Genomic DNA, 69,886 nt, shown 5'->3' with positions numbered 1-69,886 from the left:
GAACAGGCACAGAGAAGGTGCTATCAGGGAATTCTCTGCCTGCCTTTCCCCAGTGCTCTGCAAGCTCTCCAGGACAACAGCAAATCTGGGGCTCTGTGCTTTCTTTCCTTCTGAACAAGTGTTACTGTTTTCTGCACAAAAGCGATTCTTGCGAAGCAATGTGAACACTTCTGCTTCCCAGGCACAGCGAAGGTGCTAGCAAGGAATTCTCTGCCTGCCTTTCCCCAGTGCTCTGCAAGCTCTCCAGGACAACATAGAATCTGGGGCTCTGTGCTTTCTTTCCTTCTGAACAAGTGTTACTGTTTTCTGCACAAAAGCGATTCTTGCGAAGCAATGTGAACAGGCACAGAGAAGGTGCTATCAGGGAATTCTCTGCCTGCCTTTCCCCAGTGCTCTGCAAGCTCTCCAGGACAACATAAAATCTGGGGCTCTGTGCTTTCTTTCCTTCTGAACAAGTGTTACTGTTTTCTGCACAAAAGCGATTCTGCGAAGCAATGTGAACACTTCTGCTTCCCAGGCACAGAGAAGGTGCTAGCAGGGAATTCTCTGCCTGCCTTTCCCCAGTGCTCTGCAAGCTCTCCAGGACAACATAGAATCTGGGGCTCTGTGCTTTCTTTCCTTCTGTACAAGTGTTACTGTTTTCTGCACAAAAGCGATTCTTGCGAAGCAATGTGAACAGGCACAGAGAAGGTGCTATCAGGGAATTCTCTGCCTGCCTTTCCCCAGTGCTCTGCAAGCTCTCCAGGACAACATAGAATCTGGGGCTCTGTGCTTTCTTTCGTTCTGAACAAGTGTTACTGTTTTCTGCACAAAAGCGATTCTTGCGAAGCAATGTGAACACTTCTGCTTCCCAGGCACAGAGAAGGTGCTAGCAGGGAATTCTCTGCCTGCCTTTCCCCAGTGCTCTGCAAGCTCTCCAGGACAACAGCAAATCTGGGGCTCTGTGCTTTCTTTCCTTCTGAACAACTGTTACTGTTTTCTGCACAAAAGCGATTCTTGCGAAGCAATGTGAACAGGCACAGAGAAGGTGCTATCAGGGAATTCTCTGCCTGCCTTTCCCCAGTGCTCTGCAAGCTCTCCAGGACAACATAGAATCTGGGGCTCTGTGCTTTCTTTCCTTCTGAACAAGTGTTACTGTTTTCTGCACAAAAGCGATTCTTGCGAAGCAATGTGAACACTTCTGCTTCCCAGGCACAGAGAAGGTGCTAGCAGGGAATTCTCTGCCTGCCTTTCCCCAGTGCTCTGCAAGCTCTCCAGGACAACAGCAAATCTGGGGCTCTGTGCTTTCTTTCCTTCTGAACAAGTGTTACTGTTTTCTGCACAAAAGCGATTCTTGCGAAGCAATGTGAACAGGCACAGAGAAGGTGCTATCAGGGAATTCTCTGCCTGCCTTTCCCCAGTGCTCTGCAAGCTCTCCAGGACAACATAAAATCTGGGGCTCTGTGCTTTCTTTCCTTCTGAACAAGTGTTACTGTTTTCTGCACAAAAGCGATTCCGCGAAGCAATGTGAACACTTCTGCTTCCCAGGCACAGAGAAGGTGCTATCAGGGAATTCTCTGCCTGCCTTTCCCCAGTGCTCTGCAAGCTCTCCAGGACAACATAAAATCTGGGGCTCTGTGCTTTCTTTCCTTCTGAACAAGTGTTACTGTTTTCCGCACAAAAGCGATTCTGCGAAGCAATGTGAACACTTGTGCTTCCCAGGCACAGAGAAGGTTCTATCAGGGAATTCTCTGCCTGTCTTTCCCCAGTGCTCTGCAAGCTCTCCAGGACAACATAGAATCTGGGGCTCTGTGCTTTCTTTCCTTCTGAACAAGTGTTACTGTTTTCTGCACAAAAACGATTCTGCGAAGCAATGTGAACACTTCCGCTTCCCAGGCACAGAGAAGGTGCTATCAGGGAATTCTCTGCCTGCCTTTCCCCAGTGCTCTGCAAGCTCTCCAGGACAACATAAAATCTGGGGCTCTGTGCTTTCTTTCCTTCTGAACAAGTGTTAGTGTTTTCCGCACAAAAGTGATTCTGCGAAGTAATGTGAACACTTCTGCTTCCCAGGCACAGAGAAGGTGCTAGCAGGGAATTCTCTGCCTGCCTTTCCCCAGTGCTCTGCAAGCTCTCCAGGACAACATAGAATCTGGGGCTCTGTGCTTTCTTTCCTTCTGAACAACTGTTACTGTTTTCTGCACAAAAGCGATTCTGCGAAGCAATGTGAACAGGCACAGAGAAGGTGCTATCAGGGAATTCTCTGCCTGCCTTTCCCCAGTGCTCTGCAAGCTCTCCAGGACAACATAAAATCTGGGGCTCTGTGCTTTCTTTCCTTCTGAACAAGTGTTAATGTTTTCTGCACAAAAGCGATTCTGCGAAGCAATGTGAACACTTCTGCTTCCCAGGCACAGAGAAGGTGCTAGCAAGGAATTCTCTGCCTGCCTTTCCCCAGTGCTCTGCAAGCTCTCCAGGACAACATAAAATCTGGGGCTCTGTGCTTTCTTTCGTTCTGAACAAGTGTTACTGTTTTCTGCACAAAAGCGATTCTGCGAAGCAATGTGAACACTTCTGCTTCCCAGGCACAGAGAAGGTGCTATCAGGGAATTCTCTGCCTGCCTTTCCCCAGTGCTCTGCAAGCTCTCCAGGACAACAGCAAATCTGGGGCTCTGTGCTTTCTTTCCTTCTGAACAAGTGTTACGGTTTTCTGCACAAAAGCGATTCTGCAAAGCAATGTGAACACTTCTGCTTCCCAGGCACAGAGAAGGTGCTAGCAAGGAATTCTCTGCCTGCCTTTCCCCAGTGCTCTGCAAGCTCTCCAGGACAACATAAAATCTGGGGCTCTGTGCTTTCTTTCCTTCTGAACAACTGTTACTGTTTTCTGCACAAAAGCGATTCTGCGAAGCAATGTGAACAGGCACAGAGAAGGTGCTATCAGGGAATTCTCTGCCTGCCTTTCCCCAGTGCTCTGCAAGCTCTCCAGGACAACATAAAATCTGGGGCTCTGTGCTTTCTTTCCTTCTGAACAAGTGTTAGTGTTTTCTGCACAAAAGCGATTCTGCGAAGCAATGTGAACACTTCTGCTTCCCAGGCACAGAGAAGGTGCTAGGAAGGAATTCTCTGCCTGCCTTTCCCCAGTGCTCTGCAAGCTCTCCAGGACAACATAAAATCTGGGGCTCTGTGCTTTCTTTCGTTCTGAACAACTGTTACTGTTTTCTGCACAAAAGCGATTCTGCGAAGCAATGTGAACAGGCACAGAGAAGGTGCTATCAGGGAATTCTCTGCCTGCCTTTCCCCAGTGCTCTGCAAGCTCTCCAGGACAACATAAAATCTGGGGCTCTGTGCTTTCTTTCCTTCTGAACAAGTGTTACTGTTTTCCGCACAAAAGCGATTCTGCGAAGCAATGTGAACACTTGTGCTTCCCAGGCACAGAGAAGGTTCTATCAGGGAATTCTCTGCCTGCCTTTCCCCAGTGCTCTGCAAGCTCTCCAGGACAACATAGAATCTGGGGCTCTGTGCTTTCTTTCCTTCTGAACAAGTGTTACTGTTTTCTGCACAAAAACGATTCTGCGAAGCAATGTGAACACTTCCGCTTCCCAGGCACAGAGAAGGTGCTATCAGGGAATTCTCTGCCTGCCTTTCCCCAGTGCTCTGCAAGCTCTCCAGGACAACATAAAATCTGGGGCTCTGTGCTTTCTTTCCTTCTGAACAAGTGTTAGTGTTTTCTGCACAAAAGCGATTCTGCGAAGCAATGTGAACACTTCTGCTTCCCAGGCACAGAGAAGGTGCTAGCAAGGAATTCTCTGCCTGCCTTTCCCCAGTGCTCTGCAAGCTCTCCAGGACAACATAAAATCTGGGGCTCTGTGCTTTCTTTCGTTCTGAACAAGTGTTACTGTTTTCTGCACAAAAGCGATTCTGCGAAGCAATGTGAACACTTCTGCTTCCCAGGCACAGAGAAGGTGCTATCAGGGAATTCTCTGCCTGCCTTTCCCCAGTGCTCTGCAAGCTCTCCAGGACAACAGCAAATCTGGGGCTCTGTGCTTTCTTTCCTTCTGAACAAGTGTTACGGTTTTCTGCACAAAAGCGATTCTGCAAAGCAATGTGAACACTTCTGCTTCCCAGGCACAGAGAAGGTGCTAGCAAGGAATTCTCTGCCTGCCTTTCCCCAGTGCTCTGCAAGCTCTCCAGGACAACATAAAATCTGGGGCTCTGTGCTTTCTTTCCTTCTGAACAACTGTTACTGTTTTCTGCACAAAAGCGATTCTGCGAAGCAATGTGAACAGGCACAGAGAAGGTGCTATCAGGGAATTCTCTGCCTGCCTTTCCCCAGTGCTCTGCAAGCTCTCCAGGACAACATAAAATCTGGGGCTCTGTGCTTTCTTTCCTTCTGAACAAGTGTTAATGTTTTCTGCACAAAAGCGATTCTGCGAAGCAATGTGAACACTTCTGCTTCCCAGGCACAGAGAAGGTGCTAGCAACGAATTCTCTGCCTGCCTTTCCCCAGTGCTCTGCAAGCTCTCCAGGACAACATAAAATCTGGGGCTCTGTGCTTTCTTTCGTTCTGAACAAGTGTTACTGTTTTCTGCACAAAAGCGATTCTGCGAAGCAATGTGAACACTTCTGCTTCCCAGGCACAGAGAAGGTGCTAGCAAGGAATTCTCTGCCTGCCTTTCCCTAGTGCTCTGCAAGCTCTCCAGGACAACATAGAATCTGGGGCTCTGTGCTTTCTTTCCTTCTGAACAAGTGTTACTGTTTTCTGCACAAAAGCGATTCTGCGAAGCAATGTGAACACTTCTGCTTCCCATGCACAGAGAAGGTGCTAGCAAGGAATTCTCTGCCTGCCATTCCCCAGTGCTCTGCAAGCTCTCCAGGACAACATAAAATCTGGGGCTCTGTGCTTTCTTTCCTTCTGAACAAGTGTTACTGTTTTCTGCACAAAAGCGATTCTTGCGAAGCAATGTGAACACTTCTGCTTCCCAGGCACAGAGAGGTGCTAGCAGGGAATTCTCTGCCTGCCTTTCCCCAGTGCTCTGCAAGCTCTCCAGGACAACAGCAAATCTGGGGCTCTGTGCTTTCTTTCCTTCTGAACAAGTGTTACTGTTTTCTGCACAAAAGCGATTCTGCGAAGCAATGTGAACACTTCTGCTTCCCAGGCACAGAGAAGGTGCTAGCAAGGAATTCTCTGCCTGCCTTTCCCCAGTGCTCTGCAAGCTCTCCAGGACAACATAGAATCTGGGGCTCTGTGCTTTCTTTCCTTCTGAACAAGTGTTAGTGTTTTCTGCACAAAAGCGATTCTTGCGAAGCAATGTGAACAGGAACAGAGAAGGTGCTATCAGGGAATTCTCTGCCTGCCTTTCCCCAGTGCTCTGCAAGCTCTCCAGGACAACATAAAATCTGGGGCTCTGTGCTTTCTTTCCTTCTGAACAAGTGTTACTGTTTTCTGCAGAAAAGCGATTCTGCGAAGCAATGTGAACACTTCTGCTTCCCAGGCACAGAGAAGGTGCTATCAGGGAATTCTCTGCCTGCCTTTCCCCAGTGCTCTGCAAGCTCTCCAGGGCAACATAAAATCTGGGGCTCTGTGCTTTCTTTCGTTCTGAACAAGTGTTACTGTTTTCTGCACAAAAGCGATTCTTGCGAAGCAATGTGAACACTTCTGCTTCCCAGGCACAGAGAAGGTGCTAGCAAGGAATTCTCTGCCTGCCTTTCCCCAGTGCTCTGCAAGCTCTCCAGGACAACATAGAATCTGGGGCTCTGTGCTTTCTTTCGTTCTGAACAAGTGTTACTGTTTTCTGCACAAAAGCTATTCTGCGAAGCAATATGAACACTTCTGCTTCCCAGGCACAGAGAAGGTGCTAGCAAGGAATTCTCTGCCTGCCTTTCCCCAGTGCTCTGCAAGCTCTCCAGGACAACATAGAATCTGGGGCTCTGTGCTTTCTTTCCTTCTGAACAAGTGTTACTGTTTTCTGCACAAAAGCAATTCTTGCGAAGCAATGTGAACAGGCACAGAGAAGGTGCTAGCAGGGAATTCTCTGCCTGCCTTTCCCCAGTGCTCTGCAAGCTCTCCAGGACAACATAAAATCTGGGGCTCTGTGCTTTCTTTCCTTCTGAACAAGTGTTACTGTTTTCTGCACAAAAGCGATTCTGCGAAGCAATGTGAACACTTCTGCTTCCCAGGCACAGAGAAGGTGCTAGCAAGGAATTCTCTGCCTGCCTTTCCCCAGTGCTCTGCAAGCTCTCCAGGACAACATAAAATCTGGGGCTCTGTGCTTTCTTTCCTTCTGAACAAGTGTTACTGTTTTCTGCACAAAAGCGATTCTGCGAAGCAATGTGAACACTTCTGCTTCCCAGGCACAGAGAAGGTGCTAGCAAGGAATTCTCTGCCTGCCTTTCCCCAGTGCTCTGCAAGCTCTCCAGGACAACATAGAATCTGGGGCTCTGTGCTTTCTTTCATTCTGAACAAGTGTTACTGTTTTCTGCACAAAAGCGATTCTGCGAAGCAATGTGAACAGGCACAGAGAAGGTGCTATCAGGGAATTCTCTGCCTGCCTTTCCCCAGTGCTCTGCAAGCTCTCCAGGACAACATAGAATCTGGGGCTCTGTGCTTTCTTTCGTTCTGAACAAGTGTTACTGTTTTCTGCACAAAAGCGATTCTTGCGAAGGAATGTGAACACTTCTGCTTCCCAGGCACAGAGAAGGTGCTATCAGGGAATTCTCTGCCTGCCTTTCCCCAGTGCTCTGCAAGCTCTCCAGGACAACAGCAAATCTGGGGCTCTGTGCTTTCTTTCCTTCTGAACAAGTGTTACTGTTTTCTGCACAAAAGCGATTCTGCGAAGCAATGTGAACAGGCACAGAGAAGGTGCTAGCAGGGAATTCTCTGCCTGCCTTTCCCCAGTGCTCTGCAAGCTCTCCAGGACAACATAGAATCTGGGGCTCTGTGCTTTCTTTCCTTCTGAACAAGTGTTACTGTTTTCTGCACAAAAGCGATTCTGCGAAGCAATGTGAACACTTCTGCTTCCCAGGCACAGAGAAGGTGCTAGCAAGGAATTCTCTGCCTGCCATTCCCCAGTGCTCTGCAAGCTCTCCAGGACAACATAAAATCTGGGGCTCTGTGCTTTCTTTCCTTCTGAACAAGTGTTACTGTTTTCTGCACAAAAGCGATTCTTGCGAAGCAATGTGAACACTTCTGCTTCCCAGGCACAGAGAGGTGCTATCAGGGAATTCTCTGCCTGCCTTTCCCCAGTGCTCTGCAAGCTCTCCAGGACAACATAGACTCTGGGGCTCTGTGCTTTCTTTCCTTCTGTACAAGTGTTACTGTTTTCTGCACAAAACCGATTCTGCGAAGCAATGTGAACAGGCACAGAGAAGGTGCTATCAGGGAATTCTCTGCCTGCCTTTCCCCAGTGCTCTGCAAGCTCTCCAGGACAACATAGAATCTGGGGCTCTGTGCTTTCTTTCCTTCTGAACAAGTGTTACTGTTTTCTGCACAAAAGCGATTCTGCGAAGCAATGTGAACACTTCTGCTTCCCAGGCACAGAGAAGGTGCTAGCAAGGAATTCTCTGCCTGCCTTTCCCCAGTGCTCTGCAAGCTCTCCAGGACAACATAGAATCTGGGGCTCTGTGCTTTCTTTCCTTCTGAACAACTGTTACTGTTTTCTGCACAAAAGCGATTCTGCGAAGCAATGTGAACACTTCTGCTTCCCAGGCACAGAGAAGGTGCTATCAGGGAATTCTCTGCCTGCCTTTCCCCAGTGCTCTGCAAGCTCTCCAGGACAACATAGAATCTGGGGCTCTGTGCTTTCTTTCCTTCTGAACAACTGTTACTGTTTTCTGCACAAAAGCGATTCTGCGAAGCAATGTGAACACTACTGCTTCCCAGGCACAGAGAAGGTGCTAGCAGGGAATTCTCTGCCTGCCTTTCCCCAGTGCTCTGCAAGCTCTCCAGGACAACATAGAATCTGGGGCTCTGTGCTTTCTTTCCTTCTGAACAACTGTTACTGTTTTCTGCACAAAAGCGATTCTGCGAAGCAATGTGAACAGGCACAGAGAAGGTGCTAGCAAGGAATTCTCTGCCTGCCTTTCCCCAGTGCTCTGCAAGCTCTCCAGGACAACATAAAATCTGGGGCTCTGTGCTTTCTTTCCTTCTGAACAAGTGTTACTGTTTTCTGCACAAAACCGATTCTGCGAAGCAATGTGAACAGGCACAGAGAAGGTGCTATCAGGGAATTCTCTGCCTGCCTTTCCCCAGTGCTCTGCAAGCTCTCCAGGACAACATAGAATCTGGGGCTCTGTGCTTTCTTTCGTTCTGAACAAGTGTTAGTGTTTTCTGCACAAAAGCGATTATGCGAAGCAATGTGAACAGGCACAGAGAAGGTGCTATCAGGGAATTCTCTGCCTGCCTTTCCCCAGTGCTCTGCAAGCTCTCCAGGACAACAGCAAATCTGGGGCTCTGTGCTTTCTTTCCTTCTGAACAAGTGTTACTGTTTTCTGCACAAAAGCGATTCTTGCGAAGCAATGTGAACACTTCTGCTTCCCAGGCACAGCGAAGGTGCTAGCAAGGAATTCTCTGCCTGCCTTTCCCCAGTGCTCTGCAAGCTCTCCAGGACAACATAGAATCTGGGGCTCTGTGCTTTCTTTCCTTCTGAACAAGTGTTACTGTTTTCTGCACAAAAGCGATTCTTGCGAAGCAATGTGAACAGGCACAGAGAAGGTGCTATCAGGGAATTCTCTGCCTGCCTTTCCCCAGTGCTCTGCAAGCTCTCCAGGACAACATAAAATCTGGGGCTCTGTGCTTTCTTTCCTTCTGAACAAGTGTTACTGTTTTCTGCACAAAAGCGATTCTGCGAAGCAATGTGAACACTTCTGCTTCCCAGGCACAGAGAAGGTGCTAGCAGGGAATTCTCTGCCTGCCTTTCCCCAGTGCTCTGCAAGCTCTCCAGGACAACATAGAATCTGGGGCTCTGTGCTTTCTTTCGTTCTGAACAACTGTTACTGTTTTCTGCACAAAAGCGATTCTGCGAAGCAATGTGAACACTACTGCTTCCCAGGCACAGAGAAGGTGCTATCAGGGAATTCTCTGCCTGCCTTTCCCCAGTGCTCTGCAAGCTCTCCAGGACAACATAGAATCTGGGGCTCTGTGCTTTCTTTCCTTCTGAACAAGTGTTAGTGTTTTCTGCACAAAAGCGATTCTTGCGAAGCAATGTGAACACTTCTGCTTCCCAGGCACAGAGAAGGTGCTAGCAGGGAATTCTCTGCCTGCCTTTCCCCAGTGCTCTGCAAGCTCTCCAGGACAACATAGAATCTGGGGCTCTGTGCTTTCTTTCCTTCTGAACAAGTGTTACTGTTTTCTGCACAAAAGCGATTCTGCGAAGCAATGTGAACACTTCTGCTTCCCAGGCACAGAGAAGGTGCTAGCAGGGAATTCTCTGCCTGCCTTTCCCCAGTGCTCTGCAAGCTCTCCAGGACAACATAAAATCTGGGGCTCTGTGCTTTCTTTCCTTCTGAACAAGTGTTACTGTTTTCTGCACAAAAGCGATTCTGCGAAGCAATGTGAACACTTTTGCTTCCCAGGCACAGAGAAGGTGCTAGCAAGGAATTCTCTGCCTGCCTTTCCCCAGTGCTCTGCAAGCTCTCCAGGACAACATAGAATCTGGGGCTCTGTGCTTTCTTTCCTTCTGAACAAGTGTTACTGTTTTCTGCACAAAAGCGATTCTGCGAAGCAATGTGAACACTTCTGCTTCCCAGGCACAGAGAAGGTGCTAGCAGGGAATTCTCTGCCTGCCTTTCCCCAGTGATCTGCAAGCTCTCCAGGACAACATAAAATCTGGGGCTCTGTGCTTTCTTTCGTTCTGAACAACTGTTACTGTTTTCTGCACAAAAGCGATTCTGCGAAGCAATGTGAACACTTCTGCTTCCCAGGCACAGAGAAGGTGCTATCAGGGAATTCTCTGCCTGCCTTTCCCCAGTGCTCTGCAAGCTCTCCAGGACAACATAGAATCTGGGGCTCTGTGCTTTCTTTCGTTCTGAACAAGTGTTACTGTTTTCTGCACAAAAGCGATTCTGCGAAGCAATGTGAACAGGCACAGAGAAGGTGCTATCAGGGAATTCTCTGCCTGCCTTTCCCCAGTGCTCTGCAAGCTCTCCAGGACAACATAGAATCTGGGGCTCTGTGCTTTCTTTCCTTCTGAACAAGTGTTAGTGTTTTCTGCACAAAAGCGATTCTTGCGAAGCAATGTGAACTCTTCTGCTTCCCAGGCACAGAGAAGGTGCTATCAGGGAATTCTCTGCCTGCCTTTCCCCAGTGCTCTGCAAGCTCTCCAGGGCAACATAAAATCTGGAGCTCTGTGCTTTCTTCCCTTCTGAACAACTGTTACTGTTTTCTGCACAAAAGCGATTCTGCGAAGCAATGTGAACAGGCACAGAGAAGGTGCTATCAGGGAATTCTCTGCCTGCCTTTCCCCAGTGCTCTGCAAGCTCTCCAGGACAACATAAAATCTGGGGCTCTGTGCTTTCTTTCCTTCTGAACAAGTGTTACTGTTTTCTGCACAAAAGCGATTCTGCGAAGCAATGTGAACACTTCTGCTTCCCAGGCACAGAGAAGGTGCTAGCAAGGAATTCTCTGCCTGCCTTTCCCCAGTGCTCTGCAAGCTCTCCAGGACAACATAAAATCTGGGGCTCTGTGCTTTCTTTCGTTCTGAACAAGTGTTACTGTTTTCTGCACAAAAGCGATTCTTGCGAAGCAATGTGAACACTTCTGCTTCCCAGGCACAGAGAAGGTGCTAGCAGGGAATTCTCTGCCTGCCTTTCCCCAGTGCTCTGCAAGCTCTCCAGGACAACATAGAATCTGGGGCTCTGTGCTTTCTTTCCTTCTGAACAAGTGTTACTGTTTTCTGCACAAAAGCGATTCTGCGAAGCAATGTGAACAGGCACAGAGAAGGTGCTAGCAGGGAATTCTCTGCCTGCCTTTCCCCAGTGCTCTGCAAGCTCTCCAGGACAACATAGAATCTGGGGCTCTGTGCTTTCTTTCCTTCTGAACAAGTGTTACTGTTTTCTGCACAAAAGCGATTCTGCGAAGCAATGTGAACACTTCTGCTTCCCAGGCACAGAGAAGGTGCTATCAGGGAATTCTCTGCCTGCCTTTCCCCAGTGCTCTGCAAGCTCTCCAGGACAACATAAAATCTGGGGCTCTGTGCTTTCTTTCCTTCTGAACAAGTGTTACTGTTTTCTGCACAAAAGCGATTCTGCGAAGCAATGTGAACACTTCTGCTTCCCAGGCACAGAGAAGGTGCTAGCAAGGAATTCTCTGCCTGCCTTTCCCCAGTGCTCTGCAAGCTCTCCAGGACAACATAGAATCTGGGGCTCTGTGCTTTCTTTCGTTCTGAACAAGTGTTAGTGTTTTCTGCACAAAAGCGATTATGCGAAGCAATGTGAACAGGCACAGAGAAGGTGCTATCAGGGAATTCTCTGCCTGCCTTTCCCCAGTGCTCTGCAAGCTCTCCAGGACAACAGCAAATCTGGGGCTCTGTGCTTTCTTTCCTTCTGAACAAGTGTTACTGTTTTCTGCACAAAAGCGATTCTTGCGAAGCAATGTGAACACTTCTGCTTCCCAGGCACAGCGAAGGTGCTAGCAAGGAATTCTCTGCCTGCCTTTCCCCAGTGCTCTGCAAGCTCTCCAGGACAACATAGAATCTGGGGCTCTGTGCTTTCTTTCCTTCTGAACAAGTGTTACTGTTTTCTGCACAAAAGCGATTCTTGCGAAGCAATGTGAACAGGCACAGAGAAGGTGCTATCAGGGAATTCTCTGCCTGCCTTTCCCCAGTGCTCTGCAAGCTCTCCAGGACAACATAAAATCTGGGGCTCTGTGCTTTCTTTCCTTCTGAACAAGTGTTACTGTTTTCTGCACAAAAGCGATTCTGCGAAGCAATGTGAACACTTCTGCTTCCCAGGCACAGAGAAGGTGCTAGCAGGGAATTCTCTGCCTGCCTTTCCCCAGTGCTCTGCAAGCTCTCCAGGACAACATAGAATCTGGGGCTCTGTGCTTTCTTTCGTTCTGAACAACTGTTACTGTTTTCTGCACAAAAGCGATTCTTGCGAAGCAATGTGAACACTACTGCTTCCCAGGCACAGAGAAGGTGCTATCAGGGAATTCTCTGCCTGCCTTTCCCCAGTGCTCTGCAAGCTCTCCAGGACAACATAGAATCTGGGGCTCTGTGCTTTCTTTCCTTCTGAACAAGTGTTAGTGTTTTCTGCACAAAAGCGATTCTTGCGAAGCAATGTGAACACTTCTGCTTCCCAGGCACAGAGAAGGTGCTAGCAGGGAATTCTCTGCCTGCCTTTCCCCAGTGCTCTGCAAGCTCTCCAGGACAACATAGAATCTGGGGCTCTGTGCTTTCTTTAGTTCTGAACAAGTGTTACTGTTTTCTGCACAAAAGCGATTCTGCGAAGCAATGTGAACACTTCTGCTTCCCAGGCACAGAGAAGGTGCTAGCAGGGAATTCTCTGCCTGCCTTTCCCCAGTGCTCTGCAAGCTCTCCAGGACAACATAAAATCTGGGGCTCTGTGCTTTCTTTCCTTCTGAACAAGTGTTACTGTTTTCTGCACAAAAGCGATTCTGCGAAGCAATGTGAACACTTTTGCTTCCCAGGCACAGAGAAGGTGCTAGCAAGGAATTCTCTGCCTGCCTTTCCCCAGTGCTCTGCAAGCTCTCCAGGACAACATAGAATCTGGGGCTCTGTGCTTTCTTTCCTTCTGAACAAGTGTTACTGTTTTCTGCACAAAAGCGATTCTGCGAAGCAATGTGAACAGGCACAGAGAAGGTGCTAGCAGGGAATTCTCTGCCTGCCTTTCCCCAGTGATCTGCAAGCTCTCCAGGACAACATAAAATCTGGGGCTCTGTGCTTTCTTTCGTTCTGAACAACTGTTACTGTTTTCTGCACAAAAGCGATTCTGCGAAGCAATGTGAACACTTCTGCTTCCCAGGCACAGAGAAGGTGCTATCAGGGAATTCTCTGCCTGCCTTTCCCCAGTGCTCTGCAAGCTCTCCAGGACAACATAGAATCTGGGGCTCTGTGCTTTCTTTCGTTCTGAACAAGTGTTACTGTTTTCTGCACAAAAGCGATTCTGCGAAGCAATGTGAACAGGCACAGAGAAGGTGCTATCAGGGAATTCTCTGCCTGCCTTTCCCCAGTGCTCTGCAAGCTCTCCAGGACAACATAGAATCTGGGGCTCTGTGCTTTCTTTCCTTCTGAACAAGTGTTAGTGTTTTCTGCACAAAAGCGATTCTTGCGAAGCAATGTGAACTCTTCTGCTTCCCAGGCACAGAGAAGGTGCTATCAGGGAATTCTCTGCCTGCCTTTCCCCAGTGCTCTGCAAGCTCTCCAGGGCAACATAAAATCTGGAGCTCTGTGCTTTCTTCCCTTCTGAACAACTGTTACTGTTTTCTGCACAAAAGCGATTCTGCGAAGCAATGTGAACAGGCACAGAGAAGGTGCTATCAGGGAATTCTCTGCCTGCCTTTCCCCAGTGCTCTGCAAGCTCTCCAGGACAACATAAAATCTGGGGCTCTGTGCTTTCTTTCCTTCTGAACAAGTGTTACTGTTTTCTGCACAAAAGCGATTCTGCGAAGCAATGTGAACACTTCTGCTTCCCAGGCACAGAGAAGGTGCTAGCAAGGAATTCTCTGCCTGCCTTTCCCCAGTGCTCTGCAAGCTCTCCAGGACAACATAAAATCTGGGGCTCTGTGCTTTCTTTCGTTCTGAACAAGTGTTACTGTTTTCTGCACAAAAGCGATTCTTGCGAAGCAATGTGAACACTTCTGCTTCCCAGGCACAGAGAAGGTGCTAGCAGGGAATTCTCTGCCTGCCTTTCCCCAGTGCTCTGCAAGCTCTCCAGGACAACATAGAATCTGGGGCTCTGTGCTTTCTTTCCTTCTGAACAAGTGTTACTGTTTTCTGCACAAAAGCGATTCTGCGAAGCAATGTGAACAGGCACAGAGAAGGTGCTAGCAGGGAATTCTCTGCCTGCCTTTCCCCAGTGCTCTGCAAGCTCTCCAGGACAACATAGAATCTGGGGCTCTGTGCTTTCTTTCCTTCTGAACAAGTGTTACTGTTTTCTGCACAAAAGCGATTCTGCGAAGCAATGTGAACACTTCTGCTTCCCAGGCACAGAGAAGGTGCTATCAGGGAATTCTCTGCCTGCCTTTCCCCAGTGCTCTGCAAGCTCTCCAGGACAACATAAAATCTGGGGCTCTGTGCTTTCTTTCCTTCTGAACAAGTGTTACTGTTTTCTGCACAAAAGCGATTCTTGCGAAGCAATGTGAACACTTCTGCTTCCCAGGCACAGAGAAGGTGCTAGCAGGGAATTCTCTGCCTGCCTTTCCCCAGTGCTCTGCAAGCTCTCCAGGACAACATAGACTCTGGGGCTCTGTGCTTTCTTTCCTTCTGAACAAGTGTTACTGTTTTCTGCACAAAAGCGATTCTGCGAAGCAATGTGAACACTTCTGCTTCCCAGGCACAGAGAAGGTGCTAGCAAGGAATTCTCTGCCTGCCTTTCCCCAGTGCTCTGCAAGCTCTCCAGCACAACATAAAATCTGGGGCTCTGTGCTTTCTTTCCTTCTGAACAAGTGTTAATGTTTTCTGCACAAAAGCGATTCTGCGAAGCAATGTGAACACTTCTGCTTCCCAGGCACAGAGAAGGTGCTAGCAAGGAATTCTCTGCCTGCCTTTCCCCAGTGCTCTGCAAGCTCTCCAGGACAACATAGAATCTGGGGCTCTGTGCTTTCTTTCCTTCTGAACAAGTGTTACTGTTTTCTGCACAAAAGCGATTCTTGCGAAGCAATGTGAACACTTCTGCTTCCCAGGCACAGCGAAGGTGCTAGCAAGGAATTCTCTGCCTGCCTTTCCCCAGTGCTCTGCAAGCTCTCCAGGACAACATAGAATCTGGGGCTCTGTGCTTTCTTTCGTTCTGAACAAGTGTTACTGTTTTCTGCACAAAAGCGATTCTTGCGAAGCAATGTGAACAGGCACAGAGAAGGTGCTATCAGGGAATTCTCTGCCTGCCTTTCCCCAGTGCTCTGCAAGCTCTCCAGGACAACATAAAATCTGGGGCTCTGTGCTTTCTTTCGTTCTGAACAAGTGTTACTGTTTTCTGCACAAAAGCGATTCTGCGAAGCAATGTGAACACTTCTGCTTCCCAGGCACAGAGAAGGTGCTATCAGGGAATTCTCTGCCTGCCTTTCCCCAGTGCTCTGCAAGCTCTCCAGGACAACATAAAATCTGGGGCTCTGTGCTTTCTTTCGTTCTGAACAACTGTTACTGTTTTCTGCACAAAAGCGATTCTGCGAAGCAATGTGAACACTACTGCTTCCCAGGCACAGAGAAGGTGCTAGCAGGGAATTCTCTGCCTGCCTTTCCCCAGTGCTCTGCAAGCTCTCCAGGACAACATAGAATCTGGGGCTCTGTGCTTTCTTTCGTTCTGAACAAGTGTTACTGTTTTCTGCACAAAAGCGATTCTGCGAAGCAATGTGAACAGCCACAGAGAAGGTGCTATCAGGGAATTCTCTGCCTGCCTTTCCCCAGTGCTCTGCAAGCTCTCCAGGACAACATAGAATCTGGGGCTCTGTGCTTTCTTTCGTTCTGAACAAGTGTTAGTGTTTTCTGCACAAAAGCGATTCTTGCGAAGCAATGTGAACACTTCTGCTTCCCAGGCACAGAGAAGGTGCTAGCAGGGAATTCTCTGCCTGCCTTTCCCCAGTGCTCTGCAAGCTCTCCAGGACAACATAGAATCTGGGGCTCTGTGCTTTCTTTAGTTCTGAACAAGTGTTACTGTTTTCTGCACAAAAGCGATTCTGCGAAGCAATGTGAACACTTCTGCTTCCCAGGCACAGAGAAGGTGCTAGCAGGGAATTCTCTGCCTGCCTTTCCCCAGTGCTCTGCAAGCTCTCCAGGGCAACATAAAATCTGGGGCTCTGTGCTTTCTTTCCTTCTGAACAAGTGTTACTGTTTTCTGCACAAAAGCGATTCTGCGAAGCAATGTGAACACTTTTGCTTCCCAGGCACAGAGAAGGTGCTAGCAAGGAATTCTCTGCCTGCCTTTCCCCAGTGCTCTGCAAGCTCTCCAGGACAACATAGACTCTGGGGCTCTGTGCTTTCTTTCCTTCTGAACAAGTGTTACTGTTTTCTGCACAAAAGCGATTCTGCGAAGCAATGTGAACAGGCACAGAGAAGGTGCTATCAGGGAATTCTCTGCCTGCCTTTCCCCAGTGCTCTGCAAGCTCTCCAGGACAACATAGAATCTGGGGCTCTGTGCTTTCTTTCGTTCTGAACAAGTGTTACTGTTTTCTGCAAAAAAGCGATTCTGCGAAGCAATGTGAACAGGCACAGAGAAGGTGCTATCAGGGAATTCTCTGCCTGCCTTTCCCCAGTGCTCTGCAAGCTCTCCAGGACAACATAGAATCTGGGGCTCTGTGCTTTCTTTCGTTCTGAACAACTGTTACTGTTTTCTGCACAAAAGCGATTCTTGCGAAGCAATGTGAACACTTCTGCTTCCCAGGCACAGAGAAGGTGCTAGCAGGGAATTCTCTGCCTGCCTTTCCCCAGTGCTCTGCAAGCTCTCCAGGACAACATAGAATCTGGGGCTCTGTGCTTTCTTTCCTTCTGAACAACTGTTACTGTTTTCTGCACAAAAGCGATTCTGCGAAGCAATGTGAACAGGCACAGAGAAGGTGCTATCAGGGAATTCTCTGCCTGCCTTTCCCCAGTGCTCTGCAAGCTCTCCAGGACAACATAAAATCTGGGGCTCTGTGCTTTCTTTCCTTCTGAACAAGTGTTAATGTTTTCTGCACAAAAGCGATTCTGCGAAGCAATGTGAACACTTCTGCTTCCCAGGCACAGAGAAGGTGCTAGCAAGGAATTCTCTGCCTGCCTTTCCCCAGTGCTCTGCAAGCTCTCCAGGACAACATAAAATCTGGGGCTCTGTGCTTTCTTTCGTTCTGAACAAGTGTTACTGTTTTCTGCACAAAAGCGATTCTGCGAAGCAATGTGAACACTTCTGCTTCCCAGGCACAGAGAAGGTGCTATCAGGGAATTCTCTGCCTGCCTTTCCCCAGTGCTCTGCAAGCTCTCCAGGACAACAGCAAATCTGGGGCTCTGTGCTTTCTTTCCTTCTGAACAAGTGTTACGGTTTTCTGCACAAAAGCGATTCTGCAAAGCAATGTGAACACTTCTGCTTCCCAGGCACAGAGAAGGTGCTAGCAAGGAATTCTCTGCCTGCCTTTCCCCAGTGCTCTGCAAGCTCTCCAGGACAACATAAAATCTGGGGCTCTGTGCTTTCTTTCCTTCTGAACAACTGTTACTGTTTTCTGCACAAAAGCGATTCTGCGAAGCAATGTGAACAGGCACAGAGAAGGTGCTATCAGGGAATTCTCTGCCTGCCTTTCCCCAGTGCTCTGCAAGCTCTCCAGGACAACATAAAATCTGGGGCTCTGTGCTTTCTTTCCTTCTGAACAAGTGTTAGTGTTTTCTGCACAAAAGCGATTCTGCGAAGCAATGTGAACACTTCTGCTTCCCAGGCACAGAGAAGGTGCTAGGAAGGAATTCTCTGCCTGCCTTTCCCCAGTGCTCTGCAAGCTCTCCAGGACAACATAAAATCTGGGGCTCTGTGCTTTCTTTCGTTCTGAACAACTGTTACTGTTTTCTGCACAAAAGCGATTCTGCGAAGCAATGTGAACAGGCACAGAGAAGGTGCTATCAGGGAATTCTCTGCCTGCCTTTCCCCAGTGCTCTGCAAGCTCTCCAGGACAACATAAAATCTGGGGCTCTGTGCTTTCTTTCCTTCTGAACAAGTGTTACTGTTTTCCGCACAAAAGCGATTCTGCGAAGCAATGTGAACACTTCCGCTTCCCAGGCACAGAGAAGGTGCTATCAGGGAATTCTCTGCCTGCCTTTCCCCAGTGCTCTGCAAGCTCTCCAGGACAACATAAAATCTGGGGCTCTGTGCTTTCTTTCCTTCTGAACAAGTGTTAGTGTTTTCTGCACAAAAGCGATTCTGCGAAGCAATGTGAACACTTCTGCTTCCCAGGCACAGAGAAGGTGCTAGCAAGGAATTCTCTGCCTGCCTTTCCCCAGTGCTCTGCAAGCTCTCCAGGACAACATAAAATCTGGGGCTCTGTGCTTTCTTTCGTTCTGAACAAGTGTTACTGTTTTCTGCACAAAAGCGATTCTGCGAAGCAATGTGAACACTTCTGCTTCCCAGGCACAGAGAAGGTGCTATCAGGGAATTCTCTGCCTGCCTTTCCCCAGTGCTCTGCAAGCTCTCCAGGACAACAGCAAATCTGGGGCTCTGTGCTTTCTTTCCTTCTGAACAAGTGTTACGGTTTTCTGCACAAAAGCGATTCTGCAAAGCAATGTGAACACTTCTGCTTCCCAGGCACAGAGAAGGTGCTAGCAAGGAATTCTCTGCCTGCCTTTCCCCAGTGCTCTGCAAGCTCTCCAGGACAACATAAAATCTGGGGCTCTGTGCTTTCTTTCCTTCTGAACAACTGTTACTGTTTTCTGCACAAAAGCGATTCTGCGAAGCAATGTGAACAGGCACAGAGAAGGTGCTATCAGGGAATTCTCTGCCTGCCTTTCCCCAGTGCTCTGCAAGCTCTCCAGGACAACATAAAATCTGGGGCTCTGTGCTTTCTTTCCTTCTGAACAAGTGTTAATGTTTTCTGCACAAAAGCGATTCTGCGAAGCAATGTGAACACTTCTGCTTCCCAGGCACAGAGAAGATGCTAGCAAGGAATTCTCTGCCTGCCTTTCCCCAGTGCTCTGCAAGCTCTCCAGGACAACATAGAATCTGGGGCTCTGTGCTTTCTTTCGTTCTGAACAACTGTTACTGTTTTCTGCACAAAAGCGATTCTGCGAAGCAATGTGAACACTTCTGCTTCCCAGGCACAGAGAAGGTGCTAGCAAGGAATTCTCTGCCTGCCTTTCCCTAGTGCTCTGCAAGCTCTCCAGGACAACATAGAATCTGGGGCTCTGTGCTTTCTTTCCTTCTGAACAAGTGTTACTGTTTTCTGCACAAAAGCGATTCTGCGAAGCAATGTGAACACTTCTGCTTCCCATGCACAGAGAAGGTGCTAGCAAGGAATTCTCTGCCTGCCATTCCCCAGTGCTCTGCAAGCTCTCCAGGACAACATAAAATCTGGGGCTCTGTGCTTTCTTTCCTTCTGAACAAGTGTTACTGTTTTCTGCACAAAAGCGATTCTTGCGAAGCAATGTGAACACTTCTGCTTCCCAGGCACAGAGAGGTGCTAGCAGGGAATTCTCTGCCTGCCTTTCCCCAGTGCTCTGCAAGCTCTCCAGGACAACAGCAAATCTGGGGCTCTGTGCTTTCTTTCCTTCTGAACAAGTGTTACTGTTTTCTGCACAAAAGCGATTCTGCGAAGCAATGTGAACACTTCTGCTTCCCAGGCACAGAGAAGGTGCTAGCAAGGAATTCTCTGCCTGCCTTTCCCCAGTGCTCTGCAAGCTCTCCAGGACAACATAGAATCTGGGGCTCTGTGCTTTCTTTCCTTCTGAACAAGTGTTAGTGTTTTCTGCACAAAAGCGATTCTTGCGAAGCAATGTGAACAGGAACAGAGAAGGTGCTATCAGGGAATTCTCTGCCTGCCTTTCCCCAGTGCTCTGCAAGCTCTCCAGGACAACATAAAATCTGGGGCTCTGTGCTTTCTTTCCTTCTGAACAAGTGTTACTGTTTTCTGCACAAAAGCGATTCTGCGAAGCAATGTGAACACTTCTGCTTCCCAGGCACAGAGAAGGTGCTATCAGGGAATTCTCTGCCTGCCTTTCCCCAGTGCTCTGCAAGCTCTCCAGGGCAACATAAAATCTGGGGCTCTGTGCTTTCTTTCGTTCTGAACAAGTGTTACTGTTTTCTGCACAAAAGCGATTCTTGCGAAGCAATGTGAACACTTCTGCTTCCCAGGCACAGAGAAGGTGCTAGCAAGGAATTCTCTGCCTGCCTTTCCCCAGTGCTCTGCAAGCTCTCCAGGACAACATAAAATCTGGGGCTCTGTGCTTTCTTTCGTTCTGAACAAGTGTTACTGTTTTCTGCACAAAAGCTATTCTGCGAAGCAATATGAACACTTCTGCTTCCCAGGCACAGAGAAGGTGCTAGCAAGGAATTCTCTGCCTGCCTTTCCCCAGTGCTCTGCAAGCTCTCCAGGACAACATAGAATCTGGGGCTCTGTGCTTTCTTTCCTTCTGAACAAGTGTTACTGTTTTCTGCACAAAAGCAATTCTTGCGAAGCAATGTGAACAGGCACAGAGAAGGTGCTAGCAGGGAATTCTCTGCCTGCCTTTCCCCAGTGCTCTGCAAGCTCTCCAGGACAACATAAAATCTGGGGCTCTGTGCTTTCTTTCGTTCTGAACAAGTGTTACTGTTTTCTGCACAAAAGCGATTCTGCGAAGCAATGTGAACACTTCTGCTTCCCAGGCACAGAGAAGGTGCTAGCAAGGAATTCTCTGCCTGCCTTTCCCCAGTGCTCTGCAAGCTCTCCAGGACAACATAAAATCTGGGGCTCTGTGCTTTCTTTCCTTCTGAACAAGTGTTACTGTTTTCTGCACAAAAGCGATTCTGCGAAGCAATGTGAACACTTCTGCTTCCCAGGCATAGAGAAGGTGCTAGCAAGGAATTCTCTGCCTGCCTTTCCCCAGTGCTCTGCAAGCTCTCCAGGACAACATAGAATCTGGGGCTCTGTGCTTTCTTTCATTCTGAACAAGTGTTAGTGTTTTCTGCACAAAAGCGATTCTGCGAAGCAATGTGAACAGGCACAGAGAAGGTGCTATCAGGGAATTCTCTGCCTGCCTTTCCCCAGTGCTCTGCAAGCTCTCCAGGACAACATAGAATCTGGGGCTCTGTGCTTTCTTTCGTTCTGAACAAGTGTTACTGTTTTCTGCACAAAAGCGATTCTTGCGAAGGAATGTGAACACTTCTGCTTCCCAGGCACAGAGAAGGTGCTATCAGGGAATTCTCTGCCTGCCTTTCCCCAGTGCTCTGCAAGCTCTCCAGGACAACAGCAAATCTGGGGCTCTGTGCTTTCTTTCCTTCTGAACAAGTGTTACTGTTTTCTGCACAAAAGCGATTCTGCGAAGCAATGTGAACAGGCACAGAGAAGGTGCTAGCAGGGAATTCTCTGCCTGCCTTTCCCCAGTGCTCTGCAAGCTCTCCAGGACAACATAGAATCTGGGGCTCTGTGCTTTCTTTCCTTCTGAACAAGTGTTACTGTTTTCTGCACAAAAGCGATTCTGCGAAGCAATGTGAACACTTCTGCTTCCCAGGCACAGAGAAGGTGCTAGCAAGGAATTCTCTGCCTGCCATTCCCCAGTGCTCTGCAAGCTCTCCAGGACAACATAAAATCTGGGGCTCTGTGCTTTCTTTCCTTCTGAACAAGTGTTACTGTTTTCTGCACAAAAGCGATTCTTGTGAAGCAATGTGAACACTTCTGCTTCCCAGGCACAGAGAGGTGCTATCAGGGAATTCTCTGCCTGCCTTTCCCCAGTGCTCTGCAAGCTCTCCAGGACAACATAGACTCTGGGGCTCTGTGCTTTCTTTCCTTCTGTACAAGTGTTACTGTTTTCTGCACAAAACCGATTCTGCGAAGCAATGTGAACAGGCACAGAGAAGGTGCTATCAGGGAATTCTCTGCCTGCCTTTCCCCAGTGCTCTGCAAGCTCTCCAGGACAACATAGAATCTGGGGCTCTGTGCTTTCTTTCCTTCTGAACAAGTGTTACTGTTTTCTGCACAAAAGCGATTCTGCGAAGCAATGTGAACACTTCTGCTTCCCAGGCACAGAGAAGGTGCTAGCAAGGAATTCTCTGCCTGCCTTTCCCCAGTGCTCTGCAAGCTCTCCAGGACAACATAGAATCTGGGGCTCTGTGCTTTCTTTCCTTCTGAACAACTGTTACTGTTTTCTGCACAAAAGCGATTCTGCGAAGCAATGTGAACACTTCTGCTTCCCAGGCACAGAGAAGGTGCTATCAGGGAATTCTCTGCCTGCCTTTCCCCAGTGCTCTGCAAGCTCTCCAGGACAACATAGAATCTGGGGCTCTGTGCTTTCTTTCCTTCTGAACAACTGTTACTGTTTTCTGCACAAAAGCGATTCTGCGAAGCAATGTGAACACTACTGCTTCCCAGGCACAGAGAAGGTGCTAGCAGGGAATTCTCTGCCTGCCTTTCCCCAGTGCTCTGCAAGCTCTCCAGGACAACATAGAATCTGGGGCTCTGTGCTTTCTTTCCTTCTGAACAACTGTTACTGTTTTCTGCACAAAAGCGATTCTGCGAAGCAATGTGAACAGGCACAGAGAAGGTGCTAGCAAGGAATTCTCTGCCTGCCTTTCCCCAGTGCTCTGCAAGCTCTCCAGGACAACATAAAATCTGGGGCTCTGTGCTTTCTTTCCTTCTGAACAAGTGTTACTGTTTTCTGCACAAAAGCGATTCTGCGAAGCAATGTGAACACTTCTGCTTCCCAGGCACAGAGAAGGTGCTAGCAAGGAATTCTCTGCCTGCCTTTCCCCAGTGCTCTGCAAGCTCTCCAGGACAACATAGAATCTGGGGCTCTGTGCTTTCTTTCGTTCTGAACAAGTGTTAGTGTTTTCTGCACAAAAGCGATTATGCGAAGCAATGTGAACAGGCACAGAGAAGGTGCTATCAGGGAATTCTCTGCCTGCCTTTCCCCAGTGCTCTGCAAGCTCTCCAGGACAACAGCAAATCTGGGGCTCTGTGCTTTCTTTCCTTCTGAACAAGTGTTACTGTTTTCTGCACAAAAGCGATTCTTGCGAAGCAATGTGAACACTTCTGCTTCCCAGGCACAGCGAAGGTGCTAGCAAGGAATTCTCTGCCTGCCTTTCCCCAGTGCTCTGCAAGCTCTCCAGGACAACATAGAATCTGGGGCTCTGTGCTTTCTTTCCTTCTGAACAAGTGTTACTGTTTTCTGCACAAAAGCGATTATGCGAAGCAATGTGAACAGGCACAGAGAAGGTGCTATCAGGGAATTCTCTGCCTGCCTTTCCCCAGTGCTCTGCAAGCTCTCCAGGACAACATAAAATCTGGGGCTCTGTGCTTTCTTTCCTTCTGAACAAGTGTTACTGTTTTCTGCACAAAAGCGATTCTGCGAAGCAATGTGAACACTTCTGCTTCCCAGGCACAGAGAAGGTGCTAGCAGGGAATTCTCTGGCTGCCTTTCCCCAGTGCTCTGCAAGCTCTCCAGGACAACAGCAAATCTGGGGCTCTGTGCTTTCTTTCGTTCTGAACAACTGTTACTGTTTTCTGCACAAAAGCGATTCTGCGAAGCAATGTGAACACTACTGCTTCCCAGGCACAGAGAAGGTGCTATCAGGGAATTCTCTGCCTGCCTTTCCCCAGTGCTCTGCAAGCTCTCCAGGACAACATAGAATCTGGGGCTCTGTGCTTTCTTTCCTTCTGAACAAGTGTTAGTGTTTTCTGCACAAAAGCGATTCGTGCGAAGCAATGTGAACACTTCTGCTTCCCAGGCACAGAGAAGGTGCTAGCAGGGAATTCTCTGCCTGCCTTTCCCCAGTGCTCTGCAAGCTCTCCAGGACAACATAGAATCTGGGGCTCTGTGCTTTCTTTAGTTCTGAACAAGTGTTACTGTTTTCTGCACAAAAGCGATTCTGCGAAGCAATGTGAACACTTCTGCTTCCCAGGCACAGAGAAGGTGCTAGCAGGGAATTCTCTGCCTGCCTTTCCCCAGTGCTCTGCAAGCTCTCCAGGGCAACATAAAATCTGGGGCTCTGTGCTTTCTTTCCTTCTGAACAAGTGTTACTGTTTTCTGCACAAAAGCGATTCTGCGAAGCAATGTGAACACTTTTGCTTCCCAGGCACAGAGAAGGTGCTAGCAAGGAATTCTCTGCCTGCCTTTCCCCAGTGCTCTGCAAGCTCTCCAGGACAACATAGAATCTGGGGCTCTGTGCTTTCTTTCCTTCTGAACAAGTGTTACTGTTTTCTGCACAAAAGCGATTCTGCGAAGCAATGTGAACAGGCACAGAGAAGGTGCTAGCAGGGAATTCTCTGCCTGCCTTTCCCCAGTGATCTGCAAGCTCTCCAGGACAACATAAAATCTGGGGCTCTGTGCTTTCTTTCGTTCTGAACAACTGTTACTGTTTTCTGCACAAAAGCGATTCTGCGAAGCAATGTGAACACTTCTGCTTCCCAGGCACAGAGAAGGTGCTATCAGGGAATTCTCTGCCTGCCTTTCCCCAGTGCTCTGCAAGCTCTCCAGGACAACATAGAATCTGGGGCTCTGTGCTTTCTTTCGTTCTGAACAAGTGTTACTGTTTTCTGCACAAAAGCGATTCTGCGAAGCAATGTGAACAGGCACAGAGAAGGTGCTATCAGGGAATTCTCTGCCTGCCTTTCCCCAGTGCTCTGCAAGCTCTCCAGGACAACATAGAATCTGGGGCTCTGTGCTTTCTTTCCTTCTGAACAAGTGTTAGTGTTTTCTGCACAAAAGCGATTCTTGCGAAGCAATGTGAACTCTTCTGCTTCCCAGGCACAGAGAAGGTGCTATCAGGGAATTCTCTGCCTGCCTTTCCCCAGTGCTCTGCAAGCTCTCCAGGGCAACATAAAATCTGGAGCTCTGTGCTTTCTTCCCTTCTGAACAACTGTTACTGTTTTCTGCACAAAAGCGATTCTGCGAAGCAATGTGAACAGGCACAGAGAAGGTGCTATCAGGGAATTCTCTGCCTGCCTTTCCCCAGTGCTCTGCAAGCTCTCCAGGACAACATAAAATCTGGGGCTCTGTGCTTTCTTTCCTTCTGAACAAGTGTTACTGTTTTCTGCACAAAAGCGATTCTGCGAAGCAATGTGAACACATCTGCTTCCCAGGCACAGAGAAGGTGCTAGCAAGGAATTCTCTGCCTGCCTTTCCCCAGTGCTCTGCAAGCTCTCCAGGACAACATAAAATCTGGGGCTCTGTGCTTTCTTTCGTTCTGAACAAGTGTTACTGTTTTCTGCACAAAAGCGATTCTTGCGAAGCAATGTGAACACTTCTGCTTCCCAGGCACAGAGAAGGTGCTAGCAGGGAATTCTCTGCCTGCCTTTCCCCAGTGCTCTGCAAGCTCTCCAGGACAACATAGAATCTGGGGCTCTGTGCTTTCTTTCCTTCTGAACAAGTGTTACTGTTTTCTGCACAAAAGCGATTCTGCGAAGCAATGTGAACAGGCACAGAGAAGGTGCTAGCAGGGAATTCTCTGCCTGCCTTTCCCCAGTGCTCTGCAAGCTCTCCAGGACAACATAGAATCTGGGGCTCTGTGCTTTCTTTCCTTCTGAACAAGTGTTACTGTTTTCTGCACAAAAGCGATTCTGCGAAGCAATGTGAACACTTCTGCTTCCCAGGCACAGAGAAGGTGCTATCAGGGAATTCTCTGCCTGCCTTTCCCCAGTGCTCTGCAAGCTCTCCAGGACAACATAAAATCTGGGGCTCTGTGCTTTCTTTCCTTCTGAACAAGTGTTACTGTTTTCTGCACAAAAGCGATTCTTGCGAAGCAATGTGAACACTTCTGCTTCCCAGGCACAGAGAAGGTGCTAGCAGGGAATTCTCTGCCTGCCTTTCCCCAGTGCTCTGCAAGCTCTCCAGGACAACATAGACTCTGGGGCTCTGTGCTTTCTTTCCTTCTGAACAAGTGTTACTGTTTTCTGCACAAAAGCGATTCTGCGAAGCAATGTGAACACTTCTGCTTCCCAGGCACAGAGAAGGTGCTAGCAAGGAATTCTCTGCCTGCCTTTCCCCAGTGCTCTGCAAGCTCTCCAGGACAACATAAAATCTGGGGCTCTGTGCTTTCTTTCCTTCTGAACAAGTGTTAATGTTTTCTGCACAAAAGCGATTCTGCGAAGCAATGTGAACACTTCTGCTTCCCAGGCACAGAGAAGGTGCTAGCAAGGAATTCTCTGCCTGCCTTTCCCCAGTGCTCTGCAAGCTCTCCAGGACAACATAGAATCTGGGGCTCTGTGCTTTCTTTCCTTCTGAACAAGTGTTACTGTTTTCTGCACAAAAGCGATTCTTGCGAAGCAATGTGAACACTTCTGCTTCCCAGGCACAGCGAAGGTGCTAGCAAGGAATTCTCTGCCTGCCTTTCCCCAGTGCTCTGCAAGCTCTCCAGGACAACATAGAATCTGGGGCTCTGTGCTTTCTTTCCTTCTGAACAAGTGTTAGTGTTTTCTGCACAAAAGCGATTCTTGCGAAGCAATGTGAACAGGCACAGAGAAGGTGCTATCAGGGAATTCTCTGCCTGCCTTTCCCCAGTGCTCTGCAAGCTCTCCAGGACAACATAAAATCTGGGGCTCTGTGCTTTCTTTCGTTCTGAACAAGTGTTACTGTTTTCTGCACAAAAGCGATTCTGCGAAGCAATGTGAACACTTCTGCTTCCCAGGCACAGAGAAGGTGCTATCAGGGAATTCTCTGCCTGCCTTTCCCCAGTGCTCTGCAAGCTCTCCAGGACAACATAGAATCTGGGGCTCTGTGCTTTCTTTCGTTCTGAACAACTGTTACTGTTTTCTGCACAAAAGCGATTCTGCGAAGCAATGTGAACACTACTGCTTCCCAGGCACAGAGAAGGTGCTAGCAGGGAATTCTCTGCCTGCCTTTCCCCAGTGCTCTGCAAGCTCTCCAGGACAACATAGAATCTGGGGCTCTGTGCTTTCTTTCGTTCTGAACAAGTGTTACTGTTTTCTGCACAAAAGCGATTCTGCGAAGCAATGTGAACAGCCACAGAGAAGGTGCTATCAGGGAATTCTCTGCCTGCCTTTCCCCAGTGCTCTGCAAGCTCTCCAGGACAACATAGAATCTGGGGCTCTGTGCTTTCTTTCGTTCTGAACAAGTGTTAGTGTTTTCTGCACAAAAGCGATTCTTGCGAAGCAATGTGAACACTTCTGCTTCCCAGGCACAGAGAAGGTGCTAGCAGGGAATTCTCTGCCTGCCTTTCCCCAGTGATCTGCAAGCTCTCCAGGACAACATAGAATCTGGGGCTCTGTGCTTTCTTTAGTTCTGAACAAGTGTTACTGTTTTCTGCACAAAAGCGATTCTGCGAAGCAATGTGAACACTTCTGCTTCCCAGGCACAGAGAAGGTGCTAGCAGGGAATTCTCTGCCTGCCTTTCCCCAGTGCTCTGCAAGATCTCCAGGGCAACATAAAATCTGGGGCTCTGTGCTTTCTTTCCTTCTGAACAAGTGTTACTGTTTTCTGCACAAAAGCGATTCTGCGAAGCAATGTGAACACTTTTGCTTCCCAGGCACAGAGAAGGTGCTAGCAAGGAATTCTCTGCCTGCCTTTCCCCAGTGCTCTGCAAGCTCTCCAGGACAACATAGACTCTGGGGCTCTGTGCTTTCTTTCCTTCTGAACAAGTGTTACTGTTTTCTGCACAAAAGCGATTCTGCGAAGCAATGTGAACAGGCACAGAGAAGGTGCTATCAGGGAATTCTCTGCCTGCCTTTCCCCAGTGCTCTGCAAGCTCTCCAGGACAACATAGAATCTGGGGCTCTGTGCTTTCTTTCGTTCTGAACAAGTGTTACTGTTTTCTGCACAAAAGCGATTCTGCGAAGCAATGTGAACAGGCACAGAGAAGGTGCTATCAGGGAATTCTCTGCCTGCCTTTCCCCAGTGCTCTGCAAGCTCTCCAGGACAACATAGAATCTGGGGCTCTGTGCTTTCTTTCCTTCTGAACAAGTGTTAGTGTTTTCTGCACAAAAGCGATTCTTGCGAAGCAATGTGAACTCTTCTGCTTCCCAGGCACAGAGAAGGTGCAATCAGGGAATTCTCTGCCTGCCTTTCCCCAGTGCTCTGCAAGCTCTCCAGGGCAACATAAAATCTGGGGCTCTGTGCTTTCTTTCCTTCTGAACAACTGTTACTGTTTTCTGCACAAAAGCGATTCTGCGAAGCAATGTGAACAGGCACAGAGAAGGTGCTAGCAGGGAATTCTCTGCCTGCCTTTCCCCAGTGCTCTGCAAGCTCTCCAGGACAACATAAAATCTGGGGCTCTGTGCTTTCTTTCCTTCTGAACAAGTGTTACTGTTTTCTGCACAAAAGCGATTCTGCGAAGCAATGTGAACACTTCTGCTTCCCAGGCACAGAGAAGGTGCTAGCAAGGAATTCTCTGCCTGCCTTTCCCCAGTGCTCTGCAAGCTCTCCAGGACAACATAAAATCTGGGGCTCTGTGCTTTCTTTCGTTCTGAACAAGTGTTACTGTTTTCTGCACAAAAGCGATTCTTGCGAAGCAATGTGAACACTTCTGCTTCCCAGGCACAGAGAAGGTGCTATCAGGGAATTCTCTGCCTGCCTTTCCCCAGTGCTCTGCAAGCTCTCCAGGACAACATAGAATCTGGGGCTCTGTGCTTTCTTTCCTTCTGAACAAGTGTTACTGTTTTCTGCACAAAAGCGATTCTGCGAAGCAATGTGAACACATCTGCTTCCCAGGCACAGAGAAGGTGCTATCAGGGAATTCTCTGCCTGCCTTTCCCCAGTGCTCTGCAAGCTCTCCAGGACAACATAAAATCTGGGGCTCTGTGCTTTCTTTCCTTCTGAACAAGTGTTACTGTTTTCTGCACAAAAGCTATTCTTGCGAAGCAATGTGAACACTTCTGCTTCCCAGGCACAGAGAAGGTGCTAGCAGGGAATTCTCTGCCTGCCTTTCCCCAGTGCTCTGCAAGCTCTCCAGGACAACATAAAATCTGGGGCTCTGTGCTTTCTTTCGTTCTGAACAACTGTTACTGTTTTCTGCACAAAAGCGATTCTGCGAAGCAATGTGAACACTTCTGCTTCCCAGGCACAGAGAAGGTGCTAGCAGGGAATTCTCTGCCTGCCTTTCCCCAGTGCTCTGCAAGCTCTCCAGGACAACATAGAATCTGGGGCTCTGTGCTTTCTTTCCTTCTGAACAAGTGTTACTGTTTTCTGCACAAAAGCGATTCTGCGAAGCAATGTGAACAGGCACAGAGAAGGTGCTAGCAGGGAATTCTCTGCCTGCCTTTCCCCAGTGCTCTGCAAGCTCTCCAGGACAACATAGAATCTGGGGCTCTGTGCTTTCTTTCCTTCTGAACAAGTGTTAGTGTTTTCTGCACAAAAGCGATTCTTGCGAAGCAATGTGAACTCTTCTGCTTCCCAGGCACAGAGAAGGTGCTATCAGGGAATTCTCTGCCTGCCTTTCCCCAGTGCTCTGCAAGCTCTCCAGGGCAACATAAAATCTGGGGCTCTGTGCTTTCTTTCCTTCTGAACAACTGTTACTGTTTTCTGCACAAAAGCGATTCTGCGAAGCAATGTGAACAGGCACAGAGAAGGTGCTAGCAGGGAATTCTCTGCCTGCCTTTCCCCAGTGCTCTGCAAGCTCTCCAGGACAACATAAAATCTGGGGCTCTGTGCTTTCTTTCCTTCTGAACAAGTGTTACTGTTTTCTGCACAAAAGCGATTCTGCGAAGCAATGTGAACACTTCTGCTTCCCAGGCACAGAGAAGGTGCTAGCAAGGAATTCTCTGCCTGCCTTTCCCCAGTGCTCTGCAAGCTCTCCAGGACAACATAAAATCTGGGGCTCTGTGCTTTCTTTCGTTCTGAACAAGTGTTACTGTTTTCTGCACAAAAGCGATTCTTGCGAAGGAATGTGAACACTTTTGCTTCCCAGGCACAGAGAAGGTGCTATCAGGGAATTCTCTGCCTGCCTTTCCCCAGTGCTCTGCAAGCTCTCCAGGACAACATAGAATCTGGGGCTCTGTGCTTTCTTTCCTTCTGAACAAGTGTTACTGTTTTCTGCACAAAAGCGATTCTGCGAAGCAATGTGAACAGGCACAGAGAAGGTGCTAGCAGGGAATTCTCTGCCTGCCTTTCCCCAGTGCTCTGCAAGCTCTCCAGGACAACATAGAATCTGGGGCTCTGTGCTTTCTTTCCTTCTGAACAAGTGTTACTGTTTTCTGCACAAAAGCGATTCTGCGAAGCAATGTGAACACTTCTGCTTCCCAGGCACAGAGAAGGTGCTATCAGGGAATTCTCTGCCTGCCTTTCCCCAGTGCTCTGCAAGCTCTCCAGGACAACATAAAATCTGGGGCTCTGTGCTTTCTTTCCTTCTGAACAAGTGTTACTGTTTTCTGCACAAAAGCGATTCTTGCGAAGCAATGTGAACACTTCTGCTTCCCAGGCACAGAGAAGGTGCTAGCAGGGAATTCTCTGCCTGCCTTTCCCCAGTGCTCTGCAAGCTCTCCAGGACAACATAGACTCTGGGGCTCTGTGCTTTCTTTCCTTCTGAACAAGTGTTACTGTTTTCTGCACAAAAGCGATTCTGCGAAGCAATGTGAACACTTCTGCTTCCCAGGCACAGAGAAGGTGCTAGCAAGGAATTCTCTGCCTGCCTTTCCCCAGTGCTCTGCAAGCTCTCCAGGACAACATAAAATCTGGGGCTCTGTGCTTTCTTTCCTTCTGAAAAAGTGTTAGTGTTTTCTGCACAAAAGCGATTCTTGCGAAGCAATGTGAACAGGCACAGAGAAGGTGCTATCAGGGAATTCTCTGCCTGCCTTTCCCCAGTGCTCTGCAAGCTCTCCAGGACAACATAAAATCTGGGGCTCTGTGCTTTCTTTCCTTCTGAACAAGTGTTACTGTTTTCTGCACAAAAGCGATTCTGCGAAGCAATGTGAACACTTCTGCTTCCCAGGCACAGAGAAGGTGCTATCAGGGAATTCTCTGCCTGCCTTTCCCCAGTGCTCTGCAAGCTCTCCAGGACAACATAAAATCTGGGGCTCTGTGCTTTCTTTCGTTCTGAACAAGTGTTACTGTTTTCTGCACAAAAGCGATTCTGCGAAGCAATGTGAACAGGCACAGAGAAGGTGCTATCAGGGAATTCTCTGCCTGCCTTTCCCCAGTGCTCTGCAAGCTCTCCAGGACAACATAAAATCTGGGGCTCTGTGCTTTCTTTCGTTCTGAACAAGTGTTACTGTTTTCTGCACAAAAGCGATTCTGCGAAGCAATGTGAACAGGCACAGAGAAGGTGCTATCAGGGAATTCTCTGCCTGCCTTTCCCCAGTGCTCTGCAAGCTCTCCAGGACAACATAGAATCTGGGGCTCTGTGCTTTCTTTCGTTCTGAACAACTGTTACTGTTTTCTGCACAAAAGCGATTCTTGCGAAGCAATGTGAACACTTCTGCTTCCCAGGCACAGAGAAGGTGCTAGCAGGGAATTCTCTGCCTGCCTTTCCCCAGTGCTCTGCAAGCTCTCCAGGACAACAGCAAATCTGGGGCTCTGTGCTTTCTTTCCTTCTGAACAAGTGTTACTGTTTTCTGCACAAAAGCGATTCTTGCGAAGCAATGTGAACAGGCACAGAGAAGGTGCTATCAGGGAATTCTCTGCCTGCCTTTCCCCAGTGCTCTGCAAGCTCTCCAGGACAACATAAAATCTGGGGCTCTGTGCTTTCTTTCCTTCTGAACAAGTGTTACTGTTTTCTGTACAAAAGCGATTCTGCGAAGCAATGTGAACACTTCTGCTTCCCAGGCACAGAGAAGGTGCTAGCAGGGAATTCTCTGCCTGCCTTTCCCCAGTGCTCTGCAAGCTCTCCAGGACAACATAAAATCTGGGGCTCTGTGCTTTCTTTCCTTCTGAACAAGTTTTAGTGTTTTCCGCACAAAAGCGATTCTGCGAAGCAATGTGAACACTTGTGCTTCCCAGGCACAGAGAAGGTGCTAGCAGGGAATTCTCTGCCTGCCTTTCCCCAGTGCTCTGCAAGCTCTCCAGGACAACATAAAATCTGGGGCTCTGTGCTTTCTTTCGTTCTGAACAAGTGTTAATGTTTTCTGCACAAAAGCGATTCTGCGAAGCAATGTGAACACTTCTGCTTCCCAGGCACAGAGAAGGTGCTAGCAAGGAATTCTCTGCCTGCCTTTCCCCAGTGCTCTGCAAGCTCTCCAGGACAACATAAAATCTGGGGCTCTGTGCTTTCTTTCCTTCTGAACAAGTGTTACTGTTTTCTGCACAAAAGCGAAGTAGCGAAGCAATGTGAACACTTCTGCTTCCCAGGCACAGAGAAGGTGCTATCAGGGAATTCTCTGCCTGCCATTCCCCAGTGCTCTGCAAGCTCTCCAGGACAACATAAAATCTGGGGCTCTGTGCTTTCTTTCCTTCTGAACAAGTGTTACTGTTTTCTGCACAAAAGCGATTCTTGCGAAGCAATGTGAACACTTCTGCTTCCCAGGCACAGAGAGGTGCTAGCAGGGAATTCTCTGCCTGCCTTTCCCCAGTGCTCTGCAAGCTCTCCAGGACAACATAGACTCTGGGGCTCTGTGCTTTCTTTCCTTCTGTACAAGTGTTACTGTTTTCTGCACAAAACCGATTCTGCGAAGCAATGTGAACAGGCACAGAGAAGGTGCTATCAGGGAATTCTCTGCCTGCCTTTCCCCAGTGCTCTGCAAGCTCTCCAGGACAACATAGAATCTGGGGCTCTGTGCTTTCTTTCCTTCTGAACAAGTGTTACTGTTTTCTGCACAAAAGCGATTCTGCGAAGCAATGTGAACACTTCTGCTTCCCAGGCACAGAGAAGGTGCTAGCAAGGAATTCTCTGCCTGCCTTTCCGCAGTGCTCTGCAAGCTCTCCAGGACAACATAGAATCTGGGGCTCTGTGCTTTCTTTCCTTCTGAACAAGTGTTACTGTTTTCTGCACAAAAGCGATTCTTGCGAAGGAATGTGAACACTTCTGCTTCCCAGGCACAGAGAAGGTGCTATCAGGGAATTCTCTGCCTGCCTTTCCCCAGTGCTCTGCAAGCTCTCCAGGACAACAGCAAATCTGGGGCTCTGTGCTTTCTTTCCTTCTGAACAAGTGTTACTGTTTTCTGCACAAAAGCGATTCTGCGAAGCAATGTGAACAGGCACAGAGAAGGTGCTAGCAGGGAATTCTCTGCCTGCCTTTCCCCAGTGCTCTGCAAGCTCTCCAGGACAACATAGAATCTGGGGCTCTGTGCTTTCTTTCCTTCTGAACTAGTGTTACTGTTTTCTGCACAAAAGCGATTCTGCGAAGCAATGTGAACACTTCTGCTTCCCAGGCACAGAGAAGGTGCTAGCAAGGAATTCTCTGCCTGCCATTCCCCAGTGCTCTGCAAGCTCTCCAGGACAACATAAAATCTGGGGCTCTGTGCTTTCTTTCCTTCTGAACAAGTGTTACTGTTTTCTGCACAAAAGCGATTCTTTCGAAGCAATGTGAACACTTCTGCTTCCCAGGCACAGAGAGGTGCTAGCAGGGAATTCTCTGCCTGCCTTTCCCCAGTGCTCTGCAAGCTCTCCAGGACAACATAGACTCTGGGGCTCTGTGCTTTCTTTCCTTCTGTACAAGTGTTACTGTTTTCTGCACAAAAGCGATTCTTGCGAAGCAATGTGAACAGGCACAGAGAAGGTGCTATCAGGGAATTCTCTGCCTGCCTTTCCCCAGTGCTCTGCAAGCTCTCCAGGACAACATAGAATCTGGGGCTCTGTGCTTTCTTTCGTTCTGAACAAGTGTTACTGTTTTCTGCACAAAAGCGATTCTTGCGAAGCAATGTGAACACTTCTGCTTCCCAGGCACAGAGAAGGTGCTATCAGGGAATTCTCTGCCTGCCTTTCCCCAGTGCTCTGCAAGCTCTCCAGGACAACAGCAAATCTGGGGCTCTGTGCTTTCTTTCCTTCTGAACAAGTGTTACTGTTTTCTGCACAAAAGCGATTCTTGCGAAGCAATGTGAACAGGCACAGAGAAGGTGCTATCAGGGAATTCTCTGCCTGCCTTTCCCCAGTGCTCTGCAAGCTCTCCAGGACAACATAAAATCTGGGGCTCTGTGCTTTCTTTCCTTCTGAACAAGTGTTACTGTTTTCTGCACAAAAGCGATTCCGCGAAGCAATGTGAACACTTCTGCTTCCCAGGCACAGAGAAGGTGCTATCAGGGAATTCTCTGCCTGCCTTTCCCCAGTGCTCTGCAAGCTCTCCAGGACAACATAAAATCTGGGGCTCTGTGCTTTCTTTCGTTCTGAACAACTGTTACTGTTTTCTGCACAAAAGCGATTCTGCGAAGCAATGTGAACAGGCACAGAGAAGGTGCTATCAGGGAATTCTCTGCCTGCCTTTCCCCAGTGCTCTGCAAGCTCTCCAGGACAACATAAAATCTGGGGCTCTGTGCTTTCTTTCCTTCTGAACAAGTGTTACTGTTTTCCGCACAAAAGCGATTCTGCGAAGCAATGTGAACACTTGTGCTTCCCAGGCACAGAGAAGGTTCTATCAGGGAATTCTCTGCCTGCCTTTCCCCAGTGCTCTGCAAGCTCTCCAGGACAACATAGAATCTGGGGCTCTGTGCTTTCTTTCCTTCTGAACAAGTGTTACTGTTTTCTGCACAAAAACGATTCTGCGAAGCAATGTGAACACTTCCGCTTCCCAGGCACAGAGAAGGTGCTATCAGGGAATTCTCTGCCTGCCTTTCCCCAGTGCTCTGCAAGCTCTCCAGGACAACATAAAATCTGGGGCTCTGTGCTTTCTTTCCTTCTGAACAAGTGTTAGTGTTTTCCGCACAAAAGTGATTCTGCGAAGCAATGTGAACACTTCTGCTTCCCAGGCACAGAGAAGGTGCTATCAGGGAATTCTCTGCCTGCCTTTCCCTAGTGCTCTGCAAGCTCTCCAGGACAACATAGAATCTGGGGCTCTGTGCTTTCTTTCGTTCTGAACAACTGTTACTGTTTTCTGCACAAAAGCGATTCTTGCGAAGCAATGTGAACACTTCTGCTTCCCAGGCACAGAGAAGGTGCTAGCAGGGAATTCTCTGCCTGCCTTTCCCCAGTGCTCTGCAAGCTCTCCAGGACAACATAGAATCTGGGGCTCTGTGCTTTCTTTCCTTCTGAACAACTGTTACTGTTTTCTGCACAAAAGCGATTCTGCGAAGCAATGTGAACAGGCACAGAGAAGGTGCTAGCAAGGAATTCTCTGCCTGCCTTTCCCCAGTGCTCTGCAAGCTCTCCAGGACAACATAAAATCTGGGGCTCTGTGCTTTCTTTCCTTCTGAACAAGTGTTAATGTTTTCTGCACAAAAGCGATTCTGCGAAGCAATGTGAACACTTCTGCTTCCCAGGCACAGAGAAGGTGCTAGCAAGGAATTCTCTGCCTGCCTTTCCCCAGTGCTCTGCAAGCTCTCCAGGACAACATAAAATCTGGGGCTCTGTGCTTTCTTTCGTTCTGAACAAGTGTTACTGTTTTCTGCACAAAAGCGATTCTGCGAAGCAATGTGAACACTTCTGCTTCCCAGGCACAGAGAAGGTGCTATCAGGGAATTCTCTGCCTGCCTTTCCCCAGTGCTCTGCAAGCTCTCCAGGACAACAGCAAATCTGGGGCTCTGTGCTTTCTTTCCTTCTGAACAAGTGTTACGGTTTTCTGCACAAAAGCGATTCTGCAAAGCAATGTGAACACTTCTGCTTCCCAGGCACAGAGAAGGTGCTAGCAAGGAATTCTCTGCCTGCCTTTCCCCAGTGCTCTGCAAGCTCTCCAGGACAACATAAAATCTGGGGCTCTGTGCTTTCTTTCCTTCTGAACAACTGTTACTGTTTTCTGCACAAAAGCGATTCTGCGAAGCAATGTGAACAGGCACAGAGAAGGTGCTATCAGGGAATTCTCTGCCTGCCTTTCCCCAGTGCTCTGCAAGCTCTCCAGGACAACATAAAATCTGGGGCTCTGTGCTTTCTTTCCTTCTGAACAAGTGTTACTGTTTTCTGCACAAAAGCGATTCTGCGAAGCAATGTGAACACTTCTGCTTCCCAGGCACAGAGAAGGTGCTAGCAGGGAATTCTCTGCCTGCCTTTCCCCAGTGCTCTGCAAGCTCTCCAGGGCAACATAAAATCTGGGGCTCTGTGCTTTCTTTCGTTCTGAACAAGTGTTACTGTTTTCTGCACAAAAGCGATTCTGCGAAGCAATATGAACACTTCTGCTTCCCAGGCACAGAGAAGGTGCTAGCAAGGAATTCTCTGCCTGCCTTTCCCCAGTGCTCTGCAAGCTCTCCAGGACAACATAGAATCTGGGGCTCTGTGCTTTCTTTCCTTCTGAACAAGTGTTACTGTTTTCTGCACAAAAGCGATTCTGCGAAGCAATGTGAACAGGCACAGAGAAGGTGCTAGCAGGGAATTCTCTGCCTGCCTTTCCCCAGTGCTCTGCAAGCTCTCCAGGACAACATAAAATCTGGGGCTCTGTGCTTTCTTTCCTTCTGAACAAGTGTTACTGTTTTCTGCACAAAAGCGATTCTGCGAAGCAATGTGAACACTTCTGCTTCCCAGGCACAGAGAAGGTGCTAGCAAGGAATTCTCTGCCTGCCTTTCCCCAGTGCTCTGCAAGCTCTCCAGGACAACATAAAATCTGGGGCTCTGTGCTTTCTTTCCTTCTGAACAAGTGTTACTGTTTTCTGCACAAAAGCGATTCTGCGAAGCAATGTGAACACTTCTGCTTCCCAGGCACAGAGAAGGTGCTAGCAAGGAATTCTCTGCCTGCCTTTCCCCAGTGCTCTGCAAGCTCTCCAGGACAACATAGAATCTGGGGCTCTGTGCTTTCTTTCGTTCTGAACAAGTGTTAGTGTTTTCTGCACAAAAGCGATTCTGCGAAGCAATGTGAACAGGCACAGAGAAGGTGCTATCAGGGAATTCTCTGCCTGCCTTTCCCCAGTGCTCTGCAAGCTCTCCAGGACAACATAGAATCTGGGGCTCTGTGCTTTCTTTCGTTCTGAACAAGTGTTACTGTTTTCTGCACAAAAGCGATTCTTGCGAAGCAATGTGAACACTTCTGCTTCCCAGGCACAGAGAAGGTGCTATCAGGGAATTCTCTGCCTGCCTTTCCCCAGTGCTCTGCAAGCTCTCCAGGACAACAGCAAATCTGGGGCTCTGTGCTTTCTTTCCTTCTGAACAAGTGTTACTGTTTTCTGCACAAAAGCGATTCTGCGAAGCAATGTGAACAGGCACAGAGAAGGTGCTATCAGGGAATTCTCTGCCTGCCTTTCCCCAGTGCTCTGCAAGCTCTCCAGGACAACATAGAATCTGGGGCTCTGTGCTTTCTTTCCTTCTGAACAAGTGTTACTGTTTTCTGCACAAAAGCGATTCTGCGAAGCAATGTGAACACTTCTGCTTCCCAGGCACAGAGAAGGTGCTAGCAAGGAATTCTCTGCCTGCCTTTCCCCAGTGCTCTGCAAGCTCTCCAGGACAACATAGAATCTGGGGCACTGTGCTTTCTTTCCTTCTGAACAACTGTTACTGTTTTCTGCACAAAAGCGATTCTGCGAAGCAATGTGAACACTTCTGCTTCCCAGGCACAGAGAAGGTGCTATCAGGGAATTCTCTGCCTGCCTTTCCCCAGTGCTCTGCAATCTCTCCAGGACAACATAAAATCTGGGGCTCTGTGCTTTCTTTCGTTCTGAACAACTGTTACTGTTTTCTGCACAAAAGCGATTCTGCGAAGCAATGTGAACAGGCACAGAGAAGGTGCTAGCAAGGAATTCTCTGCCTGCCTTTCCCCAGTGCTCTGCAAGCTCTCCAGGACAGCATAAAATCTGGGGCTCTGTGCTTTCTTTCCTTCTGAACAAGTGTTACTGTTTTCTGCACAAAAGCGATTCTGCGAAGCAATGTGAACACTTCTGCTTCCCAGGCACAGAGAAGGTGCTAGCAAGGAATTCTCTGCCTGCCTTTCCCCAGTGCTCTGCAAGCTCTCCAGGACAACATAGAATCTGGGGCTCTGTGCTTTCTTTCGTTCTGAACAAGTGTTAGTGTTTTCTGCACAAAAGCGATTATGCGAAGCAATGTGAACAGGCACAGAGAAGGTGCTATCAGGGAATTCTCTGCCTGCCTTTCCCCAGTGCTCTGCAAGCTCTCCAGGACAACATAAAATCTGGGGCTCTGTGCTTTCTTTCCTTCTGAACAAGTGTTAATGTTTTCTGCACAAAAGCGATTCTGCGAAGCAATGTGAACACTTCTGCTTCCCAGGCACAGAGAAGGTGCTAGCAACGAATTCTCTGCCTGCCTTTCCCCAGTGCTCTGCAAGCTCTCCAGGACAACAGCAAATCTGGGGCTCTGTGCTTTCTTTCCTTCTGAACAAGTGTTACTGTTTTCTGCACAAAAGCAATTCTTGCGAAGCAATGTGAACACTTCTGCTTCCCAGGCACAGCGAAGGTGCTAGCAAGGAATTCTCTGCCTGCCTTTCCCCAGTGCTCTGCAAGCTCTCCAGGACAACATAAAATCTGGGGCTCTGTGCTTTCTTTCCTTCTGAACAAGTGTTACTGTTTTCTGCACAAAAGCGATTCTGCGAAGCAATGTGAACACTTCTGCTTCCCAGGCACAGAGAAGGTGCTATCAGGGAATTCTCTGCCTGCCTTTCCCCAGTGCTCTGCAAGCTCTCCAGGACAACATAAAATCTGGGGCTCTGTGCTTTCTTTCGTTCTGAACAACTGTTACTGTTTTCTGCACAAAAGCGATTCTGCGAAGCAATGTGAACACTACTGCTTCCCAGGCACAGAGAAGGTGCTATCAGGGAATTCTCTGCCTGCCTTTCCCCAGTGCTCTGCAAGCTCTCCAGGACAACATAGAATCTGGGGCTCTGTGCTTTCTTTCCTTCTGAACAAGTGTTAGTGTTTTCTGCACAAAAGCGATTCTTGCGAAGCAATGTGAACACTTCTGCTTCCCAGGCACAGAGAAGGTGCTAGCAGGGAATTCTCTGCCTGCCTTTCCCCAGTGCTCTGCAAGCTCTCCAGGACAACATAGAATCTGGGGCTCTGTGCTTTCTTTAGTTCTGAACAAGTGTTACTGTTTTCTGCACAAAAGCGATTCTGCGAAGCAATGTGAACACTTCTGCTTCCCAGGCACAGAGAAGGTGCTAGCAGGGAATTCTCTGCCTGCCTTTCCCCAGTGCTCTGCAAGCTCTCCAGGGCAACATAAAATCTGGGGCTCTGTGCTTTCTTTCCTTCTGAACAAGTGTTACTGTTTTCTGCACAAAAGCGATTCTGCGAAGCAATGTGAACACTTTTGCTTCCCAGGCACAGAGAAGGTGCTAGCAAGGAATTCTCTGCCTGCCTTTCCCCAGTGATCTGCAAGCTCTCCAGGACAACATAGAATCTGGGGCTCTGTGCTTTCTTTCCTTCTGAACAAGTGTTACTGTTTTCTGCACAAAAGCGATTCTGCGAAGCAATGTGAACAGGCACAGAGAAGGTGCTAGCAGGGAATTCTCTGCCTGCCTTTCCCCAGTGATCTGCAAGCTCTCCAGGACAACATAAAATCTGGGGCTCTGTGCTTTCTTTCGTTCTGAACAACTGTTACTGTTTTCTGCATAAAAGCGATTCTGCGAAGCAATGTGAACACTTCTGCTTCCCAGGCACAGAGAAGGTGCTATCAGGGAATTCTCTGCCTGCCTTTCCCCAGTGCTCTGCAAGCTCTCCAGGACAACATAAAATCTGGGGCTCTGTGCTTTCTTTCGTTCTGAACAAGTGTTACTGTTTTCTGCACAAAAGCGATTCTGCGAAGCAATGTGAACAGGCACAGAGAAGGTGCTATCAGGGAATTCTCTGCCTGCCTTTCCCCAGTGCTCTGCAAGCTCTCCAGGACAACATAAAATCTGGGGCTCTGTGCTTTCTTTCGTTCTGAACAAGTGTTACTGTTTTCTGCACAAAAGCGATTCTGCGAAGCAATGTGAACAGGCACAGAGAAGGTGCTAGCAGGGAATTCTCTGCCTGCCTTTCCCCAGTGATCTGCAAGCTCTCCAGGACAACATAAAATCTGGGGCTCTGTGCTTTCTTTCGTTCTGAACAACTGTTACTGTTTTCTGCACAAAAGCGATTCTGCGAAGCAATGTGAACACTTCTGCTTCCCAGGCACAGAGAAGGTGCTATCAGGGAATTCTCTGCCTGCCTTTCCCCAGTGCTCTGCAAGCTCTCCAGGACAACATAAAATCTGGGGCTCTGTGCTTTCTTTCGTTCTGAACAAGTGTTACTGTTTTCTGCACAAAAGCGATTCTGCGAAGCAATGTGAACAGGCACAGAGAAGGTGCTATCAGGGAATTCTCTGCCTGCCTTTCCCCAGTGCTCTGCAAGCTCTCCAGGACAACATAAAATCTGGGGCTCTGTGCTTTCTTTCGTTCTGAACAAGTGTTACTCTTTTCTGCACAAAAGCGATTCTGCGAAGCAATGTGAACAGGCACAGAGAAGGTGCTATCAGGGAATTCTCTGCCTGCCTTTCCCCAGTGCTCTGCAAGCTCTCCAGGACAACATAGAATCTGGGGCTCTGTGCTTTCTTTCGTTCTGAACAACTGTTACTGTTTTCTGCACAAAAGCGATTCTTGCGAAGCAATGTGAACACTTCTGCTTCCCAGGCACAGAGAAGGTGCTAGCAGGGAATTCTCTGCCTGCCTTTGCCCAGTGCTCTGCAAGCTCTCCAGGACAACAGCAAATCTGGGGCTCTGTGCTTTCTTTCCTTCTGAACAAGTGTTACTGTTTTCTGCACAAAAGCGATTCTTGCGAAGCAATGTGAACAGGCACAGAGAAGGTGCTATCAGGGAATTCTCTGCCTGCCTTTCCCCAGTGCTCTGCAAGCTCTCCAGGACAACATAAAATCTGGGGCTCTGTGCTTTCTTTCCTTCTGAACAAGTGTTACTGTTTTCTGCACAAAAGCGATTCTGCGAAGCAATGTGAACACTTCTGCTTCCCAGGCACAGAGAAGGTGCTAGCAGGGAATTCTCTGCCTGCCTTTCCCCAGTGCTCTGCAAGCTCTCCAGGACAACATAAAATCTGGGGCTCTGTGCTTTCTTTCCTTCTGAACAAGTTTTAGTGTTTTCCGCACAAAAGCGATTCTGCGAAGCAATGTGAACACTTGTGCTTCCCAGGCACAGAGAAGGTGCTAGCAGGGAAATCTCTGCCTGCCTTTCCCCAGTGCTCTGCAAGCTCTCCAGGACAACATAAAATCTGGGGCTCTGTGCTTTCTTTCGTTCTGAACAAGTGTTAATGTTTTCTGCACAAAAGCGATTCTGCGAAGCAATGTGAACACTTCTGCTTCCCAGGCACAGAGAAGGTGCTAGCAAGGAATTCTCTGCCTGCCTTTCCCCAGTGCTCTGCAAGCTCTCCAGGACAACATAAAATCTGGGGCTCTGTGCTTTCTTTCCTTCTGAACAAGTGTTACTGTTTTCTGCACAAAAGCGAAGTAGCGAAGCAATGTGAACACTTCTGCTTCCCAGGCACAGAGAAGGTGCTATCAGGGAATTCTCTGCCTGCCATTCCCCAGTGCTCTGCAAGCTCTCCAGGACAACATAAAATCTGGGGCTCTGTGCTTTCTTTCCTTCTGAACAAGTGTTACTGTTTTCTGCACAAAAGCGATTCTTGCGAAGCAATGTGAACACTTCTGCTTCCCAGGCACAGAGAGGTGCTAGCAGGGAATTCTCTGCCTGCCTTTCCCCAGTGCTCTGCAAGCTCTCCAGGACAACATAGACTCTGGGGCTCTGTGCTTTCTTTCCTTCTGTACAAGTGTTACTGTTTTCTGCACAAAACCGATTCTGCGAAGCAATGTGAACAGGCACAGAGAAGGTGCTATCAGGGAATTCTCTGCCTGCCTTTCCCCAGTGCTCTGCAAGCTCTCCAGGACAACATAGAATCTGGGGCTCTGTGCTTTCTTTCCTTCTGAACAAGTGTTACTGTTTTCTGCACAAAAGCGATTCTGCGAAGCAATGTGAACACTTCTGCTTCCCAGGCACAGAGAAGGTGCTAGCAAGGAATTCTCTGCCTGCCTTTCCCCAGTGCTCTGCAAGCTCTCCAGGACAACATAGAATCTGGGGCTCTGTGCTTTCTTTCCTTCTGAACAAGTGTTACTGTTTTCTGCACAAAAGCGATTCTTGCGAAGGAATGTGAACACTTCTGCTTCCCAGGCACAGAGAAGGTGCTATCAGGGAATTCTCTGCCTGCCTTTCCCCAGTGCTCTGCAAGCTCTCCAGGACAACAGCAAATCTGGGGCTCTGTGCTTTCTTTCCTTCTGAACAAGTGTTACTGTTTTCTGCACAAAAGCGATTCTGCGAAGCAATGTGAACAGGCACAGAGAAGGTGCTAGCAGGGAATTCTCTGCCTGCCTTTCCCCAGTGCTCTGCAAGCTCTCCAGGACAACATAGAATCTGGGGCTCTGTGCTTTCTTTCCTTCTGAACTAGTGTTACTGTTTTCTGCACAAAAGCGATTCTGCGAAGCAATGTGAACACTTCTGCTTCCCAGGCACAGAGAAGGTGCTAGCAAGGAATTCTCTGCCTGCCATTCCCCAGTGCTCTGCAAGCTCTCCAGGACAACATAAAATCTGGGGCTCTGTGCTTTCTTTCCTTCTGAACAAGTGTTACTGTTTTCTGCACAAAAGCGATTCTTGCGAAGCAATGTGAACACTTCTGCTTCCCAGGCACAGAGAGGTGCTAGCAGGGAATTCTCTGCCTGCCTTTCCCCAGTGCTCTGCAAGCTCTCCAGGACAACATAGACTCTGGGGCTCTGTGCTTTCTTTCCTTCTGTACAAGTGTTACTGTTTTCTGCACAAAAGCGATTCTTGCGAAGCAATGTGAACAGGCACAGAGAAGGTGCTATCAGGGAATTCTCTGCCTGCCTTTCCCCAGTGCTCTGCAAGCTCTCCAGGACAACATAGAATCTGGGGCTCTGTGCTTTCTTTCCTTCTGAACAAGTGTTACTGTTTTCTGCACAAAAGCGATTCTTGCGAAGCAATGTGAACACTTCTGCTTCCCAGGCACAGAGAAGGTGCTATCAGGGAATTCTCTGCCTGCCTTTCCCCAGTGCTCTGCAAGCTCTCCAGGACAACAGCAAATCTGGGGCTCTGTGCTTTCTTTCCTTCTGAACAAGTGTTACTGTTTTCTGCACAAAAGCGATTCTTGCGAAGCAATGTGAACAGGCACAGAGAAGGTGCTATCAGGGAATTCTCTGCCTGCCTTTCCCCAGTGCTCTGCAAGCTCTCCAGGACAACATAAAATCTGGGGCTCTGTGCTTTCTTTCCTTCTGAACAAGTGTTACTGTTTTCTGCACAAAAGCGATTCCGCGAAGCAATGTGAACACTTCTGCTTCCCAGGCACAGAGAAGGTGCTATCAGGGAATTCTCTGCCTTCCTTTCCCCAGTGCTCTGCAAGCTCTCCAGGACAACATAAAATCTGGGGCTCTGTGCTTTCTTTCGTTCTGAACAACTGTTACTGTTTTCTGCACAAAAGCGATTCTGCGAAGCAATGTGAACAGGCACAGAGAAGGTGCTATCAGGGAATTCTCTGCCTGCCTTTCCCCAGTGCTCTGCAAGCTCTCCAGGACAACATAAAATCTGGGGCTCTGTGCTTTCTTTCCTTCTGAACAAGTGTTACTGTTTTCCGCACAAAAGCGATTCTGCGAAGCAATGTGAACACTTGTGCTTCCCAGGCACAGAGAAGGTTCTATCAGGGAATTCTCTGCCTGCCTTTCCCCAGTGCTCTGCAAGCTCTCCAGGACAACATAGAATCTGGGGCTCTGTGCTTTCTTTCCTTCTGAACAAGTGTTACTGTTTTCTGCACAAAAACGATTCTGCGAAGCAATGTGAACACTTCCGCTTCCCAGGCACAGAGAAGGTGCTATCAGGGAATTCTCTGCCTGCCTTTCCCCAGTGCTCTGCAAGCTCTCCAGGACAACATAAAATCTGGGGCTCTGTGCTTTCTTTCCTTCTGAACAAGTGTTAGTGTTTTCCGCACAAAAGTGATTCTACGAAGCAATGTGAACACTTCTGCTTCCCAGGCACAGAGAAGGTGCTATCAGGGAATTCTCTGCCTGCCTTTCCCCAGTGCTCTGCAAGCTCTCCAGGACAACATAGAATCTGGGGCTCTGTGCTTTCTTTCGTTCTGAACAACTGTTACTGTTTTCTGCACAAAAGCGATTCTTGCGAAGCAATGTGAACACTTCTGCTTCCCAGGCACAGAGAAGGTGCTATCAGGGAATTCTCTGCCTGCCTTTCCCCAGTGCTCTGCAAGCTCTCCAGGACAACATAGAATCTGGGGCTCTGTGCTTTCTTTCCTTCTGAACAACTGTTACTGTTTTCTGCACAAAAGCGATTCTGCGAAGCAATGTGAACAGGCACAGAGAAGGTGCTAGCAAGGAATTCTCTGCCTGCCTTTCCCCAGTGCTCTGCAAGCTCTCCAGGACAACATAAAATCTGGGGCTCTGTGCTTTCTTTCCTTCTGAACAAGTGTTAATGTTTTCTGCACAAAAGCGATTCTGCGAAGCAATGTGAACACTTCTGCTTCCCAGGCACAGAGAAGGTGCTAGCAAGGAATTCTCTGCCTGCCTTTCCCCAGTGCTCTGCAAGCTCTCCAGGACAACATAAAATCTGGGGCTCTGTGCTTTCTTTCGTTCTGAACAAGTGTTACTGTTTTCTGCACAAAAGCGATTCTGCGAAGCAATGTGAACACTTCTGCTTCCCAGGCACAGAGAAGGTGCTATCAGGGAATTCTCTGCCTGCCTTTCCCCAGTGCTCTGCAAGCTCTCCAGGACAACAGCAAATCTGGGGCTCTGTGCTTTCTTTCCTTCTGAACAAGTGTTACGGTTTTCTGCACAAAAGCGATTCTGCAAAGCAATGTGAACACTTCTGCTTCCCAGGCACAGAGAAGGTGCTAGCAAGGAATTCTCTGCCTGCCTTTCCCCAGTGCTCTGCAAGCTCTCCAGGACAACATAAAATCTGGGGCTCTGTGCTTTCTTTCCTTCTGAACAACTGTTACTGTTTTCTGCACAAAAGCGATTCTGCGAAGCAATGTGAACAGGCACAGAGAAGGTGCTATCAGGGAATTCTCTGCCTGCCTTTCCCCAGTGCTCTGCAAGCTCTCCAGGACAACATAAAATCTGGGGCTCTGTGCTTTCTTTCCTTCTGAACAAGTGTTACTGTTTTCTGCACAAAAGCGATTCTGCGAAGCAATATGAACACTTCTGCTTCCCAGGCACAGAGAAGGTGCTAGCAAGGAATTCTCTGCCTGCCTTTCCCCAGTGCTCTGCAAGCTCTCCAGGACAACATAGAATCTGGGGCTCTGTGCTTTCTTTCCTTCTGAACAAGTGTTACTGTTTTCTGCACAAAAGCGATTCTGCGAAGCAATGTGAACACTTCTGCTTCCCAGGCACAGAGAAGGTGCTAGCAAGGAATTCTCTGCCTGCCTTTCCCCAGTGCTCTGCAAGCTCTCCAGGACAACATAGAATCTGGGGCACTGTGCTTTCTTTCCTTCTGAACAAGTGTTACTGTTTTCTGCACAAAAGCGATTCTGCGAAGCAATGTGAACACTTCTGCTTCCCAGGCACAGAGAAGGTGCTATCAGGGAATTCTCTGCCTGCCTTTCCCCAGTGCTCTGCAAGCTCTCCAGGACAACATAGAATCTGGGGCTCTGTGCTTTCTTTCGTTCTGAACAAGTGTTAGTGTTTTCTGCACAAAAGCGATTCTGCGAAGCAATGTGAACAGGCACAGAGAAGGTGCTAGCAAGGAATTCTCTGCCTGCCTTTCCCCAGTGCTCTGCAAGCTCTCCAAGGCAACATAAAATCTGGGGCTCTGTGCTTTCTTTCGTTCTGAACAAGTGTTACTGTTTTCTGCACAAAAGCGATTCTGCGAAGCAATATGAACACTTCTGCTTCCCAGGCACAGAGAAGGTGCTAGCAAGGAATTCTCTGCCTGCCTTTCCCCAGTGCTCTGCAAGCTCTCCAGGACAACATAGAATCTGGGGCTCTGTGCTTTCTTTCCTTCTGAACAAGTGTTACTGTTTTCTGCACAAAAGCGATTCTGCGAAGCAATGTGAACACTTCTGCTTCCCAGGCACAGAGAAGGTGCTAGCAAGGAATTCTCTGCCTGCCTTTCCCCAGTGCTCTGCAAGCTCTCCAGGACAACATAGAATCTGGGGCACTGTGCTTTCTTTCCTTCTGAACAAGTGTTACTGTTTTCTGCACAAAAGCGATTCTGCGAAGCAATGTGAACACTTCTGCTTCCCAGGCACAGAGAAGGTGCTATCAGGGAATTCTCTGCCTGCCTTTCCCCAGTGCTCTGCAAGCTCTCCAGGACAACATAGAATCTGGGGCTCTGTGCTTTCTTTCGTTCTGAACAAGTGTTAGTGTTTTCTGCACAAAAGCGATTCTGCGAAGCAATGTGAACAGGCACAGAGAAGGTGCTAGCAAGGAATTCTCTGCCTGCCTTTCCCCAGTGCTCTGCAAGCTCTCCAGGACAACATAAAATCTGGGGCTCTGTGCTTTCTTTCCTTCTGAACAAGTGTTACTGTTTTCTGCACAAAAGCGATTCTGCGAAGCAATGTGAACACTTCTGCTTCCCAGGCACAGAGAAGGTGCTAGCAACGAATTCTCTGCCTGCCTTTCCCCAGTGCTCTGCAAGCTCTCCAGGACAACAGCAAATCTGGGGCTCTGTGCTTTCTTTCCTTCTGAACAAGTGTTACTGTTTTCTGCACAAAAGCGATTCTTGCGAAGCAATGTGAACACTTCTGCTTCCCAGGCACAGCGAAGGTGCTAGCAAGGAATTCTCTGCCTGCCTTTCCCCAGTGCTCTGCAAGCTCTCCAGGACAACATAGAATCTGGGGCTCTGTGCTTTCTTTCCTTCTGAACAAGTGTTACTGTTTTCTGCACAAAAGCGATTCTTGCGAAGCAATGTGAACAGGCACAGAGAAGGTGCTATCAGGGAATTCTCTGCCTGCCTTTCCCCAGTGCTCTGCAAGCTCTCCAGGACAACATAAAATCTGGGGCTCTGTGCTTTCTTTCCTTCTGAACAAGTGTTACTGTTTTCTGCACAAAAGCGATTCTGCGAAGCAATGTGAACACTTCTGCTTCCCAGGCACAGAGAAGGTGCTATCAGGGAATTCTCTGCCTGCCTTTCCCCAGTGCTCTGCAAGCTCTCCAGGACAACATAAAATCTGGGGCTCTGTGCTTTCTTTCGTTCTGAACAACTGTTACTGTTTTCTGCACAAAAGCGATTCTGCGAAGCAATGTGAACACTACTGCTTCCCAGGCACAGAGAAGGTGCTATCAGGGAATTCTCTGCCTGCCTTTCCCCAGTGCTCTGCAAGCTCTCCAGGACAACATAGAATCTGGGGCTCTGTGCTTTCTTTCCTTCTGAACAAGTGTTAGTGTTTTCTGCACAAAAGCGATTCTTGCGAAGCAATGTGAACACTTCTGCTTCCCAGGCACAGAGAAGGTGCTAGCAGGGAATTCTCTGCCTGCCTTTCCCCAGTGCTCTGCAAGCTCTCCAGGACAACATAGAATCTGGGGCTCTGTGCTTTCTTTAGTTCTGAACAAGTGTTACTGTTTTCTGCACAAAAGCGATTCTGCGAAGCAATGTGAACACTTCTGCTTCCCAGGCACAGAGAAGGTGCTAGCAGGGAATTCTCTGCCTGCCTTTCCCCAGTGCTCTGCAAGCTCTCCAGGGCAACATAAAATCTGGGGCTCTGTGCTTTCTTTCCTTCTGAACAAGTGTTACTGTTTTCTGCACAAAAGCGATTCTGCGAAGCAATGTGAACACTTTTGCTTCCCAGGCACAGAGAAGGTGCTAGCAAGGAATTCTCTGCCTGCCTTTCCCCAGTGCTCTGCAAGCTCTCCAGGACAACATAGAATCTGGGGCTCTGTGCTTTCTTTCCTTCTGAACAAGTGTTACTGTTTTCTGCACAAAAGCGATTCTGCGAAGCAATGTGAACAGGCACAGAGAAGGTGCTATCAGGGAATTCTCTGCCTGCCTTTCCCCAGTGCTCTGCAAGCTCTCCAGGACAACATAAAATCTGGGGCTCTGTGCTTTCTTTCGTTCTGAACAACTGTTACTGTTTTCTGCACAAAAGCGATTCTTGCGAAGCAATGTGAACACTTCTGCTTCCCAGGCACAGAGAGGTGCTAGCAGGGAATTCTCTGCCTGCCTTTCCCCAGTGCTCTGCAAGCTCTCCAGGACAACATAGACTCTGGGGCTCTGTGCTTTCTTTCCTTCTGTACAAGTGTTACTGTTTTCTGCACAAAAGCGATTCTTGCGAAGCAATGTGAACAGGCACAGAGAAGGTGCTATCAGGGAATTCTCTGCCTGCCTTTCCCCAGTGCTCTGCAAGCTCTCCAGGACAACATAGAATCTGGGGCTCTGTGCTTTCTTTCGTTCTGAACAAGTGTTACTGTTTTCTGCACAAAAGCGATTCTTGCGAAGCAATGTGAACACTTCTGCTTCCCAGGCACAGAGAAGGTGCTATCAGGGAATTCTCTGCCTGCCTTTCCCCAGTGCTCTGCAAGCTCTCCAGGACAACAGCAAATCTGGGGCTCTGTGCTTTCTTTCCTTCTGAACAAGTGTTACTGTTTTCTGCACAAAAGCGATTCTTGCGAAGCAATGTGAACAGGCACAGAGAAGGTGCTATCAGGGAATTCTCTGCCTGCCTTTCCCCAGTGCTCTGCAAGCTCTCCAGGACAACATAAAATCTGGGGCTCTGTGCTTTCTTTCCTTCTGAACAAGTGTTACTGTTTTCTGCACAAAAGCGATTCCGCGAAGCAATGTGAACACTTCTGCTTCCCAGGCACAGAGAAGGTGCTATCAGGGAATTCTCTGCCTGCCTTTCCCCAGTGCTCTGCAAGCTCTCCAGGACAACATAAAATCTGGGGCTCTGTGCTTTCTTTCGTTCTGAACAACTGTTACTGTTTTCTGCACAAAAGCGATTCTGCGAAGCAATGTGAACAGGCACAGAGAAGGTGCTATCAGGGAATTCTCTGCCTGCCTTTCCCCAGTGCTCTGCAAGCTCTCCAGGACAACATAAAATCTGGGGCTCTGTGCTTTCTTTCCTTCTGAACAAGTGTTACTGTTTTCCGCACAAAAGCGATTCTGCGAAGCAATGTGAACACTTGTGCTTCCCAGGCACAGAGAAGGTTCTATCAGGGAATTCTCTGCCTGCCTTTCCCCAGTGCTCTGCAAGCTCTCCAGGACAACATAGAATCTGGGGCTCTGTGCTTTCTTTCCTTCTGAACAAGTGTTACTGTTTTCTGCACAAAAACGATTCTGCGAAGCAATGTGAACACTTCCGCTTCCCAGGCACAGAGAAGGTGCTATCAGGGAATTCTCTGCCTGCCTTTCCCCAGTGCTCTGCAAGCTCTCCAGGACAACATAAAATCTGGGGCTCTGTGCTTTCTTTCCTTCTGAACAAGTGTTAGTGTTTTCCGCACAAAAGTGATTCTACGAAGCAATGTGAACACTTCTGCTTCCCAGGCACAGAGAAGGTGCTATCAGGGAATTCTCTGCCTGCCTTTCCCCAGTGCTCTGCAAGCTCTCCAGGACAACATAGAATCTGGGGCTCTGTGCTTTCTTTCGTTCTGAACAACTGTTACTGTTTTCTGCACAAAAGCGATTCTTGCGAAGCAATGTGAACACTTCTGCTTCCCAGGCACAGAGAAGGTGCTAGCAGGGAATTCTCTGCCTGCCTTTCCCCAGTGCTCTGCAAGCTCTCCAGGACAACATAGAATCTGGGGCTCTGTGCTTTCTTTCCTTCTGAACAACTGTTACTGTTTTCTGCACAAAAGCGATTCTGCGAAGCAATGTGAACAGGCACAGAGAAGGTGCTAGCAAGGAATTCTCTGCCTGCCTTTCCCCAGTGCTCTGCAAGCTCTCCAGGACAACATAAAATCTGGGGCTCTGTGCTTTCTTTCCTTCTGAACAAGTGTTAATGTTTTCTGCACAAAAGCGATTCTGCGAAGCAATGTGAACACTTCTGCTTCCCAGGCACAGAGAAGGTGCTAGCAAGGAATTCTCTGCCTGCCTTTCCCCAGTGCTCTGCAAGCTCTCCAGGACAACATAAAATCTGGGGCTCTGTGCTTTCTTTCGTTCTGAACAAGTGTTACTGTTTTCTGCACAAAAGCGATTCTGCGAAGCAATGTGAACACTTCTGCTTCCCAGGCACAGAGAAGGTGCTATCAGGGAATTCTCTGCCTGCCTTTCCCCAGTGCTCTGCAAGCTCTCCAGGACAACAGCAAATCTGGGGCTCTGTGCTTTCTTTCCTTCTGAACAAGTGTTACGGTTTTCTGCACAAAAGCGATTCTGCAAAGCAATGTGAACACTTCTGCTTCCCAGGCACAGAGAAGGTGCTAGCAAGGAATTCTCTGCCTGCCTTTCCCCAGTGCTCTGCAAGCTCTCCAGGACAACATAAAATCTGGGGCTCTGTGCTTTCTTTCCTTCTGAACAACTGTTACTGTTTTCTGCACAAAAGCGATTCTGCGAAGCAATGTGAACAGGCACAGAGAAGGTGCTATCAGGGAATTCTCTGCCTGCCTTTCCCCAGTGCTCTGCAAGCTCTCCAGGACAACATAAAATCTGGGGCTCTGTGCTTTCTTTCCTTCTGAACAAGTGTTACTGTTTTCTGCACAAAAGCGATTCTGCGAAGCAATGTGAACACTTCTGCTTCCCAGGCACAGAGAAGGTGCTAGCAGGGAATTCTCTGCCTGCCTTTCCCCAGTGCTCTGCAAGCTCTCCAAGGCAACATAAAATCTGGGGCTCTGTGCTTTCTTTCGTTCTGAACAAGTGTTACTGTTTTCTGCACAAAAGCGATTCTGCGAAGCAATATGAACACTTCTGCTTCCCAGGCACAGAGAAGGTGCTAGCAAGGAATTCTCTGCCTGCCTTTCCCCAGTGCTCTGCAAGCTCTCCAGGACAACATAGAATCTGGGGCTCTGTGCTTTCTTTCCTTCTGAACAAGTGTTACTGTTTTCTGCACAAAAGCGATTCTGCGAAGCAATGTGAACACTTCTGCTTCCCAGGCACAGAGAAGGTGCTAGCAAGGAATTCTCTGCCTGCCTTTCCCCAGTGCTCTGCAAGCTCTCCAGGACAACATAGAATCTGGGGCACTGTGCTTTCTTTCCTTCTGAACAAGTGTTACTGTTTTCTGCACAAAAGCGATTCTGCGAAGCAATGTGAACACTTCTGCTTCCCAGGCACAGAGAAGGTGCTATCAGGGAATTCTCTGCCTGCCTTTCCCCAGTGCTCTGCAAGCTCTCCAGGACAACATAGAATCTGGGGCTCTGTGCTTTCTTTCGTTCTGAACAAGTGTTAGTGTTTTCTGCACAAAAGCGATTCTGCGAAGCAATGTGAACAGGCACAGAGAAGGTGCTAGCAAGGAATTCTCTGCCTGCCTTTCCCCAGTGCTCTGCAAGCTCTCCAGGACAACATAAAATCTGGGGCTCTGTGCTTTCTTTCCTTCTGAACAAGTGTTACTGTTTTCTGCACAAAAGCGATTCTGCGAAGCAATGTGAACACTTCTGCTTCCCAGGCACAGAGAAGGTGCTAGCAAGGAATTCTCTGCCTGCCTTTCCCCAGTGCTCTGCAAGCTCTCCAGGACAACATAGAATCTGGGGCTCTGTGCTTTCTTTCCTTCTGAACAACTGTTACTGTTTTCTGCACAAAAGCGATTCTTGCGAAGCAATGTGAACACTTCTGCTTCCCAGGCACAGCGAAGGTGCTAGCAAGGAATTCTCTGCCTGCCTTTCCCCAGTGCTCTGCAAGCTCTCCAGGACAACATAGAATCTGGGGCTCTGTGCTTTCTTTCCTTCTGAACAAGTGTTACTGTTTTCTGCACAAAAGCGATTCTTGCGAAGCAATGTGAACAGGCACAGAGAAGGTGCTATCAGGGAATTCTCTGCCTGCCTTTCCCCAGTGCTCTGCAAGCTCTCCAGGACAACATAAAATCTGGGGCTCTGTGCTTTCTTTCCTTCTGAACAAGTGTTACTGTTTTCTGCACAAAAGCGATTCTGCGAAGCAATGTGAACACTTCTGCTTCCCAGGCACAGAGAAGGTGCTATCAGGGAATTCTCTGCCTGCCTTTCCCCAGTGCTCTGCAAGCTCTCCAGGACAACATAAAATCTGGGGCTCTGTGCTTTCTTTCGTTCTGAACAACTGTTACTGTTTTCTGCACAAAAGCGATTCTGCGAAGCAATGTGAACACTACTGCTTCCCAGGCACAGAGAAGGTGCTATCAGGGAATTCTCTGCCTGCCTTTCCCCAGTGCTCTGCAAGCTCTCCAGGACAACATAGAATCTGGGGCTCTGTGCTTTCTTTCCTTCTGAACAAGTGTTAGTGTTTTCTGCACAAAAGCGATTCTTGCGAAGCAATGTGAACACTTCTGCTTCCCAGGCACAGAGAAGGTGCTAGCAGGGAATTCTCTGCCTGCCTTTCCCCAGTGCTCTGCAAGCTCTCCAGGACAACATAGAATCTGGGGCTCTGTGCTTTCTTTCCTTCTGAACAAGTGTTACTGTTTTCTGCACAAAAGCGATTCTGCGAAGCAATGTGAACACTTCTGCTTCCCAGGCACAGAGAAGGTGCTAGCAGGGAATTCTCTGCCTGCCTTTCCCCAGTGCTCTGCAAGCTCTCCAGGACAACATAGAATCTGGGGCTCTGTGCTTTCTTTCCTTCTGAACAAGTGTTACTGTTTTCCGCACAAAAGCGATTCTGCGAAGCAATGTGAACACTTGTGCTTCCCAGGCACAGAGAAGGTTCTATCAGGGAATTCTCTGCCTGCCTTTCCCCAGTGCTCTGCAAGCTCTCCAGGACAACATAGAATCTGGGGCTCTGTGCTTTCTTTCCTTCTGAACAAGTGTTACTGTTTTCTGCACAAAAACGATTCTGCGAAGCAATGTGAACACTTCCGCTTCCCAGGCACAGAGAAGGTGCTATCAGGGAATTCTCTGCCTGCCTTTCCCCAGTGCTCTGCAAGCTCTCCAGGACAACATAAAATCTGGGGCTCTGTGCTTTCTTTCCTTCTGAACAAGTGTTAGTGTTTTCCGCACAAAAGTGATTCTACGAAGCAATGTGAACACTTCTGCTTCCCAGGCACAGAGAAGGTGCTATCAGGGAATTCTCTGCCTGCCTTTCCCCAGTGCTCTGCAAGCTCTCCAGGACAACATAGAATCTGGGGCTCTGTGCTTTCTTTCGTTCTGAACAACTGTTACTGTTTTCTGCACAAAAGCGATTCTTGCGAAGCAATGTGAACACTTCTGCTTCCCAGGCACAGAGAAGGTGCTAGCAGGGAATTCTCTGCCTGCCTTTCCCCAGTGCTCTGCAAGCTCTCCAGGACAACATAGAATCTGGGGCTCTGTGCTTTCTTTCCTTCTGAACAACTGTTACTGTTTTCTGCACAAAAGCGATTCTGCGAAGCAATGTGAACAGGCACAGAGAAGGTGCTAGCAAGGAATTCTCTGCCTGCCTTTCCCCAGTGCTCTGCAAGCTCTCCAGGACAACATAAAATCTGGGGCTCTGTGCTTTCTTTCCTTCTGAACAAGTGTTAATGTTTTCTGCACAAAAGCGATTCTGCGAAGCAATGTGAACACTTCTGCTTCCCAGGCACAGAGAAGGTGCTAGCAAGGAATTCTCTGCCTGCCTTTCCCCAGTGCTCTGCAAGCTCTCCAGGACAACATAAAATCTGGGGCTCTGTGCTTTCTTTCGTTCTGAACAAGTGTTACTGTTTTCTGCACAAAAGCGATTCTGCGAAGCAATGTGAACACTTCTGCTTCCCAGGCACAGAGAAGGTGCTATCAGGGAATTCTCTGCCTGCCTTTCCCCAGTGCTCTGCAAGCTCTCCAGGACAACAGCAAATCTGGGGCTCTGTGCTTTCTTTCCTTCTGAACAAGTGTTACGGTTTTCTGCACAAAAGCGATTCTGCAAAGCAATGTGAACACTTCTGCTTCCCAGGCACAGAGAAGGTGCTAGCAAGGAATTCTCTGCCTGCCTTTCCCCAGTGCTCTGCAAGCTCTCCAGGACAACATAAAATCTGGGGCTCTGTGCTTTCTTTCCTTCTGAACAACTGTTACTGTTTTCTGCACAAAAGCGATTCTGCGAAGCAATGTGAACAGGCACAGAGAAGGTGCTATCAGGGAATTCTCTGCCTGCCTTTCCCCAGTGCTCTGCAAGCTCTCCAGGACAACATAAAATCTGGGGCTCTGTGCTTTCTTTCCTTCTGAACAAGTGTTACTGTTTTCTGCACAAAAGCGATTCTGCGAAGCAATGTGAACACTTCTGCTTCCCAGGCACAGAGAAGGTGCTAGCAGGGAATTCTCTGCCTGCCTTTCCCCAGTGCTCTGCAAGCTCTCCAAGGCAACATAAAATCTGGGGCTCTGTGCTTTCTTTCGTTCTGAACAAGTGTTACTGTTTTCTGCACAAAAGCGATTCTGCGAAGCAATATGAACACTTCTGCTTCCCAGGCACAGAGAAGGTGCTAGCAAGGAATTCTCTGCCTGCCTTTCCCCAGTGCTCTGCAAGCTCTCCAGGACAACATAGAATCTGGGGCTCTGTGCTTTCTTTCCTTCTGAACAAGTGTTACTGTTTTCTGCACAAAAGCGATTCTGCGAAGCAATGTGAACACTTCTGCTTCCCAGGCACAGAGAAGGTGCTAGCAAGGAATTCTCTGCCTGCCTTTCCCCAGTGCTCTGCAAGCTCTCCAGGACAACATAGAATCTGGGGCACTGTGCTTTCTTTCCTTCTGAACAAGTGTTACTGTTTTCTGCACAAAAGCGATTCTGCGAAGCAATGTGAACACTTCTGCTTCCCAGGCACAGAGAAGGTGCTATCAGGGAATTCTCTGCCTGCCTTTCCCCAGTGCTCTGCAAGCTCTCCAGGACAACATAGAATCTGGGGCTCTGTGCTTTCTTTCGTTCTGAACAAGTGTTAGTGTTTTCTGCACAAAAGCGATTCTGCGAAGCAATGTGAACAGGCACAGAGAAGGTGCTAGCAAGGAATTCTCTGCCTGCCTTTCCCCAGTGCTCTGCAAGCTCTCCAGGACAACATAAAATCTGGGGCTCTGTGCTTTCTTTCCTTCTGAACAAGTGTTACTGTTTTCTGCACAAAAGCGATTCTGCGAAGCAATGTGAACACTTCTGCTTCCCAGGCACAGAGAAGGTGCTAGCAACGAATTCTCTGCCTGCCTTTCCCCAGTGCTCTGCAAGCTCTCCAGGACAACAGCAAATCTGGGGCTCTGTGCTTTCTTTCCTTCTGAACAAGTGTTACTGTTTTCTGCACAAAAGCGATTCTTGCGAAGCAATGTGAACACTTCTGCTTCCCAGGCACAGCGAAGGTGCTAGCAAGGAATTCTCTGCCTGCCTTTCCCCAGTGCTCTGCAAGCTCTCCAGGACAACATAGAATCTGGGGCTCTGTGCTTTCTTTCCTTCTGAACAAGTGTTACTGTTTTCTGCACAAAAGCGATTCTTGCGAAGCAATGTGAACAGGCACAGAGAAGGTGCTATCAGGGAATTCTCTGCCTGCCTTTCCCCAGTGCTCTGCAAGCTCTCCAGGACAACATAAAATCTGGGGCTCTGTGCTTTCTTTCCTTCTGAACAAGTGTTACTGTTTTCTGCACAAAAGCGATTCTGCGAAGCAATGTGAACACTTCTGCTTCCCAGGCACAGAGAAGGTGCTATCAGGGAATTCTCTGCCTGCCTTTCCCCAGTGCTCTGCAAGCTCTCCAGGACAACATAAAATCTGGGGCTCTGTGCTTTCTTTCGTTCTGAACAACTGTTACTGTTTTCTGCACAAAAGCGATTCTGCGAAGCAATGTGAACACTACTGCTTCCCAGGCACAGAGAAGGTGCTATCAGGGAATTCTCTGCCTGCCTTTCCCCAGTGCTCTGCAAGCTCTCCAGGACAACATAGAATCTGGGGCTCTGTGCTTTCTTTCCTTCTGAACAAGTGTTAGTGTTTTCTGCACAAAAGCGATTCTTGCGAAGCAATGTGAACACTTCTGCTTCCCAGGCACAGAGAAGGTGCTAGCAGGGAATTCTCTGCCTGCCTTTCCCCAGTGCTCTGCAAGCTCTCCAGGACAACATAGAATCTGGGGCTCTGTGCTTTCTTTAGTTCTGAACAAGTGTTACTGTTTTCTGCACAAAAGCGATTCTGCGAAGCAATGTGAACACTTCTGCTTCCCAGGCACAGAGAAGGTGCTAGCAGGGAATTCTCTGCCTGCCTTTCCCCAGTGCTCTGCAAGCTCTCCAGGGCAACATAAAATCTGGGGCTCTGTGCTTTCTTTCCTTCTGAACAAGTGTTACTGTTTTCTGCACAAAAGCGATTCTGCGAAGCAATGTGAACACTTTTGCTTCCCAGGCACAGAGAAGGTGCTAGCAAGGAATTCTCTGCCTGCCTTTCCCCAGTGCTCTGCAAGCTCTCCAGGACAACATAGAATCTGGGGCTCTGTGCTTTCTTTCCTTCTGAACAAGTGTTACTGTTTTCTGCACAAAAGCGATTCTGCGAAGCAATGTGAACAGGCACAGAGAAGGTGCTATCAGGGAATTCTCTGCCTGCCTTTCCCCAGTGCTCTGCAAGCTCTCCAGGACAACATAAAATCTGGGGCTCTGTGCTTTCTTTCGTTCTGAACAACTGTTACTGTTTTCTGCACAAAAGCGATTCTGCGAAGCAATGTGAACACTTCTGCTTCCCAGGCACAGAGAAGGTGCTATCAGGGAATTCTCTGCCTGCCTTTCCCCAGTGCTCTGCAAGCTCTCCAGGACAACATAGAATCTGGGGCTCTGTGCTTTCTTTCGTTCTGAACAAGTGTTACTGTTTTCTGCACAAAAGCGATTCTGCGAAGCAATGTGAACAGGCACAGAGAAGGTGCTATCAGGGAATTCTCTGCCTGCCTTTCCCCAGTGCTCTGCAAGCTCTCCAGGACAACATAGAATCTGGGGCTCTGTGCTTTCTTTCCTTCTGAACAAGTGTTAGTGTTTTCTGCACAAAAGCGATTCTTGCGAAGCAATGTGAACTCTTCTGCTTCCCAGGCACAGAGAAGGTGCTATCAGGGAATTCTCTGCCTGCCTTTCCCCAGTGCTCTGCAAGCTCTCCAGGGCAACATAAAATCTGGGGCTCTGTGCTTTCTTCCCTTCTGAACAACTGTTACTGTTTTCTGCACAAAAGCGATTCTGCGAAGCAATGTGAACAGGCACAGAGAAGGTGCTAGCAGGGAATTCTCTGCCTGCCTTTCCCCAGTGCTCTGCAAGCTCTCCAGGACAACATAAAATCTGGGGCTCTGTGCTTTCTTTCCTTCTGAACAAGTGTTACTGTTTTCTGCACAAAAGCGATTCTGCGAAGCAATGTGAACACTTCTGCTTCCCAGGCACAGAGAAGGTGCTAGCAAGGAATTCTCTGCCTGCCTTTCCCCAGTGCTCTGCAAGCTCTCCAGGACAACATAGAATCTGGGGCTCTGTGCTTTCTTTCGTTCTGAACAAGTGTTACTGTTTTCTGCACAAAAGCGATTCTTGCGAAGCAATGTGAACACTTCTGCTTCATAGGCACAGAGAAGGTGCTAGCAGGGAATTCTCTGCCTGCCTTTCCCCAGTGCTCTGCAAGCTCTCCAGGACAACATAGAATCTGGGGCTCTGTGCTTTCTTTCCTTCTGAACAAGTGTTACTGTTTTCTGCACAAAAGCGATTCTGCGAAGCAATGTGAACAGGCACAGAGAAGGTGCTAGCAGGGAATTCTCTGCCTGCCTTTCCCCAGTGCTCTGCAAGCTCTCCAGGACAACATAGAATCTGGGGCTCTGTGCTTTCTTTCCTTCTGAACAAGTGTTACTGTTTTCTGCACAAAAGCGATTCTGCGAAGCAATGTGAACACTTCTGCTTCCCAGGCACAGAGAAGGTGCTATCAGGGAATTCTCTGCCTGCCTTTCCCCAGTGCTCTGCAAGCTCTCCAGGACAACATAAAATCTGGGGCTCTGTGCTTTCTTTCCTTCTGAACAAGTGTTACTGTTTTCTGCACAAAAGCGATTCTTGCGAAGCAATGTGAACACTTCTGCTTCCCAGGCACAGAGAAGGTGCTAGCAGGGAATTCTCTGCCTGCCTTTCCCCAGTGCTCTGCAAGCTCTCCAGGACAACATAGACTCTGGGGCTCTGTGCTTTCTTTCCTTCTGAACAAGTGTTACTGTTTTCTGCACAAAAGCGATTCTGCGAAGCAATGTGAACACTTCTGCTTCCCAGGCACAGAGAAGGTGCTAGCAAGGAATTCTCTGCCTGCCTTTCCCCAGTGCTCTGCAAGCTCTCCAGGACAACATAAAATCTGGGGCTCTGTGCTTTCTTTCCTTCTGAACAAGTGTTAGTGTTTTCTGCACAAAAGCGATTCTTGCGAAGCAATGTGAACAGGCACAGAGAAGGTGCTATCAGGGAATTCTCTGCCTGCCTTTCCCCAGTGCTCTGCAAGCTCTCCAGGACAACATAAAATCTGGGGCTCTGTGCTTTCTTTCCTTCTGAACAAGTGTTACTGTTTTCTGCACAAAAGCGATTCTGCGAAGCAATGTGAACACTTCTGCTTCCCAGGCACAGAGAAGGTGCTATCAGGGAATTCTCTGCCTGCCTTTCCCCAGTGCTCTGCAAGCTCTCCAGGACAACATAAAATCTGGGGCTCTGTGCTTTCTTTCGTTCTGAACAAGTGTTACTGTTTTCTGCACAAAAGCGATTCTGCGAAGCAATGTGAACAGGCACAGAGAAGGTGCTATCAGGGAATTCTCTGCCTGCCTTTCCCCAGTGCTCTGCAAGCTGTCCAGGACAACATAGAATCTGGGGCTCTGTGCTTTCTTTCGTTCTGAACAAGTGTTACTGTTTTCTGCACAAAAGCGATTCTTGCGAAGGAATGTGAACACTTCTGCTTCCCAGGCACAGAGAAGGTGCTATCAGGGAATTCTCTGCCTGCCTTTCCCCAGTGCTCTGCAAGCTCTCCAGGACAACAGCAAATATGGGGCTCTGTGCTTTCTTTCCTTCTGAACAAGTGTTACTGTTTTCTGCACAAAAGCGATTCTGCGAAGCAATGTGAACAGGCACAGAGAAGGTGCTAGCAGGGAATTCTCTGCCTGCCTTTCCCCAGTGCTCTGCAAGCTCTCCAGGACAACATAGAATCTGGGGCTCTGTGCTTTCTTTCCTTCTGAACAAGTATTACTGTTTTCTGCACAAAAGCGATTCTGCGAAGCAATGTGAACACTTCTGCTTGCCAGGCACAGAGAAGGTGCTAGCAAGGAATTCTCTGCCTGCCATTCCCCAGTGCTCTGCAAGCTCTCCAGGACAACATAAAATCTGGGGCTCTGTGCTTTCTTTCCTTCTGAACAAGTGTTACTGTTTTCTGCACAAAAGCGATTCTTGCGAAGCAATGTGAACACTTCTGCTTCCCAGGCACAGAGAGGTGCTAGCAGGGAATTCTCTGCCTGCCTTTCCCCAGTGCTCTGCAAGCTCTCCAGGACAACATAGACTCTGGGGCTCTGTGCTTTCTTTCCTTCTGTACAAGTGTTACTGTTTTCTGCACAAAACCGATTCTGCGAAGCAATGTGAACAGGCACAGAGAAGGTGCTATCAGGGAATTCTCTGCCTGCCTTTCCCCAGTGCTCTGCAAGCTCTCCAGGACAACATAGAATCTGGGGCTCTGTGCTTTCTTTCCTTCTGAACAAGTGTTACTGTTTTCTGCACAAAAGCGATTCTGCGAAGCAATGTGAACACTTCTGCTTCCCAGGCACAGAGAAGGTGCTAGCAAGGAATTCTCTGCCTGCCTTTCCCCAGTGCTCTGCAAGCTCTCCAGGACAACATAGAATCTGGGGCTCTGTGCTTTCTTTCCTTCTGAACAACTGTTACTGTTTTCTGCACAAAAGCGATTCTTGCGAAGCAATGTGAACAGGCACAGAGAAGGTGCTATCATGGAATTCTCTGCCTGCCTTTCCCCAGTGCTCTGCAAGCTCTCCAGGACAACATAAAATCTGGGGCTCTGTGCTTTCTTTCGTTCTGAACAAGTGTTACTGTTTTCTGCACAAAAGCGATTCTGCGAAGCAATGTGAACACTTCTGCTTCCCAGGCACAGAGAAGGTGCTATCAGGGAATTCTCTGCCTGCCTTTCCCCAGTGCTCTGCAAGCTCTCCAGGACAACAGCAAATCTGGGGCTCTGTGCTTTCTTTCCTTCTGAACAAGTGTTACGGTTTTCTGCACAAAAGCGATTCTGCAAAGCAATGTGAACACTTCTGCTTCCCAGGCACAGAGAAGGTGCTAGCAAGGAATTCTCTGCCTGCCTTTCCCCAGTGCTCTGCAAGCTCTCCAGGACAACATAAAATCTGGGGCTCTGTGCTTTCTTTCCTTCTGAACAACTGTTACTGTTTTCTGCACAAAAGCGATTCTGCGAAGCAATGTGAACAGGCACAGAGAAGGTGCTATCAGGGAATTCTCTGCCTGCCTTTCCCCAGTGCTCTGCAAGCTCTCCAGGACAACATAAAATCTGGGGCTCTGTGCTTTCTTTCGTTCTGAACAAGTGTTACTGTTTTCTGCACAAAAGCGATTCTGCGAAGCAATGTGAACACTTCTGCTTCCCAGGCACAGAGAAGGTGCTATCAGGGAATTCTCTGCCTGCCTTTCCCCAGTGCTCTGCAAGCTCTCCAGGACAACAGCAAATCTGGGGCTCTGTGCTTTCTTTCCTTCTGAACAAGTGTTACGGTTTTCTGCACAAAAGCGATTCTGCAAAGCAATGTGAACACTTCTGCTTCCCAGGCACAGAGAAGGTGCTAGCAAGGAATTCTCTGCCTGCCTTTCCCCAGTGCTCTGCAAGCTCTCCAGGACAACATAAAATCTGGGGCTCTGTGCTTTCTTTCCTTCTGAACAACTGTTACTGTTTTCTGCACAAAAGCGATTCTGCGAAGCAATGTGAACAGGCACAGAGAAGGTGCTATCAGGGAATTCTCTGCCTGCCTTTCCCCAGTGCTCTGCAAGCTCTCCAGGACAACATAAAATCTGGGGCTCTGTGCTTTCTTTCCTTCTGAACAAGTGTTACTGTTTTCTGCACAAAAGCGATTCTGCGAAGCAATGTGAACACTTCTGCTTCCCAGGCACAGAGAAGGTGCTAGCAGGGAATTCTCTGCCTGCCTTTCCCCAGTGCTCTGCAAGCTCTCCAAGGCAACATAAAATCTGGGGCTCTGTGCTTTCTTTCGTTCTGAACAAGTGTTACTGTTTTCTGCACAAAAGCGATTCTGCGAAGCAATATGAACACTTCTGCTTCCCAGGCACAGAGAAGGTGCTAGCAAGGAATTCTCTGCCTGCCTTTCCCCAGTGCTCTGCAAGCTCTCCAGGACAACATAGAATCTGGGGCTCTGTGCTTTCTTTCCTTCTGAACAAGTGTTACTGTTTTCTGCACAAAAGCGATTCTGCGAAGCAATGTGAACACTTCTGCTTCCCAGGCACAGAGAAGGTGCTAGCAAGGAATTCTCTGCCTGCCTTTCCCCAGTGCTCTGCAAGCTCTCCAGGACAACATAGAATCTGGGGCACTGTGCTTTCTTTCCTTCTGAACAAGTGTTACTGTTTTCTGCACAAAAGCGATTCTGCGAAGCAATGTGAACACTTCTGCTTCCCAGGCACAGAGAAGGTGCTATCAGGGAATTCTCTGCCTGCCTTTCCCCAGTGCTCTGCAAGCTCTCCAGGACAACATAGAATCTGGGGCTCTGTGCTTTCTTTCGTTCTGAACAAGTGTTAGTGTTTTCTGCACAAAAGCGATTCTGCGAAGCAATGTGAACAGGCACAGAGAAGGTGCTAGCAAGGAATTCTCTGCCTGCCTTTCCCCAGTGCTCTGCAAGCTCTCCAGGACAACATAAAATCTGGGGCTCTGTGCTTTCTTTCCTTCTGAACAAGTGTTACTGTTTTCTGCACAAAAGCGATTCTGCGAAGCAATGTGAACACTTCTGCTTCCCAGGCACAGAGAAGGTGCTAGCAACGAATTCTCTGCCTGCCTTTCCCCAGTGCTCTGCAAGCTCTCCAGGACAACAGCAAATCTGGGGCTCTGTGCTTTCTTTCCTTCTGAACAAGTGTTACTGTTTTCTGCACAAAAGCGATTCTTGCGAAGCAATGTGAACACTTCTGCTTCCCAGGCACAGCGAAGGTGCTAGCAAGGAATTCTCTGCCTGCCTTTCCCCAGTGCTCTGCAAGCTCTCCAGGACAACATAGAATCTGGGGCTCTGTGCTTTCTTTCCTTCTGAACAAGTGTTACTGTTTTCTGCACAAAAGCGATTCTTGCGAAGCAATGTGAACAGGCACAGAGAAGGTGCTATCAGGGAATTCTCTGCCTGCCTTTCCCCAGTGCTCTGCAAGCTCTCCAGGACAACATAAAATCTGGGGCTCTGTGCTTTCTTTCCTTCTGAACAAGTGTTACTGTTTTCTGCACAAAAGCGATTCTGCGAAGCAATGTGAACACTTCTGCTTCCCAGGCACAGAGAAGGTGCTATCAGGGAATTCTCTGCCTGCCTTTCCCCAGTGCTCTGCAAGCTCTCCAGGACAACATAAAATCTGGGGCTCTGTGCTTTCTTTCGTTCTGAACAACTGTTACTGTTTTCTGCACAAAAGCGATTCTGCGAAGCAATGTGAACACTACTGCTTCCCAGGCACAGAGAAGGTGCTATCAGGGAATTCTCTGCCTGCCTTTCCCCAGTGCTCTGCAAGCTCTCCAGGACAACATAGAATCTGGGGCTCTGTGCTTTCTTTCCTTCTGAACAAGTGTTAGTGTTTTCTGCACAAAAGCGATTCTTGCGAAGCAATGTGAACACTTCTGCTTCCCAGGCACAGAGAAGGTGCTAGCAGGGAATTCTCTGCCTGCCTTTCCCCAGTGCTCTGCAAGCTCTCCAGGACAACATAGAATCTGGGGCTCTGTGCTTTCTTTAGTTCTGAACAAGTGTTACTGTTTTCTGCACAAAAGCGATTCTGCGAAGCAATGTGAACACTTCTGCTTCCCAGGCACAGAGAAGGTGCTAGCAGGGAATTCTCTGCCTGCCTTTCCCCAGTGCTCTGCAAGCTCTCCAGGGCAACATAAAATCTGGGGCTCTGTGCTTTCTTTCCTTCTGAACAAGTGTTACTGTTTTCTGCACAAAAGCGATTCTGCGAAGCAATGTGAACACTTTTGCTTCCCAGGCACAGAGAAGGTGCTAGCAAGGAATTCTCTGCCTGCCTTTCCCCAGTGCTCTGCAAGCTCTCCAGGACAACATAGAATCTGGGGCTCTGTGCTTTCTTTCCTTCTGAACAAGTGTTACTGTTTTCTGCACAAAAGCGATTCTGCGAAGCAATGTGAACAGGCACAGAGAAGGTGCTATCAGGGAATTCTCTGCCTGCCTTTCCCCAGTGCTCTGCAAGCTCTCCAGGACAACATAAAATCTGGGGCTCTGTGCTTTCTTTCGTTCTGAACAACTGTTACTGTTTTCTGCACAAAAGCGATTCTGCGAAGCAATGTGAACACTTCTGCTTCCCAGGCACAGAGAAGGTGCTATCAGGGAATTCTCTGCCTGCCTTTCCCCAGTGCTCTGCAAGCTCTCCAGGACAACATAGAATCTGGGGCTCTGTGCTTTCTTTCGTTCTGAACAAGTGTTACTGTTTTCTGCACAAAAGCGATTCTGCGAAGCAATGTGAACAGGCACAGAGAAGGTGCTATCAGGGAATTCTCTGCCTGCCTTTCCCCAGTGCTCTGCAAGCTCTCCAGGACAACATAGAATCTGGGGCTCTGTGCTTTCTTTCCTTCTGAACAAGTGTTAGTGTTTTCTGCACAAAAGCGATTCTTGCGAAGCAATGTGAACTCTTCTGCTTCCCAGGCACAGAGAAGGTGCTATCAGGGAATTCTCTGCCTGCCTTTCCCCAGTGCTCTGCAAGCTCTCCAGGGCAACATAAAATCTGGGGCTCTGTGCTTTCTTCCCTTCTGAACAACTGTTACTGTTTTCTGCACAAAAGCGATTCTGCGAAGCAATGTGAACAGGCACAGAGAAGGTGCTAGCAGGGAATTCTCTGCCTGCCTTTCCCCAGTGCTCTGCAAGCTCTCCAGGACAACATAAAATCTGGGGCTCTGTGCTTTCTTTCGTTCTGAACAAGTGTTACTGTTTTCTGCACAAAAGCGATTCTTGCGAAGCAATGTGAACACTTCTGCTTCATAGGCACAGAGAAGGTGCTAGCAGGGAATTCTCTGCCTGCCTTTCCCCAGTGCTCTGCAAGCTCTCCAGGACAACATAGAATCTGGGGCTCTGTGCTTTCTTTCCTTCTGAACAAGTGTTACTGTTTTCTGCACAAAAGCGATTCTGCGAAGCAATGTGAACAGGCACAGAGAAGGTGCTAGCAGGGAATTCTCTGCCTGCCTTTCCCCAGTGCTCTGCAAGCTCTCCAGGACAACATAGAATCTGGGGCTCTGTGCTTTCTTTCCTTCTGAACAAGTGTTACTGTTTTCTGCACAAAAGCGATTCTGCGAAGCAATGTGAACACTTCTGCTTCCCAGGCACAGAGAAGGTGCTATCAGGGAATTCTCTGCCTGCCTTTCCCCAGTGCTCTGCAAGCTCTCCAGGACAACATAAAATCTGGGGCTCTGTGCTTTCTTTCCTTCTGAACAAGTGTTACTGTTTTCTGCACAAAAGCGATTCTTGCGAAGCAATGTGAACACTTCTGCTTCCCAGGCACAGAGAAGGTGCTAGCAGGGAATTCTCTGCCTGCCTTTCCCCAGTGCTCTGCAAGCTCTCCAGGACAACATAGACTCTGGGGCTCTGTGCTTTCTTTCCTTCTGAACAAGTGTTACTGTTTTCTGCACAAAAGCGATTCTGCGAAGCAATGTGAACACTTCTGCTTCCCAGGCACAGAGAAGGTGCTAGCAAGGAATTCTCTGCCTGCCTTTCCCCAGTGCTCTGCAAGCTCTCCAGGACAACATAAAATCTGGGGCTCTGTGCTTTCTTTCCTTCTGAACAAGTGTTAGTGTTTTCTGCACAAAAGCGATTCTTGCGAAGCAATGTGAACAGGCACAGAGAAGGTGCTATCAGGGAATTCTCTGCCTGCCTTTCCCCAGTGCTCTGCAAGCTCTCCAGGACAACATAAAATCTGGGGCTCTGTGCTTTCTTTCCTTCTGAACAAGTGTTACTGTTTTCTGCACAAAAGCGATTCTGCGAAGCAATGTGAACACTTCTGCTTCCCAGGCACAGAGAAGGTGCTATCAGGGAATTCTCTGCCTGCCTTTCCCCAGTGCTCTGCAAGCTCTCCAGGACAACATAAAATCTGGGGCTCTGTGCTTTCTTTCGTTCTGAACAAGTGTTACTGTTTTCTGCACAAAAGCGATTCTGCGAAGCAATGTGAACAGGCACAGAGAAGGTGCTATCAGGGAATTCTCTGCCTGCCTTTCCCCAGTGCTCTGCAAGCTGTCCAGGACAACATAGAATCTGGGGCTCTGTGCTTTCTTTCGTTCTGAACAAGTGTTACTGTTTTCTGCACAAAAGCGATTCTTGCGAAGGAATGTGAACACTTCTGCTTCCCAGGCACAGAGAAGGTGCTATCAGGGAATTCTCTGCCTGCCTTTCCCCAGTGCTCTGCAAGCTCTCCAGGACAACAGCAAATATGGGGCTCTGTGCTTTCTTTCCTTCTGAACAAGTGTTACTGTTTTCTGCACAAAAGCGATTCTGCGAAGCAATGTGAACAGGCACAGAGAAGGTGCTAGCAGGGAATTCTCTGCCTGCCTTTCCCCAGTGCTCTGCAAGCTCTCCAGGACAACATAGAATCTGGGGCTCTGTGCTTTCTTTCCTTCTGAACAAGTATTACTGTTTTCTGCACAAAAGCGATTCTGCGAAGCAATGTGAACACTTCTGCTTGCCAGGCACAGAGAAGGTGCTAGCAAGGAATTCTCTGCCTGCCATTCCCCAGTGCTCTGCAAGCTCTCCAGGACAACATAAAATCTGGGGCTCTGTGCTTTCTTTCCTTCTGAACAAGTGTTACTGTTTTCTGCACAAAAGCGATTCTTGCGAAGCAATGTGAACACTTCTGCTTCCCAGGCACAGAGAGGTGCTAGCAGGGAATTCTCTGCCTGCCTTTCCCCAGTGCTCTGCAAGCTCTCCAGGACAACATAGACTCTGGGGCTCTGTGCTTTCTTTCCTTCTGTACAAGTGTTACTGTTTTCTGCACAAAACCGATTCTGCGAAGCAATGTGAACAGGCACAGAGAAGGTGCTATCAGGGAATTCTCTGCCTGCCTTTCCCCAGTGCTCTGCAAGCTCTCCAGGACAACATAGAATCTGGGGCTCTGTGCTTTCTTTCCTTCTGAACAAGTGTTACTGTTTTCTGCACAAAAGCGATTCTGCGAAGCAATGTGAACACTTCTGCTTCCCAGGCACAGAGAAGGTGCTAGCAAGGAATTCTCTGCCTGCCTTTCCCCAGTGCTCTGCAAGCTCTCCAGGACAACATAGAATCTGGGGCTCTGTGCTTTCTTTCCTTCTGAACAACTGTTACTGTTTTCTGCACAAAAGCGATTCTTGCGAAGCAATGTGAACAGGCACAGAGAAGGTGCTATCATGGAATTCTCTGCCTGCCTTTCCCCAGTGCTCTGCAAGCTCTCCAGGACAACATAGAATCTGGGGCTCTGTGCTTTCTTTCCTTCTGAACAAGTGTTACTGTTTTCTGCACAAAAGCGATTCTGCGAAGCAATGTGAACACTTCTGCTTCCCAGGCACAGAGAAGGTGCTATCAGGGAATTCTCTGCCTGCCTTTCCCCAGTGCTCTGCAAGCTCTCCAGGACAACATAGAATCTGGGGCTCTGTGCTTTCTTTCGTTCTGAACAAGTGTTACTGTTTTCTGCACAAAAGCGATTCTGCGAAGCAATGTGAACACTACTGCTTCCCACGCACAGAGAAGGTGCTAGCAGGGAATTCTCTGCCTGCCTTTCCCCAGTGCTCTGCAAGCTCTCCAGGACAACATAGAATCTGGGGCTCTGTGCTTTCTTTCCTTCTGAACAACTGTTACTGTTTTCTGCACAAAAGCGATTCTGCGAAGCAATGTGAACAGGCACAGAGAAGGTGCTATCAGGGAATTCTCTGCCTGTCTTTCCCCAGTGCTCTGCAAGCTCTCCAGGACAACATAAAATCTGGGGCTCTGTGCTTTCTTTCCTTCTGAACAAGTGTTACTGTTTTCTGCACAAAAGCGATTCTGCGAAGCAATGTGAACACTTCTGCTTCCCAGGCACAGAGAAGGTGCTAGCAAGGAATTCTCTGCCTGCCTTTCCCCAGTGCTCTGCAAGCTCTCCAGGACAACATAGAATCTGGGGCTCTGTGCTTTCTTTCGTTCTGAACAAGTGTTAGTGTTTTCTGCACAAAAGCGATTATGCGAAGCAATGTGAACAGGCACAGAGAAGGTGCTATCAGGGAATTCTCTGCCTGCCTTTCCCCAGTGCTCTGCAAGCTCTCCAGGACAACATAAAATCTGGGGCTCTGTGCTTTCTTTCCTTCTGAACAAGTGTTACTGTTTTCTGCACAAAAGCGATTCTGCGAAGCAATGTGAACACTTCTGCTTCCCAGGCACAGAGAAGGTGCTATCAGGGAATTCTCTGCCTGCCTTTCCCCAGTGCTCTGCAAGCTCTCCAGGACAACATAAAATCTGGGGCTCTGTGCTTTCTTTCGTTCTGAACAACTGTTACTGTTTTCTGCACAAAAGCGATTCTGCGAAGCAATGTGAACACTACTGCTTCCCAGGCACAGAGAAGGTGCTAGCAGGGAATTCTCTGCCTTCCTTTCCCCAGTGCTCTGCAAGCTCTCCAGGACAACATAGAATCTGGGGCTCTGTGCTTTCTTTCGTTCTGAACAAGTGTTACTGTTTTCTGCACAAAAGCGATTCTGCGAAGCAATGTGAACAGGCACAGAGAAGGTGCTATCAGGGAATTCTCTGCCTGCCTTTCCCCAGTGCTCTGCAAGCTCTCCAGGACAACATAGAATCTGGGGCTCTGTGCTTTCTTTCCTTCTGAACAAGTGTTAGTGTTTTCTGCACAAAAGCGATTCTTGCGAAGCAATGTGAACACTTCTGCTTCCCAGGCACAGAGAAGGTGCTAGCAGGGAATTCTCTGCCTGCCTTTCCCCAGTGCTCTGCAAGCTCTCCAGGACAACATAGAATCTGGGGCTCTGTGCTTTCTTTAGTTCTGAACAAATGTTACTGTTTTCTGCACAAAAGCGATTCTGCGAAGCAATGTGAACACTTCTGCTTCCCAGGCACAGAGAAGGTGCTAGCAGGGAATTCTCTGCCTGCCTTTCCCCAGTGCTCTGCAAGCTCTCCAGGACAACATAGAATCTGGGGCTCTGTGCTTTCTTTAGTTCTGAACAAGTGTTACTGTTTTCTGCACAAAAGCGATTCTGCGAAGCAATGTGAACACTTCTGCTTCCCAGGCACAGAGAAGGTGCTAGCAAGGAATTCTCTGCCTGCCTTTCCCCAGTGCTCTGCAAGCTCTCCAGGACAACATAGACTCTGGGGCTCTGTGCTTTCTTTCCTTCTGAACAAGTGTTACTGTTTTCTGCACAAAAGCGATTCTGCGAAGCAATGTGAACAGGCACAGAGAAGGTGCTATCAGGGAATTCTCTGCCTGCCTTTCCCCAGTGCTCTGCAAGCTCTCCAGGACAACATAAAATCTGGGGCTCTGTGCTTTCTTTCCTTCTGAACAAGTGTTACTGTTTTCTGCACAAAAGCGATTCTGCGAAGCAATGTGAACACTTCTGCTTCCCAGGCACAGAGAAGGTGCTAGCAAGGAATTCTCTGCCTGCCTTTCCCCAGTGCTCTGCAAGCTCTCCAGGACAACATAGAATCTGGGGCTCTGTGCTTTCTTTCCTTCTGAACAAGTGTTACTGTTTTCTGCACAAAAGCGATTCTTGCGAAGCAATGTGAACACTTCTGCTTCCCAGGCACAGCGAAGGTGCTAGCAAGGAATTCTCTGCCTGCCTTTCCCCAGTGCTCTGCAAGCTCTCCAGGACAACATAGAATCTGGGGCTCTGTGCTTTCTTTCCTTCTGAACAAGTGTTAGTGTTTTCTGCACAAAAGCGATTCTTGCGAAGCAATGTGAACACTTCTGCTTCACAGGCACAGAGAAGGTGCTAGCAGGGAATTCTCTGCCTGCCTTTCCCCAGTGATCTGCAAGCTCTCCAGGACAACATAAAATCTGGGGCTCTGTGCTTTCTTTCGTTCTGAACAACTGTTACTGTTTTCTGCACAAAAGCGATTCTGCGAAGCAATGTGAACACTTCTGCTTCCCAGGCACAGAGAAGGTGCTATCAGGGAATTCTCTGCCTGCCTTTCCCCAGTGCTCTGCAAGCTCTCCAGGACAACATAGAATCTGGGGCTCTGTGCTTTCTTTCCTTCTGAACAAGTGTTAGTGTTTTCTGCACAAAAGCGATTCTTGCGAAGCAATGTGAACTCTTCTGCTTCCCAGGCACAGAGAAGGTGCTATCAGGGAATTCTCTGCCTGCCTTTCCCCAGTGCTCTGCAAGCTCTCCAGGGCAACATAAAATCTGGGGCTCTGTGCTTTCTTCCCTTCTGAACAACTGTTACTGTTTTCTGCACAAAAGCGATTCTGCGAAGCAATGTGAACAGGCACAGAGAAGGTGCTAGCAGGGAATTCTCTGCCTGCCTTTCCCCAGTGCTCTGCAAGCTCTCCAGGACAACATAGAATCTGGGGCTCTGTGCTTTCTTTCCTTCTGAACAAGTGTTACTGTTTTCTGCACAAAAGCGATTCTGCGAAGCAATGTGAACACTTCTGCTTCCCAGGCACAGAGAAGGTGCTATCAGGGAATTCTCTGCCTGCCTTTCCCCAGTGCTCTGCAAGCTCTCCAGGACAACATAAAATCTGGGGCTCTGTGCTTTCTTTCCTTCTGAACAAGTGTTACTGTTTTCTGCACAAAAGCGATTCTGCGAAGCAATGTGAACACTTCTGCTTCCCAGGCACAGAGAAGGTGCTAGCAGGGAATTCTCTGCCTGCCTTTCCCCAGTGCTCTGCAAGCTCTCCAGGACAACATAGACTCTGGGGCTCTGTGCTTTCTTTCCTTCTGAACAAGTGTTACTGTTTTCTGCACAAAAGCGATTCTGCGAAGCAATGTGAACACTTCTGCTTCCCAGGCACAGAGAAGGTGCTAGCAAGGAATTCTCTGCCTGCCTTTCCCCAGTGCTCTGCAAGCTCTCCAGGAC

Source organism: Strix aluco, chromosome 28, assembly GCF_031877795.1.
Source record: "Strix aluco isolate bStrAlu1 chromosome 28, bStrAlu1.hap1, whole genome shotgun sequence".
Classification (NCBI taxonomy): domain Eukaryota; kingdom Metazoa; phylum Chordata; class Aves; order Strigiformes; family Strigidae; genus Strix; species Strix aluco.
Note: the sequence above shows the minus strand (reverse complement) of the source record.